The sequence below is a fragment of the Castor canadensis genome, chromosome 8 (genome assembly GCF_047511655.1).
Source record: "Castor canadensis chromosome 8, mCasCan1.hap1v2, whole genome shotgun sequence".
Taxonomy (NCBI): Eukaryota; Metazoa; Chordata; class Mammalia; order Rodentia; family Castoridae; genus Castor; species Castor canadensis.
In genome coordinates this window covers 142253572-142313821 of record NC_133393.1, presented here as the reverse complement: position 1 = coordinate 142313821, position 60250 = coordinate 142253572, and the positions used below count along the sequence as shown (strand labels likewise).

General features: G+C 44.3%; 1 protein-coding gene and 1 long non-coding RNA gene across 3 annotated transcripts; one reads left to right on the top strand and one right to left on the bottom strand.

The window, feature by feature from the left end:
- Window positions 1-920: 920 nt before the first annotated feature.
- LOC141425828 (uncharacterized) lies at window positions 921-9594 on the bottom strand. Of its 2 annotated transcripts, none has more exons than XR_012450974.1 (3): window positions 7623-9594; window positions 5406-5519; window positions 921-5116 (listed from the first exon to the last, which is right to left on the bottom strand). It is a non-coding gene; the product is annotated as an uncharacterized lncRNA (long non-coding RNA). The 2 variants fall into 2 exon arrangements; XR_012450975.1 differs by having other exon boundaries at window positions 921-1638.
- Window positions 9595-9661: 67 nt separating this feature from the next.
- On the top strand, window positions 9662-19044 carry Ckap4 (cytoskeleton associated protein 4). Its single transcript, XM_020183083.2, has 2 exons — window positions 9662-10248; window positions 16547-19044. The coding sequence occupies exons 1-2, from the start codon at window positions 9808-9810 to the stop codon at window positions 17873-17875; spliced, it is 1770 nt and encodes a 589-aa protein (XP_020038672.1). The 5' UTR covers window positions 9662-9807; the 3' UTR covers window positions 17876-19044.
- The last annotated feature ends 41206 nt before the right edge of the window (window positions 19045-60250 follow it).

Here is a 60250-nt window from a genome sequence, read left to right as displayed (position 1 = left end):
GGCCCCCAAGTTCAAACTCCAGTAACACTCTCCCCCAACTCCCACCCAAGAAAAGAAATACTCATGCCTGGACCTTACCGCTAATAGGTCTGATATTGGGCTGAAGTCCATCTCTTTCTTTTTAAAGCTCCCCAGGCACTACTGATCCAGGAGACTGTGAGACATAAAGCTAGTTAGACAGGGAGGTGAGAGGTGTTTTTTTTTTATAGGTTTAGGAGGCAGTCTGCCTTGTGAAGGAAGGGTGTGCTTAGAATCAAGAAAGACAATATTGGTGTGGCAAAAGAAGAGCCCTCTTGCCTGGCACATTGATAACACCCCAAAAGCCAGATTTGAATTCAGGCAGAACAAACTTAGTATTTACCTAATAGGCTTGTGATGAGTCAATGGGAAACTTAAGTGTGAACCACCTGGCTCAGCACCTGTCAGCTGTGTGAATTTTCCCCACTGAGCTTTTGGCCCAGGCCAGGATATCTCTCATGGCTGCCTTTGGGATAAGAAGATGCAAGATACTTCCAGAGAAAACATGCCAAATACATGTCCAGATGAGAAAGGGAAAGAGATTGGAGTTGTCCTTTAATCCCAAGGTCTCAGAAACCTAACAGACACTGCACGTGTTAAGAGACTCTGAGAGAAGCCCCACCTGCATGCAGGCCTCAGCTTTGCACCCCTATAGCGTCACAGCTTCCTAGCTTCATGACTTGGCAGAGGTGAAACCTGGCTCTAGTACAGTGCACCTCAGCTCAGCCACAAATATAATCCCAGCCCCTGGGCAGTGTAGCTTGTGAACCAAGGTCAACTGTTAAGAAAATAACATAGCCCCAGTCATTTTTATACAAGACAATTCCTCATGCAAGTCTTTACAGAGCCAAGATTTTCATCTCTTGAGAATGGAAAATACCAGTCCTTCTCAGAAGATCCACTTGCCTTAACTTCATACCACTGATATTCAATCAGTGATTTGACAAATATTTATTGGTATCTCTTCTGTTTGACAAGCACCTGGGAACTGTGCTCTACACAGTGATCATTTAAAACCAATTTTTCATGCTGTCCTGTATTATAAATTGACAGCAACTATTTATGTTGTAATGCTGATCAGCATTACTTGGAAGTCACCCATCTAAGAGGTAGTATTTATGGTTGAGAGAGTTGGAATCAGACACACGTGGTCTCTGACTCTTGCTAGGGTCTAGTTGTGTGACTTTAGGTAAACAGCTATGATACTCTGAACCCAAGCCTTGTTTTTCTCTAAATGAGATTGTTTTTCTTATTCTAAAGCCAGTGCTCAGCTTTTGGTTGGGTGGAGAGGAGGAAAGAGCTCATTCCTCCTGGAAGACAGGAACTGGTATGGTACAAGAGAGGGGAGAGAGAAAGATGCCAGCCTGCCTGGCACAGGGAGGGTGTGTTTAGGAACAAGGAGAGGTAACATTGGGATGGTGAAGAAGAGCCCTCCTTCTTGGTACATTGATTACACCCTAAAACCCAGGATGTAGGATGGGGTATTGGAAGTCCCTAATGATGACTATCTTGAGCTGTGGAAGATGAAAGTAAGCCTTCTATCAATGGAGTTCTTGTATTCTTCTGCTTCTCCTTCATTGGATGTCAGAGAAATGGATCAAGAATAGGGTGTTTTTCTCCCTTAAAAGAAAAACAAGGGGACCTGCTTTATTGAAACAAAAGGATATTAATTATGCTGATTCTCACTGTGAATAAAGAACAAGGTTATTCCATATCAGCAAACAGTGCCCTTTCTAAGAGACTTCACATCACCTGGTTGGCACAAGCTTAGATCGAGTTCATTAGTGACTCTCAATCTTTTCTACACACTGTACAAGTCTCGTGCGTTACTATGACGCTCATCAGTGTTTGGGAGTTTCTGGTGAGCTCAAGTTTCCTGGCTCCCTCTACTCTTTCCAAGGGGAATGTGACTTTAAAGCAGCAAGCTTCTAGCCCTGGCCATTGGTCCCAGGTGATATTCCAAAGTTGATGATGCCTAGGCACCTGCTCTGCTTTGCCCCTGCTAGATAAGGCCCTATAGCATAAAGGGGCTCAGGGAAGTGATCAGAAGTCACAATTCAAACTCCAATCCTCCCTATCTTTTTTAATGTTGAGGAATTCAACCAAGGGGATATCATACTGCATTTATACACAATTCTGATATCACATTAAGACCTAAGGACTTTCAAAGCAAAACGCATAAGGAAACAATGAGTCTTCCATGCCACTGAACTTCAAGGGATAGCCAGCGGTTAATGGTTAGGGACACTGACCTACCCAGGTCAGTGGGATCCAGTTCCCTAAGTTTCTGGTCTCTTACTATGTGCTAGGTCTTGTGCTGGTTACTAGGTGGTAGCAGTGGTGGTAGAAGAGATAGTGGTAATAGTTGATAATGAGAATGATAATGATTATAGCCACATATGCTATGGGGCTATATGACAGGCATCAGGCTCTTTAATCTTTTATTTGATCAGTAGGGGCTCTACAAATACTTGTTGAATGAATAGCTCACTCACATCAACTAAACCTACCTCCTTTCTTTGATGCAACACAGGTCTTTGCATTGGCTCTTTTCTCTGCCTGGAAGGCTCTTCTTCCAGTGTTTTCTTGGCTGGCACTCTCCCTTCTCTACTCAAATGTCACCTTTTCATATCTCTGTGACTACTAAAGTATAACCACTAGCACCATTCAGTTCCCCTTTTCCACTTCACTTGTCACCCTTAGCACTTAGTATCACCTAGCTGTATTTGAAATGATGTGCTGTTGTCTGGTCTCCCTTGCTAGCCTAAGGGATCCAGGGGATGTGGACTTTGGACTGCTTTGTTCACCCCTATAGCTCCCTTGCATAGGTCAGATTCTCAAATTTGTTTAGTGCATGAATTGAATGAGATACTTTCTGTCAGTTATGTGCCCCATCCAATGATAAGCAGCAGCAAGATAATACAGTGAACGAGGCAGGCTAGGTTTTGTCATCCAGAGGACTATGGCCTGGTAGAGATAATACATTAAATTACCTATATCATAATTGCCATTCTTCTGAAATAAAACATGCTGGGTGCTTTACAGATATTATTTCATTAAAACCACAGTACAACCCTAAGGCATGTGGATCCTAGTTTGTAGAGGTTTATCTTTGCTTTTTCTATGACTGACATACCCAGATAGGCTCTGAATGACAGAGGGGCTGGACTTAGTGGGCACATCTCAAGGATAACTATATATGTAACTTACAGTTATAATGGCCCTTTTGATATTCATTACTTCTCATGGATTCTGAATTAGTCATGCTACTTTAAAATTGAGGAAACTAAGGCCTAGAGAAATAAGATAAGTTACCAGAACCGCACATATAGTAAATTTTCCAGATAGGACCAAACCCAATCTGTATGCTTACCACTATTCCTCATTTTTAGGAACCCAAATGATGACAAGACTGGCTGGGTCAGGGAAGGGTAGTCAGGGACTAAATTTTCCTATGGAAGGAGGTTGTTTGAGACTTCTGGTTTGGTGGGGTGGGGAAAATTTAAACAAAGAACAAAGGCTTGCAGATGGCTGTAAGGCAGGAGATAGGCAGGCTCAGAAGACTCCTAGGTAGATGGGGAAGTAGGATTCTCACACTTCCAACCCCCCTCCTGGTATCATGGCTTGATTCTGACAGGAAGATATGGCAGGTTCTTTAGCAAGTTTAGGAGCAGGATGAAAACGGTGTCTGGGGAGTAGGGTTGTTAGACATACTTCACCTTATTTACTTAGGAATCCTTTTTTTTTGGTTACCTCAGTAACATATATTTATAATGCAATCTGAGTCTTTCATAAAACATCACATTTACATATAATACCCATTTTTACTAAGCTTTAAGGCTTTCCCAACATCCCCTTTACCTAAAGGGTGGGTACCCTGACAATTCAGGTGCTGAGAACCAGTTTAGCATTCTAAATCATGTATTATATCCATTCACCCATGAGTTATAGGCTGAATTATGTCCCTACCAAATTCATATTGTTGAAGTCCTCTAGTACCTTATCATGTTACTGCATTTGGTGACAGTCATTAAAGAGCTGATTAAGTTGAAGTGAGGTTAGTAGGATGGATCTTAATCCACCCTGACTGGTGTCCTTATAAGAAGAGGACACATAGAGAGACACAAGGGATGCATGTGCCCAAAGCAAAGATCACTCACACACACTAAGAAGGTGACCATCAGCAAGCCAAGGAAAGAGGTTCCAAAAGAAACCAAACCTGATGAGTCCTTGATTTTGGACTTCTGGACTCAAAAACTGTGAGAAAACAAATATCTGTTGTTAAAGTCACTAAGTCTATGTTATTTTTGTTTTGGAAGCTTGAGCGAACTAATACATCATCCATCCACCAATCCAACCACTCATTCATCTATCATTTATTGAGTGCCTCCTACAGGCAAACTTCCTTCTACCAAAGATAAAAAAAGGAGCAGGTCATAGTCCCTGCCCTGTAAGTTCTATTGTGAATGGTAGTAAGTAAACAGGCAATTACAGTGATGCTATGACTCATCTGGGAGCTGCAGGTATCCAGATCAGGAATGGAGATAGGAGAAGGGTCAAGAAGCTGAGTTCCTGAATGGATGCAAATCAGGGAAACTTCAGGGAAGCTCAGTGTGGCTAAACATAGAATAGGACAGGATTAGAGAGGGGAGCAGGAGCTAGATGATGGATTTTTAAAAGTGTGATACTCCTTTTCTGCCTACAGCCCACCTAAGGAATAAAATTTGTCCTCATGATTCCTTTTCTGCTTACAGCCCACCTAAGGAATAAAATTTGTCCATCTGCAGCATAGTAAGAGGAGTAGCTGCAGAGGTGAGCTGCCAATGGCAGGTTGAGATGTGGCCCTGCCCTTCCATTACCAGTTTGAGATTCCTGATGCTTACCAAGAATCTGGATTTTATCTGAATGGCCTTGGATTAATTACACTTTGGTCTTCTTATCTGTCTGTATATTCGTGTGTTAATTAAGTGTGAGCTTTTCAATTGCCTGGATTCTAGCCTGTCCCCTGCAATTCTCAAGCTGTGTCACGTTGAGTAAGTTGTCCACTCTCATCAGTAAACTGGATCTGCACAGCCATGGTACCAACATCAAAGATTCACTGTGGATGAGAGGAGGTCATGTATGTAAAGCCCCTGGAACATTGCCTCACATACAGTAAGTGATTATTAAATGTTAATGATTACAAGGGCATGTGTTACTGCTGTTCCTTTGCAGCTCAACAGTGTTAGTGATCATCCTCTCATTGTCATAGCCATTGTGGTCATCTCATCAACACCATCATCGCCATCCCATCACTACCACATCCTGCTATCACATCCATCCCATCATCTCACAATCACTACCCCCCATCATCATCACCACCATCCCCACCCCATCCCCATCATCACCATCATCATCTTGTCATTCCCATCAGCGTCATCACCAACTTCCCCGTCATGATGTCGAAGCTGAGAGATCCCTCTGCTGCTCTCCCTTATGGTCATCTTATGAAAAGGAAGGCCCTAGATAGAGGAATTTTAATAATGTGATATTCATAACATTTATTGAATACTTATAATGTGCCAGTCATTGTTCTAGGCATTGGAGATAGAAGACTAAGCTAAATAAAGTTCTCATTCATGGAACTTACTTTAATGAGAAGAGCTGGCTAGTAATAATTAAATTAGCAAATAAGTAGTATGTCAGAGAAAAACACTAGGGAGAAAATAAAGCAGATAAAGACAGACAGTTTTGGGGTATTTGGGGGTATTTTGGAGTTGGTATTTTATACAGGACAGTCGAGGTGGCATTTGAATTGAGAAAGTGAAGGAGACCACCATGGGGATACCCTGGGGTGAAGTTGACCAGGCACAGTAAACAAAATTACAAAGGCCCTGAAGTAGAAGCATCCTTGTCATGTGGAGCAATGAGGCTGGTGTGGCTGGAAGGCAGTGAGTAAAGGGATTAATTAGATCAGAAAGGCTGCATCGGGAAGAACATGGGGGTGGAGAGATCATTGTAAAAACTCTGGCTTTATAATGGACCCATGCTAGCTTTTGTGCTGACAAGAGATGACAAGACAGCAAGTATTTAAGCAGGGAGCCAGTGTGGAGGTTATTTTAGTAACCCAACTATGAGCTGCTGGTGATTGCATTAGTGGTGTAGCTTGTGGTGGGGGTCACAGGAAGTGATGCTGGATATAAGCTGAAGTCCACAAGATTTGCTAATATGTTGCTTTGGATACAGGAGAGCGGAAAGAGAAAGGGTCTATCCTAGCTCTCCAAAATCATATTATGAAGGAGGGCCTCTATCCCGGCCCAAACTGTACTCAGTTTGAACAGCGTTCAGGCTCTGAAGGCCTTATCAACCTGGAACAGAGAAGAGGCAATTGACATTCCTGGGGGCTTCTATTTAGGCATTCTGACTGAAATGTGGGAAACCAACAGAGCTCAACCTTATAATTTACAGTCCATGCAGTCAAAGGGTTTTCGGAGGTATGTCCTGGCACAGCTAGATGCCCAGAGGGGTATCTCTGCCTCCTCTTCTTCACCCACATTCCTGACTATCCTACACACTTTCAGGGAGGAAAGGAGGAAAAGGGATGGAGATGAAATCAGGAAGAAAAAGAGAGGGTAACTCCCTAAATTATGATGTGCTGATTCAGAAAATGGGGCAGGAGAGTAGAAGTCTCTAAGTTCCTTCCTGCTGTAGACGACACACTTCCACAACTGCTCATCAGCCTTCGCTGGGTGTAACCAAATGCCACAGTGGAGTGAGCCCTACTTCAGAGGAAAACACTGCCCGCTTTTAAAGTTAAACACATCATAGCCTGTGGTATGTAAGCCACATATGGTGTTGGGAGCTCCAAGAAATAATGATGAAAGGAAACCGTTGAAATCTGGACACAGAATCTCTGTGAAGCTATACTTGCCCCCAGTGATTCTGCAAATGGTGTTAGCTGCCCTTTCTTCACCAAGCCTTGCTACAAACCCAGTATCATACGGTGTCTTTCATCAAATCCTCACAACAACCCTGTGAAGTGGTTCTCCTGTCTTATAGATGAAGACACAGAGGTTCAGAGGGGTCACACTGCAGTCAGTCATGCAGTTGAATTTGAATCCAAGTCAGTCTATTCCAGAGCCTCTGTCTTTAACCATTATACTCACTGCCTCCCAGTGAATGAGAGGAAAACCCTGAAAATGGTAACCATCTCCTTTCCCCACTATTCAACAGAGGCTAAAAGCTGAGAAACCATTCCTTTTCATCTCTGGCCTGCAGTATATCAACTTTTACAAAAATCTAACTGTAACTGAATTATTTTTGCTAACAGAGGCTTATTTTCTCTTAGAAGTAGATTTATGCAATAATAAGAGAGCTCTTTAGAGATACACTTTACAGAAGGGGTGACCCTGAAGTCCAGAGTAGAGAGTGCACTTCTCAAGGTCACAGAGTTTGGTGACACAATCACATCTCAAAAAGTAGGCAGGGCTTCTGCTCCAGGCCAGAGTTTGGCTGGGCCCAGCAAGCCTCTCTACATTGTTGCTGTCTTTGCCCTTAACATGGATGACTGCCTGAAGAAGAGCGGTCTGTTTTTGTGCATCATTTTAAACATAACTCAAACTTACCTGAATCGTTTCGAAACAAGGTTCTTCTCAACCTTCAGTTGCGTTAAGTCTTTGGTTTTCCTCTGCTGTCTCTGCACCCTGTGGGTCAAAGTCCTGTGCCCTGTAGGAGGCTTCTACTATAACTTCTGTTTCTCCCTTGATGTGGAGACATTCCTCTCTGACTGGGGCAGATCATTATGTTATAGCAGGTTCTAGTCTAGAAACTGCTCATTTACTCTGGCCTCCCACACTGATAGTGTGTCTTGTGCCTGAATGGCTGGCTTCTATGGTCCTCTGCAATGTGGCCTCACTCCACACAGCTCATCTCTATATGCAATACACACCCTTTATTCCAAGACAGGTGTTCTGGGCTCACCCCACTTCCGCCCCAGAAATATCCTCCCTGTGTCCTCCTATGCAAATCAACTCTTCAAATCATTCTTCATTTTGTACCCTATGTACAGCCCAAGGTTTGCCTTCCAAGTTCTCTTTATATTTCTATTCTCACCTCTCAGATGTCAGCCATTGGCATGTTCCTGCATAGTTCTCCAAGTGCAATGCAGATTCCATTAGGGCCGGCACATACGTGTTCATTCATTCACTAGATTTTAAAAAGCATCTTATAAGCGAAGATACAAAGAGAAGCGTAAGCAATGGTTGCTTCCTATCCTCAAAGGAAGAGAGACTTATCGTTGACACACATCTGTCTGGTTTATAGTGGGACCTTAACAAGGCTTTGCTATACAAGTATATGATGTAAATATTATATATGTAATATATATGTGAACATATGTAATACATACACACACACACACACACATATATAAAATGACTCTTGTTGCAATTATTTGCTATGTCCTGTGAGAGGTAGTTTTAGTGGTGTTAAGAAGGGAAAGTATGAAAGTGGTGGTATTTGAGCTTGGCCTTAAGGACAGGAAGTATTTATTTTTCTTAAACAGATTGGGAAGGTGGTACAAGAAGAAGAAACACATGCCAAGCACACAGGAGGAAGCAGATTCAATGGGGAAGCAGGGGAGTCCTATGCCTGCCAGGGGAACCAATGATCTTGAGTGAGAGTGGGCATGTTGCTTAACTTCCCTGGGCCCCAGTTTCCTCCCATTTGGTGGTGATTAAGCCACACAGCTTTGGCTGAAGCAGAACTAGGTTCAAATCATGGCTGTGTGTGACCTTGAGCCAATCAGTGGGGTTCAGCCTCAGTTTCCTTCCTACAAAATGGGAAAAACAATTCCTTTCAGGTCTTTTGTGAGGTTTTAACAGCTCACCTCTACAAAAGCAGAGTTGACAAGCCTGAGCTGTGTCCCTCTCCGTGTGGCTACTGCGGGCTTCTGGGCACCCAGTCCGGCGCCTGTCAGGAGTAGGGACTGTGGAAAACCTGTGTGACCCCCTAAAGGAAAACTGAATCAAGAGGGTTTCTGAAAAAGAGCCGTCCCCAGCAGACCAGCTGGGCTAACTAAGGGACGCTCCCTAACTGCGTGGCCTTGGCCAGCCACTCTCACAGCAAACATGCCTGCGAAGCCCACTGGCTTTTACAGACAAGCCCTTGAGGCCTGTGCCTTCAAACTCACGGGACGAGACAAGGCCCAAGCCGCCGCGGACTTGCAGGACGGCCTGGGGTGGGGGTGGGGAGATCCCCCGGGCCGGAAAGAGAGGGGTTCTGCGCCCGCCCCTCACCCCCACCCCAGGGGCGCCCTCCACTTCCTCCCTCGCGCTGGGCCCAGTGCTCAGGGCCACCACCCCACCTCGGCCGTCCAGCCACCCACCCCGGGGACCCTCCGACGCTGCTGGGCCGCCAGCCCGGGCGGTGGGCGCCCCCGCCGCTCGGCCACCTGGGCCACCCTCCTCTCTCTCTCTCTCTCTCTCCTCTCTCTCTCGAGGGGTCGTAGCGGCGGGAGGAGGGGCCGCCGGCGGCCGGCGTGCGTGGCAGGCTCTCCCGGCTCGGCTCGCTCGGCCTCCCTTCCCGGGAGGCGGGGTCGGCGCCGCGGCGGCGGCAGGCCCCCTCCTCCTCCTTCCTCCTCCTCCTTCCTCCTGGGCCGGCCTCTTTCCTCGCCGCCCGCGCTCTCGGCCGCTCCGACGCCAGCTTGCGCCCGCGTGCCGCTCGCTCAGCCCCGGGGGAGCCCCAGCAAGTTTCCCGGGCCGCGCGCCCCCCACCCCCGCTCGCCTCGCCGTCGCCGCCGCCGCCGCCGCCATGCCCTCGGCCAAACAAAGGGGCTCCAAGGGCGGCCACGGCGCCGGGAGCCCCTCGGAGAAGGGCGCCCACCCGTCGGGCGGCGCGGATGACGTGGCGAAGAAGCCGCCACCGGCTCCGCAGCAGCAGCAACAGCAGCCGCCGCCGCCGCCGCCCGCGCCGCACCCGCCGCAGAACCAGGCGCACGGCAAGGGCGGCCACCGCGGCGGCGGCAGGTCTTCGGCCACCGCCGCCGGCGCCTCGTCCCCGGCGTCCTGCTCCCGCAGGCTCGGCCGGGTGCTCAACTTTCTCTTCTACCTCGCCCTGGTGGCGGCGGCCGCCTTCTCGGGCTGGTGTGTCCACCACGTCCTGGAGGAGGTCCAGCAGGTCCGGCGTAGCCACCAGGACTTCTCCCGGCAAAGGGAGGAGCTGGGCCAGGGCTTGCAGGGCGTCGAGCAGAAGGTGGGTACCCCCCTCTCACACCCGATCCCCCATCCCGCACTGGCGGGGGACCCCGAGCCCCCTCGTGCACTCCCGGCCTGCCTGCCCAGGCCCCGTGGCCCCAATCCCGCTGTCCGTCGTTCCCCGGAGGTCCCAAGACCCCCTTTGTTAATGGTCACGGAGGAATGGGCCCGAGGGATGGACCGCTGCGACGATGGCCAGGCCCGTGGGAAAGGGTGGGCCAAGGGCTTGTCACTGGACATTAGCGGTGACCTGTAAGGAAACCGGCAGGCTCTGGGGAGTCCATTCTTTTTGGATTAGGAACTGCTGAATGGGCAGAGTTGTCTGAAAAGGAGGTTGGAAGGGACGCCGGCGCATCCATCCCTGGATGCCTCGGGCAAGGCCGCACCTTGGCTCTGCCGGTGGAGAGAGACATCGGAGCCCGTTTTTATTAGACTTTGGGGAAGGAAAAACTAGTATTCTTAGTCATTTGGTAAGTTCAGATGAAATAGTTTCTATCTTTAGGCCCCTTGGCCTTTACTGGGCTAGAGTGCCCATGTGGGCCATTGCAGTAGCCTACTTTAGCTTTAGAGGAAAGGAAAGGCCAAAAATATTAGGTCATATTGGAGAATAGTACTAGTAGATTCGTTTATGTGGGGTGTAGAGGGCTTACTCACATATCATCTAATCCATAGAGCCACCCTGGGAGGAAGGGAGAGAGGGAGACTGATGGTTTTGACTCCATTTTCCAGACTAGAAAACTGAGGTTTAGAGAGATTAAGTGAATTGACAAAGAGCCCAGCTGATGAGTGAGTGGCAGATTGTATGGCAAAGTCTAGGCCACTGCCCAGTTAAGAGTCCCTAGGGGCCTGTCTCAGGGATGGCTGGATCCAACTCAAGGCAAAATTGCAAAACCCTTTCGTGGTTTTTCCAGACCAAGTGCAGCCCCTTGGATTGCATTCTCCCTCCATCTTCTACCATGTCATTGCTCAGAGAAAGTTGGTTGCAGGACTGAAACAAAAAATCCCGCCACTTCTGAGCCGGAACTGCTGTCTCCTTTTCCCAGCATGCTGCAGGTCCTGCCAAGTCCCTACTTTTGTTGAGCGTGCAGCACTAGAATTTCCTCTTAAGACTGGTAGAGCAACTGGAGTGAGTCAGCCTGCTATGCTGCAGGCCAAGGGAGGTGACTTTTCCAAGAGAATTAAGTAGGCAGTGCTGCTTTGCCTATCCTGAATGTCATATCATCCTTAAAAAATAGACATCCTGCTGGAGCCTAATCACCAGCCCCGTTCCTCTCTTCCGTCCACCCACTTGCTTATCAATCATAATATTTATTGAAGTCTGATAATCATACAGCTCTGCGTAGGCGCTGTGCCTCCATAGGGCACAGAGGAGCGAAAGGCACAGATCATACTCATGAATCAGCACGGAAGTAGTTGTCAGTCAAGGGTAACTCCTGCGCAGGTTGCCAAGGAGGAGGGTGTGGAGTTTCCCTGAGTCTGCCTGCCTGTATCCCCATACTCGGGCAGTACCAGTAGTTGATGGTGAGAAGTGTTGAGAGAAGGGATATGAACACACAGGTACGGGGGAAGTCTTGTACATACATGCTCCAGGAACAGGAGATGGCTACCCTCCCTGTGGCAGAGTAACATATAGGAAATTATGAGAGAGGAAGTTGGAAGTTGAGGTCTTGAATCCAAGTTGAAGAATTTGGGTGTTAGTCCCATGCTTCCTCCTTATCTCTTCTGTAATCCCTCCTTTTGGGCTCTCAATCCTGCTCTGTTTCAGCTGTGTACAGATTACCTTCCTCTTTGGGGCTCAATTTCCCATCCACACAGTGAAGGAGAGGTACCATCCAAATTTTTAAGAATGTGCCTGGCTCTAAAGCTATTGAAATAGTGAGCACCTTTTTTTGTAAGTAAGTGTGATCCAGCTATTACTCTGTGTCTCCTGTTTATTGTGCACTTACTATGTGCTAGGCATTGGGCTAAGTATTTGAAAATACATTATCTGTTGACTCTCACAACCACTCCAAGAAGTAAGTGCTATTATCAGTCTAGTTTCACAGATGAGGAGAGTGAGGGGTTCCAGAATGTGTGGTCACACAGTGAGCAGCAGGACTGGGACTAAAACTGCAGTGTAACCACTAGAACCTCTTAATCACTTTGCTCTTTATTTCATTGTCTTTCCCTACTGCATTGGAGGTGCTCAACAAATGTTTGTTCCATTGACTTGGGACCTCAGCCTGCTCAGAACAGGGTTAGGACTTGCCACAGTGTGTTTGTGTCTTCTAGGGAGCCACTGAGTAAGTTACTGTGCACTGAGGAGCCAGTCACAATTGGCCTCTGGCACCTTAAGTTTAAACTCCTGTGTAGCTCTGAGACTTGGTAGGGGCGGGAGGTGAGATGGGTTCTCAGCAGGGAAATGAACTTGCAGTCTTACTGTTCATAACTAGTGTTCGCTACGGGCCAGGTATTCCATTAGTGCTTCATAGCCATGATTCAGTTCTCCCAGTGTCATTTCACAGATGGGGCAGCTGAGCCAGGACTGGCTGTGTAACTCATTCAGAGTCACAGACTAAATGGTAGAGCTGGGGCTGGAGTAGGAATTGGGTGCCTCTTGTTTTCCAGATGCTCTCAGTATGGGAAAATGGCCCTTGTCATTTCAATACCATTAGCACAGGAAAGAGGCGCTATCCTTACCCAGAAGACTCAGGCTCAAGGGGGTCCAGGACTTCTGAAAATGTTGACAATTAAGCTTCAGCCCCTCAGAAGAGCCTGTGTTGCTGTGGCTGACCAAAGGTGGCGTAAGCAATTGCTGGAGTAGCTTAGGCTGGTAGGAACAGTTTAATGAGAGGAGGTACTTTTGTAGAGTGAATTCTCCATTGTATTTCTTTGTCTTCTGGTCTTGATTCTCCAGATAAGGAGTCAGGGCTCTTGGGTGCTGGCAGCTGCTCTGAGCACGTCACAGAGTAGTTTAAGTGTTCAAGTTCTGGAATCAGATATCCTGAGATTTTGATGCTTGACTCTGCCAGTTATATTTTGCATAGTTATTGGTACACAGTAAGCACCCCATTGAACATTAGCCATCGCTGCTGACACCCAATCCAGCCACCCCCCCCACCAGTGAGGCTCCTTGAGAGTAGGTTTCCTGTCCTAGCCATTATTTTATTTCTGGCATCTTACCAAGTATTTACCACTTACTGGGTATCCCACATCTGTTTGGAGAAAAGCTACATCCAGTACATACTGACTATTATGAGCCTCTGCACATAAAGATGACCTCATATCACCTTCAGTGGGGGACACTGTGTTTTTAATAGCATTGGGGGCTGGTTGGCTTGGTTTTATCTGTAACGTCTTACTGAATCCCCTTCATAACCATTTGTAAAGTCAGTCTGGGCTAGGGGTAACAGTCACGGATTAGGTGGAAATGGACCAGCCCAGTCTACATTGGGCTTTAGTCATTCTTTGCTTCATTGAGAAGATGCTGGATGCATGCCTGCCATGTTGCAGGTACAGTGCTTGCCTGCTCACATCTGTCTTGAGCACTCTGCTTAGAACAGACAGGTATTGTGATTCAGTTAACCCAGTTTTAGAAATGAGCTCTCCCCAGTATCTTCTCAAAGTGTCCTGTACACCTCAGGTTGTATTTGGTTGGGCAGGGAAACTGTCTACTGTTTTGGAGTCCCTGAGAACCTTATTCTGATATATCTTAAAATCACAGACTAGAAGAGATAGAAGGGGCTGGAAAGACCTGTTTGCTAACAGATGAGGAACCCAGGACTTGGAGAGCAAATATGGCTTCTTTGTGCTCACTGAGTGGATGGAACTAGAATCCAGGTGCTCTGTTCACATTCCTGTGTGTTTTCATATTCTCCTCCTGCCCTTTGCCTTTGACTGAGGCTGGTGCTAGGAATCCTTTTGAGGTATTTCAGAATAAAGATGAAACAGTAATGAAGACAGTAGACACTGTGTATTGAGCATCCACTGTGTGTTGGGCACAGTGAAGCAGTTTTCGTATATGAGCTCATTTAATTCTCACAGTGACATCTTATCAGTCAGGTACTATTTTTCTTCCCTTCATATAGCTGAGGAAACCAAGGCACAGACAGTCCATAGTCCATGTAACCTGCCCAAGATCACCCAGCTAGAAAGTGTCAAAGCTATTTTATTTTACTTTTTTAACTTCTTATCATGGTGATGTTCAAGTGTAATCAAAAGAAGAAGACAATATAATGAATCCTAGTTTGGATAATTATTATTATTTTGCCATTCTGTTTCATTCCACTTGTAGACCCCCTCCATTTTTCTGGTTGGAAGTTCAAGCAGTCTGACCCTGAACCACTCTGCTGCCCTACTGGTGCCCACTTGGTCTCTTTTGTTCTCCAATTGCTCTTGGTGTTGGAAAATGGTCCAGTTCATCAAATACCATAGCCCAGGCAAAGAGACTGGCTGTCCTTCCCAAGAAGATTCATCAGGGACTCGGGGTACGGTTCACTTCTAGGCCCTTAGAAGAGCCTGCATTACCCTGGCAGACTCAGCGGATACTGCTCTAGGAACAGTTTTAAAACAAATCCCTGACTGACATGTTAGTTTAGTTACTCTGAAGTATTTCAGGATTTATTTCTAGCTAATAAGTTTCTTTCCTTCCTTCTTCTCTTTCTTTCTTTTTTTCTTTTTTTTTTTTTTTTGGTGCCAGTGTATGTGTGGCAGTTCTGGAGTTTGAACTTTGGGCCTTGCACTCTCTAGGCAGATGCTACACCCATACTCCTTTTACTTTACTTATTTTTTTAACTAGGGTATTGTGCTTTTGCCCAGGCCTGCCTTGGACTATGATCCTCCTATGTCTACCTCCTGGATCACTGGGATTGGATACATGAACCATTATGCCTGGCTTGGTCTTTGAGATAGGATCTCACTTGCTTTTTGTTTTTAAGCTTGGACTGGCCTCTAACTGCCATCCTCCTATTTCTGCCTCCCACATAACTGGGATTATAGGTATGCATATTTATGGGCCCTTACAGTGTTCCTTAAGCGGGGCTTGATCTCATGTTCTTCACCCATTAGCCTCTTGAATAGATGGGATTACAGGTGTGAGATACTCTTTTTGTTTCCTTTAGTAAAACACAGAATATGTTACCTAACAACGTTAACAGAGGTTTTTGAATATCATTTAACACTCAGACATATTCATATTTCCCTGATTCTCCCTCAAACTATCTTCAGTTGATTTGATCAGGAACTGTTTAAGATCTACACATTATTTCTGATTGAAAAATCTCTTCAATTTCTCTTAATCTGACGTTTCTTGTCCTCCCCCTTTTAAAATGAATTTAGTTGTCGAATGTTGACTAGGGCCATTCCACTTACACAGTTTTCCACATTATGAATTTGGCTGCTCAGGGCCAAATGATGCTTGGCATGTCTCTGTCTTGAGCATTCTGGGAAATGGTGGTTAGACCTAGGAACCGGACAGCGTCAGGGCCACACAGCTGGACTTTGCTTCCTTCTCCCTCAAGGTGTTTTTTGCCACTAAGCGTTGTAGGTGGCATCGTATGTCACATCAATATAAAGCCAAGGTTTGTTATCTACATGGCCTCTCAGTATATAAAACCAGCCTTGGATAGTTCTCAGGTTAGTCCTTGTTCAGATAGAATTTATTTAAAATGAGTATGCACCAGCAAATAGGATCACAGTGTTTACAAAGCCAGAGAACACTATGGATTTGTTTGGGCCGTGGCATGCAGAGCGTAACAAGATCCAGGAAGGACATTGACTTGATCAGGGCCACACAGCGGGAACTGATGAGCAGAGACCCAGACCCTGTCTCTAGAATCCCAGCCTAGTGGCTCCGTGTGCCTCAGCTTTTTTCCTGTGTAAACTTGCCAGTTGCAGGGGCTAGAAATCCAGCCCAAAGTGGTGTAAAGAGACAGAGAAAGAGAGATTGATTAGCTTATGCTAAAAAGTTCAAGAGCAGATTCCTTTAGGGATAGCTGTATCCAGGAGTTCAGATTTTATCTTGGGACTTTATCTTGCCATCTCTCAGCTCTGCTTCTCTCTGTGCTGGTTTGGTTTCTAGATGGCAGGTGGAAAATGGTGATAGGTCAGGCCTGGCTAATAAACTACCCCTGATGCTTTGGAGGGGCCCTAGGGTTGGTCCTACTATGTCATTGACGACATGTAGAAGGAGGGTCCCCCAAAGGGAAATTATGCCAGTCTAGAAGAGAAGGGACCTGGAGGGTGCAAACAGAAAATAGTTGTGTCATATAAAAGTCTCCAGCTCTTCTCTGAAGCTGACATCTGGGTTTTGGTTACAGGTGCACTCTCTGCAAGCCACATTTGGGACCTTTGAGTCCATCTTGAGAAGCTCCCAGCATAAGCAGGACCTCACAGAGAAAGTTGTGAAGCAAGGAGAGAGTGAGATCAACCGGATCAGTGAGGTTCTGCAAAAGCTGCAGAATGAGATTCTCAAAGACCTCTCAGATGGGATCCACGTGGTAAAGGACGCCCGGGAACGGGACTTCACATCCCTGGAGAACACTGTGGAGGAGCGGCTGACAGAGCTCACCAAGTCCATCAATGACAACATCGCCATCTTCACTGAAGTCCAGAAGAGGAGCCAGAAGGAAATTAATGATGTAAAGGCCAAGGTCGCCTCCCTGGAAGAATCCATGGAGTACAAGCAGGACTTGAAAGCCCTAAAGGCAGAGGTAGAGGAGATCCAGACCTCTACAAAGTCCAGGGAGAAGGACATTGAGACTCTCAAAAGCTCCCTGCAGACCATGGAGTCTGACGTCTACACAGAGGTCCGGGAGCTAGTGAGCCTCAAGCAGGAGCAGCAGGCATTCAAGGAAGCTGCGGACACGGAGCGCCTTGCCCTGCAGGCGCTCACCGAGAAGCTACTCCAGTCTGAAGAGTCCACCTCCCGTCTTCCTGAGGAGATCAGGAGGCTGGAGGAAGAGCTACGCCAGCTGAAGGCTGAGGCCCACAGGCCAGAGGAAGATGGCGGCTTCAAAAACTCGGATGCCTTAGATGTGCTCCAGAAAAAGAGTCAGGGACTGGACTCCAGGCTGCAGAATGTAGAGGATGGAGTCCATTCTGTGCAGGTGACTTCTGCGCGCAACACGGAGAGCCTGGAATCACTCCTGTCAAAGAGCCAGGAGTACGAACAGCGCCTGGCCATGCTTCAGAGTCGTCTGGAAGGCCTGGGGTCCTCATCCGAGGCAGACAAGGATGGCCTGGCTTACACGGTAAGGAGCTTGGGGGAGGCCCAGCTGGCACTCTACAGTGATGTGGAGGACCTGAAGAGAAGTGTGGGCGAGCTCCCCAGCACTGTGGAGTCGCTGCAAAAGGTGCAAGAGCAGGTGCACACACTGCTCAGTCAGGACCAAGGCCAGGCCTCCCGTCTGCCTCCTCAGGACATCCTGGACAGACTTTCTGCTCTAGACAACCTGAAATCCTCAGTGAGCCAAGTGGAATCGGACTTGAAAATGCTCAGGACTGCAGTGGACAGTTTGGTTGCTTATTCGGTCAAAATAGAAACCAACGAGAACAACCTGGAATCAGCTAAGGGCTTACTAGATGACCTGAGAAACGATCTTGACAGGTTGTTTGTGAAAGTTGAAAAGATTCATGAAAAGATCTAGATGAGTTGTGTGCTGGGTGCCGATTTGTAGTCCAATTTTTCATGACCAAAAAATGTATTGTTTCCTCCCATGTGCCCTGCCCCAGTTTCTTGTCTCCCCTTGAAGAATGATAGACACTATTTGAACACCAGGCATTGTGTTCTGGGCCCAGTTAACTTATTTGCAGTTGTTACCACATACATTGGTTTCTTAAGCCCACTGCTTCTGTTTTTGTTTGGTTGGTTTCCTGAAGGGCAAGCCCCTGTGTGTAAGAGGTGGCTTTTAGAAGGGATGTGTCTCTTGTCAGAAAAATGACAGTGGCTTCAACTGAGGGTTAACAGAAGCAGATTAATTCTAACCTCAAAAAAAAAAAAAAAAACCCTTGTCTGGCCGACAGATTTCAAGTTAAAAAAAAAAGGGGGAGGTGCTTTTTTTCTAATTGTCTAAAGAAAATTCATTTTACTTATTTTTTTATATTCTTGGCTGAAGTTTTTATGAGCTTTCTCACTTGTTGTCTTCCACTTAAAACTGGTTAAAACTCATAGATGTCAGCTCTGAATGGGGAGGGGTAGGCCCCTCATTTTCATTTTAAAAGAATCAGCTACTGGAGGGTCACTTCCAGAGGTGAGGTGTCTTTTTCCATTCCTGAATCTTCTAGTGATTTCAAAGGTAACTATGCAAAGAATCCAGAGGGTTCTGAATGTGAAAGCACAGTGCCCAGAGGCTGGTGCCCTTCAAGCCCTCTGTCCCTGGTGACTTGCCTGACCTGTACCAGCTCTTAGGAGGATCACCAAGTAATGCATAGGTTTAGGATTCCAAAAAGGAGAGTCTTTGGGTTCTTCCAAGAAATGTATTGTGAGAGCTGTCCTCAAAACAATGGGGTGTCTCCCTGGGGAATGTAGGCCAAATCTCTTATTTTAACATGATGTTCATAGAGAGGTCTGCTATGGGCTGACCCTATCTGTCATTGAGGATGTGTGCACTGCATTTCTGTAATTGTTTGCTGTATCCCTTTCTCTTTGAGCTGTATTGTTCTTTAATGGCTATCTTGCCCTTACAAAAGGAAAAAAAGAGAAAAAAAAAGCCGTAAAGCAAAAGAAAAAAATGTTCGTTTAGTTTACTGTGAAATGAACTGTATGGCTTATTTACAGTATTTTTAATTCTTAATAAACACTTGAGCTTTGTTACAACTTTTCCAGAGTGTCTTCTTCTGTGGATTTAGTAATTATGATGTCTTTTATTTATTTTTTTTTGGTGGCACTGGGGTTTGACCTCAGGGCCTCAGCTTGCTAGGCAGGCGCTCTACCAGTTAAGTCACTCTGCCAGTCCTGTTTTACTTTGGATATTACTGAGATAGAGTCTCCTGAACTATTTGCCTGGGCTGGCTTCGAAGCGTGATCCTCCAGTTCTCTGCCTCCTAAGTAGTGAGAATTAATAGGTGTGAGCCACTGGTGCCTGGCTAGTTACGATGTATTTTATCAACAGGCAGTACTCAGGATTAGAGAAGACTTTTATTTTAAATTCTAAAACTAAGATGGTCTCACTCCTGGACCTGGGAATGTTCCTTTGCTGTACTGTTAGTGGTCTGCTTAGAGGTTATTGTTTGTCTACAACTCTTGTTAGCTTTAGCAGAGGAATTCAGCCTATTAGAAGCTTCTGGGGAGAGTGAAAAAATGCCTGGGCCCTGCCCGCAGGGGTCCTGCTTGAACCAGTATAGGTAGAGGCTAGCACCCACATTTGAATGGCTCTCTAGCTGATTCTAACTTGCCACCAGAGAACCACTGAGCCCATTTTAGCAACCTTAATCTTGAGACCCAGTGCATATTTGGGTCTGTTTTCTCTATTTCCCTCCACCACCCACCACCTCATAATAACAGAAGGTGTTACTCAGTAGAGTACCTGTGTGCAGGTATTGCGGTGAACACTATGTAGACCTCTGTTTACCCTTCCTTATATTCCCTGAGATAGGCAGTATCATTCCCCTTTCCACAGAAGGGAAGTAGGATCAGAAGCATCATGCAAGGTTATAGAAGAGGTTTGACCCCAGCCCCTGCTCTTCATGTGAGTTTCCTCTGCCATCCAGAGGCAGTGGAGGTCCACACTGGCCTTTTTCAGAGTTTGAGGCTTCAAGGAAGTCTTATTTGCCCTACCCCCAGGAGGAGAAGGGGACAGGGGAGCACAGGCTTTGTGCTCTACTATAGGCTGGAGGGCCCTTCATTTCAGGACTTTTCCATTAGTTATCATGGATTTGCAAGGCAGTAGTATCAAGGCTTTACAACTCTGAGCACTGTCTTTCCTAGTGTATAAATCAGAACAGGTTCTTTAAATTGTTTCAATTTTAACTTCAAAGTTTTTGTTTTAAAATTTAATTTTTGAATCATTTTAGAGTACAGGAGTTGATATGTAAGCATCAGTAGCTACTTCTGCCCTCTTGGTAAAGGGTGCTAAACAGTACAATGGAGAAAATTAAGTTCTGTTCCCTTCTCAGAACTGTTGGTTGCATTGGCTATACTCTTGCTCTTTCTCCTGCCGTCATTTCTACAGCCCTATCCTCAGACTGTGGCATGCAGTTAAACAGATCCTCATTTAATACGGTAGAAAACATACAAGTGTCAGATAAATAATCAAATAGTTCAGATGCTAAAAGCGAATGTGTACCATATTCTTGATGGTAGAGCATTTAGAGATAGGTCTAACCCCAAGTAACAATTACAGTTGAGTCTTGTTGATTTGTTGGCTCATTTATTCATTCATCAACAAACATTTATTGGACTCATAGCCAGACATTTTGCTAAATAACAGTAAATTAAAGATGCACAGGACATGATCCTGACCTCAGAGGTCTTACAGCCCAGTCGTGACAGTCATGCAAATTGGTGTATTAAGGAATTAAGGGTGCTGCTAGGAATAATATGGGCCAGGTTAGAAGACCTGTGCCTTCCTAGAGAGTGGATTTTATTCTGACAATGGCAAGGCATGCAGCAGGGAGTTACCATGCTCAGAGCTAAAGGGCTTTTAGATTGCCCCTCCCTCCACCTCCCAAGAAGGATTAGGGGAGAGCAAGATGGGGACAGAGACACCAGAAGACTTGGTCCAGGCTGGACCTGATGAGACCTGAGTGAAGGCCTGAAGGTGAGTGTTGCAGATGAATTTCAGAGCTTGTCATTTAGGTGTTGCTAAATGCATGTGGGGTGAGAGAGGGAGAGGACCCTAAGAAAATGGCCTCCCCAAATGAGAGAGGATATAAGGAAGGCAACTTGTATTTTGGGATTGTATTCATCCCAGACCTGGGATGCCCAGGTCTAGAGCTCAGCAGAGGGGGAAATGGAGGAAACTGCCCAGAGAATAAAGAGTGGCTATAAAAGAAAGGGAGGAAGGAAAGTAATGGGGGTAATGGGTAAGGGTAAGGAAATCTAGAGTGGAGAAAATTACCAGGGAGAAGCCAGTCTGTGGTCATGAACAGTGTTTTGTCATTGTTTTTGGTGGGGCTGGAGTTTGAACTCAGAGCTTCAGGCTTGCAAAAGCAGGTGCTCTACTACTTGAGCCACACCTCCAGTCCACCAACCCATTTTGCTCTGGTTGTTTTAGAGATGGGGTGTCAGATCTATTTGCCTGGACTGGCCTTGAACCACAATCCTCCGGACCTCAGTCTCCCAAGTAGGTAAGATTACAGGTGTAAGCCACTGGCACCTGGCTGCAAGCAGTGTGGGTTTAAGAGTTAGCCATGCTTTACTAGGTGACTTTTTTTATAATAAAATTTCCCTAATCAAAGTACTAATTTAATCTCTGATTCCTGGCCAGGCCCTAACTCATACAGGAGGCAGTTGTGACAAGGAAAATATGCTGTCCCTCCCTAGTGGTTTCCAGTCATGTCTATACCATTACTTCTGAGCTGGTTGAAGGCCAGGCTGGAAATGGAATGACTTGGGGTAAACCCTTGAGATTTGTCATATCTTCCTGACACCTTGGCTGCAGTGAAGGGCAGCTGCCATTGACTGACGCCTCAGTCTTCAGCTGTCTACATCAGACCCACTACTGCCAGAGTGTGATGTCAGGCATGTCCATCTTTTAATTTCTCTATCTCTTTTTTCTTATCTGCAAAATGATGGAATTGCCCAGAACAGTGGCTCTCAAATTTTAGTATGCACAGCATCACCTGGAAACCAATTTAAAACACAGATTGCTGGACCCCCACCTCCAGAGTTTCCAGCTCAGTAGGCCTGGGTGGGGTAGGAGAAATGAAGAATTTCCATTTCTAACAAGCTTCTGTTCATTCTGATACTGCTGGTCTGGGGACCACAGTTTGAGAACCACTAGACTAGATGATTTTTAAGACTAAAATCAGAGGGAAGATCAAATTTCTATGGTGCCAGGTGGATTTATTTCCACCTAGAGGGAAGAGGTGCAGGAACAGACAGCTATACGCTAAAAATAAATATAAAAATTTTATTTATTTACTTTTATTGTTGTTGTGCTGGGGTACATTGTGACATTTACAGAAGATCTTACAATATATTATAGTTGAATTCACCCTCTCCATCATTCTTCTAAAAATTGTATTTAAAGAGTCCCATTTCACTTTTTTCATTACAAGGATCACTGTGAATGAATACATTAAATGACTTTTTACTTCAACATAGCTGTAGGAATTCTGCAAAGTCATTTTCTAGACTTTTTCTTGTATATACATTCATGTAATTTGCCACTTGCACAGTATTAATTCTCAAATCTCCATGTCTAGCTTAGACCATACCTCTGAGCTACTGTTTTTCCACTAATACCTTGATGCTTCCCTCCCCAGCCATCTCACTTGGTTCCAGACCAAACTCATTCTCCTCCTGCCCACCAGTAAATGGAACCACTGGTCCCCTCATTGCTTAAGCCAGAACCCCAGGATTCACCCTGTCTCACTGCCCCTCTCTCCAATTAATTCCCTATCTCCTAGAGTTGAAGCCTGGCATACCCTTCATCATTTCTCCCAGCCTTCTCTCCTCTCCAGGGCCAGATGGTGCCTGCGTTCCAGCTATATGCTCTCACTTTGCTCTCTTCAGGACAAGGTCAACTGAGCTCAGAACTGTGGCTCATGTGCTCACTCATCAATCTATAATATTCAGAAAGCACCACTGTTTACTGGACACTGAAGAGACAACCACTACCAAGACAGGATCCTGTCTTTCTGGCACTCAGGTCCAGTATGGAAGAGACCATAAGTAAATAAGGAAGCAGGTGCCCAGAGCCTGTGACTTCTACCTGTAATTTTAGCTACTCAGGAGGATCGTTGTTTGAAGCCACCTGGGCAAAATAGTTCGTGAGACCCTATCTTGAAAAAAATTCCATCATAGAAGTGGGCTGGTGGAGTGGCTTAAGGTGTAGGCCCTGAGTTCAAACTCCAGCACTGCAAAAAAAAAAACCCTTAAAGAAGTAGATAGAAATGTAGAAATTGCAATGTGTGCTGGAAGGACAGGCATAGCCTGCTAGCCCTGCCTCTCATTCAGGGATTCCTCCACAGGTGACCAGTGTGACCTTTCTTAGGTGGGATTCTGCCTTCATCACTTCCCCACTAAGTCCTTCTGTGCCCCACCTTTGGCTTTCCCTGTGGCTGAGAAGCATTATTCTGGTTCCCTGCCTCCCCAATCTGAACCACAGTCTGAATTTGAAAGCTCCTCCTAAATGCTTCTTATCTGAAAGTGCTCCTCCCTCCGGGTCACCACTGTGAAGAAAACAGGCTAAGCAGCTTTAAGTCTGCCCCTACCCTTGACTTACTCCATTTTATAAAGTGACAGTTTTGACCTAGGCTACTCCGTTTTGAATATAAGTGCCAAAATAGAATAATTCTATGTCTTGTTTATACAAGTAAACTATCATCTTCCAGAATACCACAAAGCATAAACTTTTAATTTATTTGTGCCAATAATTACATCTGTAAATATATCACATCATATCAGAAACACCAAACACACGAACTTATCACTCACACCAGATGTAAATCCCTCACCTGAGACTGTAAAAAAGAAGGAGCACCCCAAGACTGAGATGTGGCAGGCACACTGATCTCATGACCTGGTCACCTGTCATAAACTTCATTCAGGAAAATTACCAAAATGAAGGACCTCTGCCTCTAACCCCAGCCTCCAGCTTGAGTGCAGTTTCTCTTGCTCATGATGACAAAGGGCCCATATTAACCTGACACCTGAAATGGCCTGCGACCCAGTCTTGTATTTGACAACTCTGCACCTGCAGTTGGTAAAAATTCTTATTTGGTCCCCTACAGAGACTTCCTTGCATTGTTATCAGTTGGGGAGCACCTGTATATTGTAGTAAACATATGTACAGAGAAATGGTCAGGAGTCTGAATATCCAAAGTTAGGTACTTCGATTTTTTAGACTGACTGGGGCCTACATAGGTGTTCATTATATTATTCTTCATCTTTTTTTTCTCTTCTCAATGTTTTATTATGAAAATTCAGACAAACAGCAAGTAGCAAGTTGAAAAAAAATTGCCCACTCCTATCTACTGCTTAGATATTATAATTAACACTTTGCTGTTCACCTACTACACATGTAACTATTGCCCCATTTTCTATGTCAGGAATATTTTGTAATTAAGATTTTTTTAAAGGAGAAACACAGAGGAAAAAAAGACCACAATACTTAAAATAGTATAGATTAGAAAACTAGAAAATGACAAACTGCATATATTCCACGAAGTGTTATATTTAAACTTGAATCACTTTATATAATCCTGACAGGCTACATAGCCATGTGACAAGCCTTCTAAGGTGAAGGCTGAAAGGGGTTCTGATCCAACTCCCTTATTTTTCCAGATGAGGAGACTGAATCCTGGATAGTAGAAGCTGTTCACCCAAGCTCACAGACCTGCAGGTACGGAGACAAGAGCCTGGCTCCTTCCCTTCTCCTTGATTGTTTGTTTTGGCTCCACTCTTGGGTAAACAAAGATTTGAAATGCCCACAGGTATAAGCTAAAGATCAGAGCAACTGAGCTGCTGCAGGGAGCCAAATGTGTCCTTGATAGGAAAGGGAGTGGCACCTGGGCTGTGCTGTGCAAACCCAGCATGTTTGTGTAAGACACCCATGAGCAAGACCTGTTGGGTAATGGGCTTGTGGGGAAACCACCACCTATCTGTGTTTAAATACCTGTTAATGTTCTGTTGAAATGGTGTTACCCGTGGGGTGTGGTAGCTTTCTGGTTGGTTGTGTGGTCTCACAGAAACACAGAAATCTAGGTCCTTTTTCCCATTTGACTATCCTTGAAGGTTCCCAAGTGGAACTGTAAGGACAGCAAAGAGTGTGGAAGGGACCTGGGATCTGGAAGTTGGTCCTGATTCTGGTCTGCCAGGCTTTTACTAATACTTTGGATAACTCACTTCTTTCTGGGCCACGATTGGACTTCCTCTCTGTAATGTGAGCAGAGGAACAGTGATCTCCATGCTCTCCTCCAAATCTCCTTGACTCTGTCATCTGCTGTAACTCTTTTGTATCTTCTTACTGGTAGCAGGAGGCTTGTCAGTAAAGACAGAGCATGGACAAATCCCCAGAGGCAGGGTAGCTTCTGTCTTAACAAAGGCCACATTCTCACTGGGGACTGGGTACTCAATAAATATTTTCTCATTTATTGGCGTGAAATGGGGGATAGTTGGCTGGATGACATCTTGTACAACCTCATCTGAAGTCTGTTTGCTTTCAGAAGATGCTTGATGCACCAGTTTAAAAAAAAAAAAAATCTAGTGCAGCTGAAGCCCTTGAACGTTCAGATATAGCCCAAAATCAGATTTGTGACTGCAGGAACCGAGTGCACTTGAAGTGAGACTGTATTGCCATCTAGTGTCTGAGTTAGGGACCACAGGAATGATAGATCATTTTCAGCTCTTGTTGTAGAGAGGATATAACCAGTTCTACCATTAAAAAAATAACAGGAAAGCCCACTATTAAAAAGACCTGTGAGCATGGTGTAGTAATTCTAGCTCTGAGGCAGGAAGATCTTGAGTTTAAGGCCAGCTTGGGCTACATAGTGGGACCCTGTCTCAAAAAAAATATGCTGGAGTCATAATTCCAGTGTTAGAGTGCCTATCTAGCAAGCACAAGGCCCTGAGTTCAAACCCCAGTCCCACAAAATAAAAACAAAACGAAAACATCTATGAGTATACTTTTCTATGACATACCCATTCTTGTAAAATGTGTACTAGACGATGACCATTTTTGAATTTTAGGTAATGAGAAATGGTTTTGTTAATATAAATCTTTTCTTAGATGTTTAGTCCTAGGGGCCTTTGTCTTTTCCATGTCTAGAAAGCACAGAAAGGTGGGCAAAGACTCTTAAGTCAGGTTAAGTCAAGTGTTGGATGCTTAGCCATTAACTTAAGTAATAGGCATCCATAATTGTGATCTATGTTTGATGGCATGTCTTAGATTGAACACATTTATTACTTCATGAAATCCTGCTGTGATCATCCTAGGGCGTGGAAAGGGCTGTCTCTGATTTACTGATCAGTACCACAGCTGAGAAAGGCTCATTGATTTCCCTGGGATCACTTGGCATGTGCTAGATACAGGATTCAGACTGGGATCCGTCTCCAAGGCCTGTTCTCTGTCCACTAAATCTCACTCCTTTTCTCATTGTGATAAAATCGGCATCCCAATGCATCCCAGGAAATATATATATAATAATGGAGGTTAAGAAGTTAGGTTCTAAAAAACTAGCTAGCATTTGTTGCCCTTAATGCAGAGAAACTAAAGCAGATACCTTAAAGCAAATGAGGCCAATAGGAAAAGGGGACCAGGAACTAGAGAAAAGGTTAGATCAAAAAGAATTAACCTAGAAGGTAACACCCACGCACAGGAAATCAATGTGAGTCAATGCCCTGTATAGCTATCCTTATCTCAACCAGCAAAACCCCTTGTTCCTTCCTATTATTGCTTATACTCTCTCTACAACAAAATTAGAGATAAGGGCAAAATAGTTTCTGCGGGGTATTGAGGGGGGAAGCGGGAGGGGGTGGAGTGGGTGGTAAGGGAGGGGGTGGGGGCAGGGGGGAGAAATGAACCAAGCCTTGTATGCCTTGTATGCACATATGAATAATAAAAGAAAAATGAAAAAAAAAAAAAAGAAGTTAGGTTCTGGAGCCAGACTGTCTGAGTTCAAATCCTAGCCACATCACTTTCTATCCATCTGTCATGAGGAAAGCTACTCAGTGATCTGTGCCTCAATTTCCCCACCTATAAATGGGGTGATGCTTATGATTGTACCTACCTCATGGGGTTGTTGTGAGGCTTAAAATAATTACTACCTCTAAGGTCCTTAGACCAATGCTTAGACCAGGCATAGTAAAGTGCTCAATAAATATTACTTAGAAATTGACTATGGGGTAGGGAATTTGAAGCCCAGGCTTGTGAAGGGACCTGCACATCCAAGGCCAACAAAATGTGCGCTTAGAATTTTGAGTCTGCACACCTGTAGCCTCCAGCTTCTCACAGTTCCCACCACTCCCTTTTGTCTGCTTTTTCATCTGTTTAGGTCTCTTGTTTGGCTCCTAAAGGCACTGGGGTTTGGGTTTGTAAGTGTCTGAGCTAAATACATGGAAATGCCACCACCCTGAGAAATGGAAACTTTGAGCTCCTTGTGGATTTCCTTTAAGGCCTGTGATGTCACAGCTTTGTACATCAAAGATCTTTGGGTTTTCTTGGAGTACAATATGGTTTCTCCTGCCAAGAACAGAGGGTCTTGCAGTCAAGAGCTAAGGCCCAGGGCAGCTCCCCTCCTCAGCCCAACCCTGGCTCCACTTTCTTCCTTCCATGATGTCTCTCTTCCTCCCATCCTTCATAGGGAGGAACTGGGGCTCTTGGAAGTAAGAAGGGGTGCAGGAGAGAGTGAAATCCTGAGAGACATAGCCTAGAGACAACTGCTGAAGCCCCTCTGTAGAGAGGTCTGTGCTGTGAATGTGTCACTGTGATAAGACAGTCCTGAAAATCAGATGCCTCCTAGAGGGAATTTCCCTACACCACCAGGAGAGGGCAGTGTAGTACAGAGAACAGGGTGGGACCAGGTGCCTGGAGTAGAAGGTTCAAGACCACACTGCTTGGAAGTAGCTGTGACCAGCAAAACATGGAGCTTGGCCCAGTTTTTCCTGATAGGCCCTTCTAGCTTTGACATTCTATAATCTCGACAGGAAAGAATTGAAATGAATCAGTTAAGAATTCCAAATGGGCTTATATAAGAAAGAAACCAGAAGCAAGGGCTGGGGCTTTGGTGGGTGTGGTTGGGAAGCTTCTTTCATGAAGGCTCAAGTCTCTTTAAGTGAATCCAGAAGTGGGAAAAAAATAACCTTAAAACCTCTCTCTTAGGATCTGGTGCTCAGTTGGGCAGCTTGTCAAACCACTCAAAGTCATTTGGAATCCAGCATTACGGTCTGCTTCGGCCCTTCTTGGGGCAAGAAGTGATTAAAGTTCCAAACACCAAGCACTAGTGGTTCCCCCATCTCTACATTTTGTAATAGCAGAGCCTATTTTCTTTCGTGATGGAAATTCTTCCTTCTGGCTTGATACAGAGCCTGTGGTAGCTTCGGGGTGTCCCTTGGCAGACATGAAAAATGAAGTCATTGGGCGAAGGCCTTCCTGGCTTAGCCCAGGAAGCCACTGTTATGTGTTAGTAACCCCAGGGAGTCCTAGTCTGGCTGTTGACTTGGGGCAGGTCTTTTCCCATTGGGGTCATTTGAGTAGGTGCCCTGGAAGTCAGGGGCAATGGCCTACAAGAGCATTAAAGGTTAAGCTTGTCATTAAGAGACAAGGAGGTATTTCTGGTGGTTTCAGATCCCTGAATCTCCACTGGGCTCTCAATTCTATCACACTTCTCCAAACACCACAAAGCCAGCTCCAGAAGGTTAACTCGAGACATGTGAGACTTGTTCAGGATGTGATTCCTATTTTCTTTTTTTGCAATACTAGGGTTTAAACTCAGGGCCTACATATGGAGTCACTCCACCAGCTCTTTTTAAAAGGGTTTTTTTGAGATAGGGTCTCGTGAACTATTTGCCCAGCCTGGCTTTGAACCGAAATTCTCCTGATCTCTGCCTCCTGAGTAGCTAGGATTATAGGTGTGAGTCACTGGTGCCCAGCTTTTAAAGAGGCTTGGTAAGACCAGGAAGCAGAGATAGAATTTTTCTAGGTGGTTTTTTCTGGAGGAGGGAGGCAGGTACTGGGGCTTGAACTCAGGGCCTTGTGCTTGCTAGGCAGGTGCTGTCACTAAACCACCCTACCGGTTTGTCTATTTTCTATCTTCTTCATGCATCCATTGGCAGGAATGGCAGGAATGATGTGTGGCCCACTTGCCTCACATCTTATTACCCCCGAGGTTATTCTTGGAGCTGGTGGGGACGGAATAGGCTAGTGACTAGGAACACAGGCTCTGGAGCTAGACTAGGACCTGGGTCCTAGTGTGTGACCTGGGAAATGTTACTTCAAATTTAATTGTTGCCTCACTTCCTCACCTGTAAAATGGGGAAGACTGTAATGGCACCTACCTTATCAAGAATTTTTAAGGATTAAATCTGTAAAGTGCTTAAGAACACTGTTAGGCACTTGATGGATGCCTGAGACTATTACAGAGACTAATATGTGCAGAGAGAAAAAATAAATACACAAAAAAATCATGCTCTTCTGTTTCTGTCCAAGGTGAGAAACAGGGACTGGATTAATGGACTGTCTGAAATGGCTCATTAGTAAGCACAAAATAAGTGCTTTTGAAAGGTTTTCTGTTATTATTGTTTTAATGGCTTAACTTACTCCTTGCAACAGATGTTATTAGTCATATTTACAGCAAAGGAAACTGAGGCTCAGGAGGCTTATGTGACTGGACAAGGTCACTTAGCTATTAGAAGCAGAATGAAGATCTGACCATTCAGAGGCTGTGTTCTGAAGCAGTGATAGGATGGCTGAGCAAGTAGTAAAGGGTCCCATAATACTGTTAAATGAGTGACCCCAACCATCTGGGAGAAGACACCCTCCTTCCTCCTCCTCCCCCAATTCCCTTCTTCCTCCCTCCTTCTCTCCGTCTCTCTAGCCTCTTCTCTCCTGGCTCTGTCCAGCCCAGTGTTAAACATTTCCTCTCTTTCCTGTTCAGGAAAAACAAAGAAAAGAAAACGTCGTGTGTTCATCTCACCTCTTGCTTCCACCCCACAGGCAAGCTCCTAGGAGTCACCCATGTATCATTCTTTCTTCATTCTCTAAACCCCTCTATTCTCTACTCTCTGCCATCAAAATCCTTCCTGCCAAGTCACCAGTGATTTTCAAGATCCAAACACTTCCTGTCCTCATGTCCCTTCATTTCTCACTCCAGGTGCCCATGACGTGTTCCTTCTGCTCCTGATTTTCTTCTTACTTCCTTGGCTACTCCCTTTTGGGATCTATACAGTCCTCCTCTACCAGACCCCAGGGCTTGGCCTGGGCTGTCCCTCCTCTTTGCTCTCTACACTTTCTTGGTTGTTCTGGGTAGATTGCAACCAAGACCTACACATGGTACCAGCTTATTAAATTCATTGTGCTCAAAATGAGCTCATTATTTCTTCCTCTGAAACCTTCTGCAATAAAGCATATAAGTGAAGAACTTTTCTACCTTCCAGTTTCTCATGTCAGAAGCAGTTCTCAAACCTCCCTCTCATTAGCCACACGCAGTCACCAAATCCTATTAACAAGTATTTCTTGGTCACCATGACCATGACCTCTCTAAACTGTCATCCTCTCTTGCCTAGATCTTGTAACTGCCTCTCAACCACTGTCCTTGTTTCCCTCCGTCTATTGTGCACAGAGGCCAAAGTGATGTTTTAACAAAGCAAATGTAATTATATCACTTCTTTGCTTAAAATACTAGTGTACTGTGAGACTTATAACATGCAGAAATAAAATGTTTGACAATAGTACATAGGACAAAAGGCAGGAAAGGCGAAATGTAAGGATTCTGTTGTGAGATTCTTATATATGAAGTAGCATTATGCACTTGAAAGTAGGCTGCAAGTTAAAAATATATTTCATAAATCCTAGAGCATCCACTAATATCATAAAGCCAAGAGCTGTATTAGAGCTAATAAGCTGAGAGGAGGTAAAATGGAAAGAGTAGGAAGGAAGAATTCCAAAAGCACAGGAGAAACCTGGGGGACAAGATATGATCATTGTATTATTGAGGTGTTAATCTGATGGGTGTATCCATATACCAAAATCTACTAAACTGGACACTTTGAACAGTGACCCTTATTGTATGCCAAATTATATTTCAATCACACTGTTATAAAGGATATCTCTTGATGGTAGGATTATGGGTCTTTTAAATTTTCATCATCCTTTTCTGTATATTTTCCAGAATGAAAAGAGAAAGTGAAAGCCAATAAATCTGTTTTTACAAAGACTCTGTACCCAGCCCTTCCTTCTATTATTCTTTCCATCTTCTTGTGGACAACCAAGATGCTTGCATTTTTAATTTCTTTTTCCTTTTTCCCTTCTCTAATCCACTCAGCCCAAGATCACCAGCTTCATTACTCTAAAACGTTCCTTTCTTGCATCCCTCCCTGGCTTCCCATCACCTACAGCTTAGCTGAGGCTCCGAATCCTTTCCCAGGTGTCCAACACTCTGCTGGTTGAACAGCTTTCTAGATGTGGTCTGGTGAGCTGCTCCAGTCTGCACAGTTTGGTGGTCAGAAATGCCCCAGGACCTTGGGTTTTGGCCTTCCATGCCACCATTCCTCTTGAGCCCTACCCACTGCAGGCCCTGTAGAGAAAAAGCAGTGGCTAGAGAGCAGCTCTTACCTGCCTGGATAGGACCAGCCACGAAGGATGAGTTCAGAGGAAGACTAGCTTCCTCCTCTTCCAGTGTCTCAAACCTTCAGACAAGAGATGACCTTGAACTGCAGTGAATACACAGAACACTGACATTTCCAGATATGTCAGGGTTTGGGGTGTGTGTGTGTATCTTTTTCCCAGCCATAAGTTTTAAAAAGTAATATGCATTCATGGCTTCTCTCTTCTCTTGGTTCCTCCCTTTGTTCCTTCAGTCTTCCTTCCTTCAACTTCCTTTCCTATTCCTCTTTGTCCTTCTCCCCTCTTCCATCCATCCAACCACCCACCCACTCTTCTTCATTATCACTACTTCTTGGGCTGCACTTTAACAGCACCTGCTCCTAAAAGCCCTCTCCCCCATCCTGGCTGCCTCAAGGGCTTCTTTGGGAGGCTATTTCCAATGGGTGCATCCCATTAAGACCTAATCCTGGCTCTCATTTCCATCCTGCACACCTGGCAGGGTCACACCTGTCAGGGTCCCTGTCCCCACCCATCTTCAGCTTTGGTGTTGGATGGGAGGGCTGCAGGTGTGCCCCTGGTGACCCATCCGGCTGCCAAAAATCAATGTCTCTGGTGCCAGGCGGGAGCTCTCCACATGGCACAATGGTTCTGGAACTTTTCCTTTGAAAAAATCTGGAGTCTAGCAGTTTGAAATCATGGAGAGGGATCCCCCTGCACACAAAAAAACCTTCTTTCATGCTTTCTCCACGGGACTTTCTCAAAAGCAAAGGCAAATTGGACTGTTTGGGGGGGAAAAAAGAAAAACACAAGAACCCAACAGTAACACAGGGTAATTACAAAGGAAGGAGTGAAGCACTGTCAGCAATGTCTGGAAGGATACTATTGTTTTTCCTTAGTGCTCTTAATGTTGGAGGCGCAATAACCACGACTATGCTAAATTCCTGCGGGTGATCCCGTTTTTTGCCAGGATGGGTCTGGTTGGGACAAAATCTTTTGGTTCTGACTAAGGGTGGAAAGCATAATAAGTGTTTGTTGGGAAGATCATAAATTCCTTGACCTTCTCCAGGCTCTGGGTCTCCCAGAGGCTTCAATTCTCAGCTTCTGTGACCTTTGGCTCTAGTCTAATGAAGGTAGGGGGACCCTTGAGTTCTGGGCAATAAAGCCCTGTGTTTATCCTTATCACTGAGGTTAGAGCTCAGACTACCTGCTGACCTGCCAAGTGAGGAGTCACTCACCTTAAATGATTAGCAATGACTGTGAGTTGGGGGCACAAAAGCAAGTGAGTTGAGAGCGACTTTTAAACAGAGTAGACTCACATAAGTTCCCTACCACACACTTAATGCTTTAAAATAACACAAAAATCATTCTCTTACAGTCTGAAATTGGTCTCACTGGGCTAAAGTCAAAGTGTTGGTAGGGCTGTGTTCCTTCCGGAGGTTCCTCCTCTGCCTTTTCCAGCTTCTACAGGCCGCCCACATTCCTCGGCTTGTGGCCCCTTCAAGGCTGGCAGTGTAGCTAGCACTACACACTGTCCCTCAGACACTCTGCTTCCGTCTTTGCATCTCCTTTCCTGACTCTTTGAAGGACCCTGGTGAGTACCCTGGATCCTATGGCAACACAGAATCTCAAGATCTTTAATCACATTTGCCAACTCCCTTTTGCCATGTAATATCTTCCTAGGCTTTGGGAATTTGGATGTGAACTTCTTGTAGAGGGGGCATTATTCAGTCTACTGCCAGCCTCTTTGAAGGGTAATGCCTTTGTTTGTATGGCGAGATCCTGAAGACAGAGGAAACTTGCTTTAAACTGCAAGGGTATTTGAATTCTGGTTTAGGATCCTGTCTTTGCATTGTGCAAAGATTTGAGGTGAGCTTTTGGGGGTGGCTCAGAATCCTTGCATAGCCTTTTTAAAGAGAGAACAGTGAGATGACCCGAGTCCAAGACAGTGTTGGAAGGGTTGATTAAAAAATTATAGAAATCACATATTAAATTTCACTATATGCAAACATGATGGTAAGTGATTAAAGGCATTACTTCATAAAAACAATTCCTAAAAAAGTATGCAGTAGGAACAATGACTAGTATTTTATAACTGTGGAGATTTAGGCTCAGGGAGATTAGATAACTTGTCAAGAAAGTAGTGAAGCCAGTCTGCAAAATCAAGTCCATCTGATTTCAAAGGCCATGCTCTTAGTGGTGATGGTACAACGAGTAACCTCAAAATGCTCTTTTCTGGTGGGAGAAAATTCTGCTGTTTCTCCTAATTTACCTGTAAGGTTGAGGTAATAACTCTCAGAGGGCAGAATGGAAATGTATGGAGAAATTCTAGGCACAGAGAGGTTGAGTAACTTATCTAATGCCAGGCAGAGTCAAAACCAAGAATAGGAGCCTGAAGCAAATCAATCATTGGGACCCCTGAGTCAAGGGTCCTGACCAGAAGGTGGGGCATGAAAGGTGCTAGGAGGAGTGGTCCCTCTGTCCCTCCAAAGGCTAAAGAAGGATGCAGTAGAGTGTCACATGAACCAAGATGGCAGGGTAAAATCCAGCCCCCTTCCGATGGCCACAAGCCCTTCACAATGACCTGGTCTTTCTATTATAGAAACACTCCAAATTCTACCTCAGGGCCTTTTATTTTCCTTCCTTCCTTCCTTCCTTCCTTCCTTCCTTCCTTCCTTCCTTCCTTCCTTCCTTCCTTCCTTCCTTCCTTCCTTCCTTCCTTTCTTCCTTCTCCCTCTCTCCTCTCTCTCTCTCTCTCTCTCTCTCTCTCTCTCTCTCTCTCTCAGCAAAGGTTTATTAGAACACTGCTAAAGGAAGCAGAGAGTAGCCCAGCAACAAGGGGATGTTACTGCTGCTGTATTGACATGGGATTGGGGACAGGCTTTTATGTAGTCACTTGGTATTTTGCTGAATGGCTGTTTCTTTCTGGTGGGCCTTGTTGATTGGTTGTTCCAACCTCAGAACGTGGTTAGAATCTGAACATTTGTGTATCTAAGGAATATTTCATGCCCTTGGTCTTTATTTCCTCATTGCAGTATTTCATACTCTTAGTCCTGGCTTCCTCATTCCACCTGGCTCTTAGTATTTTGATCCCACCATGCCTCCTTAAGATGGGCTTTCCTTCACATTGTCCTTGATAGAACAACAAAAACAATCCTGGTTTAAGTGGGGACAGAGTCTCATTTTCCGGGACTTCTTCGAGCTAGGTAGGGTCATAGAGATGTCCCTATTTACTTGTTCTGGTAGAGGGTTATGGCCAGTCCACGGGGACACAGTAGGGTCACTAGATGGTATTAATCAGAACCCACGCTCTAACATCATCTGTAGTTTTATGCAGGCCTTTGCATTTCTTATTCCCCTTGCATAGGGTGTACTGCTCTGATTCTTGCATGGCTAACAAGCTGTTATCATTCAGGCCAGTCTTCCCAAATGTCATCTCAGGAAGTCCTGCCTGAAAACCCAACTGAAATTGCTCCAATATTTCCCAACTATAATCCAGCTTGTACTATTTTTATTTTGTTTATTTCACTGGAATGAAAACTACATTTTCAAGGTTTTTCCATTTAGTACTTCTTTTTTACTTTTGAGACAGGGTCTCACTTTATAGCCCAGACTGGTCTCAAACTCCTAATCTTCCTGCCTCACTTAGCCTCACAAGTGTTGGGATTACAGGTGTGCACCACCACACCTGGCTCCATTTAGTCCTTTGCTGCTGTTTGACAATGTCTGGTATGTAACAGGCACTTAATATATACAGATTAAATAAATGAGTATTGGGACAAGATGAGATGTTCAAACTGTTTCATAACTAGAAACAGTTTGGCATCCAGGCAAACTGTTTGATCCAGTTTGGACAGATACTCACTAGAAGTCATTGGTACAGATTTATCGGACATCCTGCTAAATCATAACCCTGCCTGGGACAGTAATTACAGCAGCTAAAAATCTCATACTTTCTCCTTAGCAACATATGGAGCACATTCTGGAACAGGCATTGCCAAAGTTAAGGGCTCTGTTAGTGTAAGTGTAACTTGCAGAAGGAAGAGGACCTCACACCTCCTGAGCATTTAATCTTGTGCCAGATCTTGGGCTGGGCCCTTTATAGCTATTATTTAACTTAACTGTTTGTTTTATTTCAAAATAAAACCAAATTGCATACTCCAACATTGTTTTTCCTCTGGGCCTCTTCTTTCCTCTCCAGGTGCCCACTTTAGCGGCACACCTGACTGGTATAAAGGCACTCCTGAGACCTCAGTGGTTGATTAAAACCAGGTTGGGAAAAGTGGGCTGCCATACGAATCACCTGGGATAAGACCTCCAGCAAAACCAGAAGGGGCTGTGCCAAGAGAGCCAAATGGGCCTCCTTTTCTCTCTACACCGAACACCTCATATTTTCCTGTCGCATGTAACACCTAGAAGGCTCTGCACCAAAAGCTGCCAGGTTGGCTCAGGGGTTAAAAATAATGGCTTGGAAGGTAGTTACTCTTTCAACTCATTATTATTGTTTTATTGAAGTACTGCTTCAGAATGCTGTCTACTTTCCTTGGATTTTGGTTTGTTTCAAGTCCAGGCCTCTGAATCTGGCTTGGAAAATAACTTAAGAAATTCACAGATTATATGCTCAGCCTCTTCTTCACTCATTCACTGGGCTCCCCAGAGTATTGGGGAGTCAGCTCAAAACCTTTGCAGGGTTTGGGTTCTGTTATCCTTTTTAAAGATGGTTGTTGGATTGGTGGAGTGGCTCAAGTGGTAAGAGCACTTGCCTGGCAAGTGTGAAGCCCTGAGTTCAAACCTCCAGTGCCACCAAAAAAAATATGGTTGTTGGTGGTGATGGCTTCAGAAAAAAAAAGAGTCTTCAAGAAGTTATAACTTATTTTTATATTCCTGGTTCCATCATCCCAGGGCTTTAGAGCCGAAAATGAATGTATTGTATTAATTCATTCAGTCAATCAACAAATTATTATTAGGCATTTTGGCATGGATCAGGCACTGGGTTAGGAGCTGGGATACTGCAGTGAAAAAATAGAGATGTCTTTTTTATTCCATTATTCATTCAACTATTATCTACTGCACAGGGCTGGACCCTGTATTAAGTGCAGAGAAATCAGAGAACAACAAAGCATGAGCTCTGCCTTGTAACCTACTAGTTAAGAACATGACCTTGGGAGTCAGACAGAGGTAGTAGCTGGGTGACCTTGGACAAGTTAGCCCAATCTGTGTTTCAGTTTCAGTGTCTGTAAGATGGCAATAATAGCAGGTTTTATAACATAAAGGACTGTGGTTATGAAATGACTTGAATACTTGAATGTCAGGTCTTTGGAATAGTATCTAGTGAGGTTCAGTAAAGGTTAGCTATGATTATTACTAACCTAGTCAGGGAGATAAATAGGCCAAATCTCACAATGTTATAAAATTTAGAATGTACAAAGGATTATGGAAACAGAGAAAACAATAAATTCTAATGGAACAAGCTTCATAGAAATTGGGTGTCAGAGATGGGAGTGAGGGACAGGCAACTGGCAAAAGGGAACAAGATGAACAAAGACATGTATGTTTGGGGACCCAAGAAATTTTGAGGAGGAGGAGTGAAGGAGGTGAGCCTGGGCTAACTCAGCGGGAAGAACACGGACTCTGAATCCAGATAGGCCTGAGCTCTAACTCTGTTCTGCCACCTCCCACCTCAATGCTTTGATTCAAGTCAGTGAACCTCTTTGGGTCCCTGCAAAAGGATACTAATTATACCTCTGCTATACAACCCCATATTTTCCAAGACCCTCCAACTTGAGTCACTGAACTGTCACAAAAGAATCTGTCTCCTTTCTTTTGTGGAACTAAAAACCAGTCCAGAGTTATCCCTGTTTCTGAATGGCCCCAGAAGAACCAAGCATAGTCAAGTTGTTAGCTGTACTATGCTCTTCCCTCTGGTTCTGTTACCTGAGCTGCTGCAACAGCTCACCTTGGAATTTCAGGTCTGCCCTAGTCTATCTTGTGCTGCTATAACAGATCACATAATCTGTACAGAAAATTGATTTCTTTTCTATAGTTCTGGAGGCTAGGAAGCCCAGTATCAAGGTATAAAGCATGTGGGGAGGTTCTTCTTGCTATGTCATGGCAGAAGGTAAGAGGGTGAGAAAGAGCCAGGCGTTGGTGGTTCATGTACCTACTTGGGGGACAGAGAGCTGGAGGATCACAGTTTGAAGTCAGCCTGAGAAAATAGCAAAATGGACTGGAGGTGTGGCTCAAGTAATAGAGCGCCTACTTTGCAAGCATGAAACCCTGTGTTCAAACTCCAGTCCCACCCCTTCCCCCTAAAAAAAAAAGGGTGAGAGAGGACCAGAGAGAGAGAAAGGATAGAACTTGTAGCTTCTTTTATAACCAGCATTAACCCCCCCCTCCCCATGAGGGCAGAGCCCTTTCAGCCTTACCACCCGTCAAAGGCCCCACCTCCCAGCACAGTGCTACTAGGAATTAAGTTTCCAACAAATACTTTTTTAGGGGATGGGGGGCACATTCAAACCTTAGCAAGGCCTCAGTTATTTAATTCAAACAGCATTTTTGGCTACTTTCAGAGCAGCCCCCTAGTTCCTGAGTCTTCGACATGAGTTGGAAATACTTTGAGAACAGAATTCCATGCAAATATCCATCCTGCCCTTGTCACATGGGCTGTTGTCCTGGACTTTGGCTTTAGAGCTTTCACTCTTCCTTCCAGTGACCATGTGTGTGTGTACATGGCTCTGTGCATGTGTACATTACGTGCACCAGGAGCCCCTCCCTCATGCAGTGTGAAAGAGCCTATAAATCCCTTCTCATTCTCAAAGTCATAGAGGAAGCCAACGCTACCATAGTTTGCAGTCTTGCTCTAAATGGAAAAAAGATCATATTTTGGTTATAGTTTAGTGCAAATAAAGATGTAATTTTTTTCCTCTCCAAATTTTTGGAGTTTCTGAACTTTATCCATCAGTGCTTTGGGATATGTGGGCTCCAGATGTCCCAGATATGACTTATGTTGCATAATAAATTCCCTAAAGCTAAAGAGCTTAAAGCAACAGCATTTTATTATTTGTTATAGCTTACAGATCTGGGTATGTACAGAAAATCAGGGCTCTGTTAGATCACACAGCTGCTGTACATGGTGTTGACTAGAATTTTTTGGTGAATTTCATCTGATACCTGGTGTCCGATCTGGAGCCCCAAGAGACCAAAAAAGTAGTCAACAAGTCCTCTCAAGAGGCCAGACCCAGAGATGGTTTTGTGTCACTTCTGCCAAAACCTATTGTCAAAAACAGTCTCAGGCCAGCTCAGATTCAGGGGAGGTGAAACAAATCCCACCTCTCAGTGGTGGAGTGTCAAATACTGTATGTCAGATTTCCTAATGGAAAGTGTTTGAGGGGCTTAAAAAGATACATATTTATTTGGTGACTTTTTTATGCCAGGCTCTGTGCTAAGTGCATTATGAGCACATTTCATTTAAGTATCTTAGTACAAGTCTATGACATTGGCATTGTTGTTTTCCCATTTTCCAGATGGGGAAACTGAAGCTCAGAAACATTAAATGATCTGTCCACTATCTCATAGTAATGATTAATAGAGATGAGATTTGAACCTAGACAGTAGAATTACAGAGCCTGTACTTTGAGCTATCATTATATATTATTAGTAATCTACTTCTGTGAAACAAATTACCCCCAAAATTACCAGCTTAAAACCACAGAGGAATTCGTGAGCAGCATAGGTAGGTGGTAAGAGTCTCTTCTTCTGGCTCACATTTGTCACAAGGCTGAAGTCTAAGTACCAGCTGAGACTGCTGTCATCTCAAGGCTTAATTGGAGCTGGAGGTCCAGTTATCAGATGGCTTTTGCACATGGCTGACAATTGGTGCTGGCTGTTGGCAGGAGGCCTTCATTCCTCACCATCTGAAACTCTCCAGAAGGCTGCTTGAGTGTCCTCACAGCATGGCAGCTGCTTTCACTGAGCAAATGTTCAAAGAGAGAGCCAGGCAGAAGCTGTGGTGTTTGTTGTTGTTTCAATGACCTAGCCTCAAAAGTCATGTACCATCATTTCCATGATATTCTTCTGATAATGCAGGTCATCCCTGTTTGGTGTGGAAGGGAACTATATTGAGGTATGAATACTAGAATGTGAGGGCCACAGGGGACTATTTTAAAGGCTGGCTATTTTGATATACCCTTTAGCACAATAAAATCATGTCTTTGAAATGCTATTGATGGAAATGATAGACTTTGAATTGGATCCAGAAGGCTGAATAGTATATTAATGGTTAGAAAAGACAGGAAGTATGAGGCAACCATTTATCTTTGCTTCCTCATCTCTAATCATTATGAACACCATTAACTGACATTATCATCACCATCACCATCCTAGAGATGTCTTAGACTACCTTTTACAGGAGTTTACAGTCTATGCTTTTGAAGAGAGGAACAAAATATATTGACTTCATACACTTATAATGCTAGCTATATACTATATAATACAAAGCCATGGCTGTTTTGGTGGAATGGGAAGGTGAATCACGAACCATAGCAACAGCTGTTCATTTTCTGGATGGGAAAGCCAGTTTCTGTTGAGGCCTGAGAAAGGAGGTACTTGGTAATTTACCTGAGGGATATGAGTGAAAGATCCTGTAAAGTGGACTGACCCCAAATGCCCTTATTGCATGTTCCTTTGGCATTCTGAATTTGTAATTTCTTGTGTAACAGGATGTTAAATTTGACTTCTGGTATTTTGGCAAAGCACACAAGGGTTCAGACCATCTGTATAGTACATGCTAGGAAATTGTGAAATCAGTTTTTATTTTAAAAATTCTTAGCTCATCATCCATGAGGAAGACATATATGGGAAGGCCAGAGGACTGATTGAGAAAGATTAGAGAGTGAGTACTTCTGTTGAGAAAATTGTCAGCGTCATGTGTGTGTTTTCCTTTCCCTCCTAATGGGGGAGAGGAGAGGCATTCTTCTGCCCCATTCCTCCCAGCCAGATGATCAGGGCCTCTGAGAATCATTCAGAAATGTCCCCAGCATTGAAGGGACTTAGGGACTAGTGCACAGCTCCTACCTGAAGGGTCTAAAAGAGAGAGGCTAAGATTCTCTGGCAGCCTTGAGCTTTTGTCAATGGCACTTTAAGGGAAGATAGGGTCATCCTAGAGATGAGCTGTTGGAAACTGTTAGTATTTGCTTAAGTCTTTTAATGTGGGTGGGGGAAAGGGGTGTCTGAAATTATTTGTACTGAGGTTTTATAGGACAAGTGTCTTAGTCTGTCATGTGCTTCTATAACAACATACCTGAGACTGGGTGTCCTAGTCTGTTTCATTCTTCTATAAGAGAATACCATAGATAGATAACTTATAATAAACAGAAGCTAATTGTCTCACAGTTTCAGGGGCTTGAAGTCCAAGATCAAGGTCCTGGCAGGTTTGGTGGTTCTGATTCCAAGATGGTGCCTAGAAAGTTGCATCCTCCTGAGGGAAGGAATGCTTCATTTGTACATGGTAGAAGGTGGAAGGGCAAAGAGGCAAAAGGGAGCTGAACTCACCCTTTTATTATGATATTATTTCCATTGATGAAGGCAGAGCCCTTATGGCCCTATCACCTTTCAAAGTTTCTACCTCCTAACACCTAATTTTGGAGGGGACACATTCAAAACATAGCACCAAGGTTGAGGCCTAGTTGAGAAAAGGCATAGGAAGAGCCTGACCAAGTTTTGTCATGGAGCTACTCTTAACCAGGGCCCAGGTGACCCCAACACAGAGTTTCTGAACAGGATGTACTGCTGGAAACAGTGGATTGAGAGGTCATGTGCAGGAGGCATAACCAACATCAGGAAATCACAGGAGGCCAATTCCATTAATAACAAAAGGAAGTGGAGAGGAAGACATATGGTGTCACCAATATGCTGAGGATTCTTTTGCTGCATTTGGATGGAAATCACAAATAGGCAAAGTGCAGTTCCCTCAGTGTCAGCAGCCCTGAGCTTAGGTGATGGGACTCTGTTCTTGGTGTTATAGCTCCTGAGCAGCCAAAGCTAGTAACTCTTGTTATCTTTCTGGAATTCCTCCAGTGGCTTGGGCTTTCTGTTTTTCCACAGTCGTGGCTCTTTGTAGCCCTCCACCTTCTGTAGTCTTAGCTCTTTGCTGTGTTCTTCTCAGCACTTCCTCAGTCTTTCATTGTCTCAGCTCTCTGCAGTTCTTTGCAGTATCAGCTTTCTACCATCTCTGCTCCTGGCAGCTCTTGGAACTCTTCAGCTACCTTCTAGCTTCTGCTACATGTGCCTAGGGTTGGAAGACCTGAGAGTTGTCGGCTCTTCATATTACCAGCTCAGCCCACCCTTAGACCACAAGTAGGCAATAAAACCCTCAGATGAGGCTCTCTCAAGGTCTAGGCTGCAGTACTGGGGTGGAAGAACAGTATATAGAAGAAAGTCTCTTGGGCTACCTGGAGGAGAATGAGAGGACTGTTGCTAATATAGCCAGTAGTAGCACATGGGCTAGCTGTCATGGGTGGGAACGGTGTTCCTCCTCAACCAGATTGAGGACAGCTGCAAGGAGATCCAGAGAGCCTGTGGGCCAGGGCATCTGGAGTAGCTGAGGGCAGGGGTATCTGAAGCCAAAGCAAAGACTCCTAAGGCAAAGTCCCCCTTGGAGCAGTGGTCATGACTGTTGTAGCGTTTTCCGTATCTTCAGGGCATAGTGACTAGTTTGAAGTCTCCTCCAGGCATTGGTGGCTGGATTGGAGTCTCTTTTAGCAGCTCCAAGGTTTTTAAAACAGCCACAGATGGACACAGAGGACAGCTCCAGGAACCACTGCTGGAGTAGCTGGATTGACAGCTCCCTTGGTTCCACAAAAATAGTGGGGCTGAAGTTGAAGTTGCTGCTGCCCTAATGGAACCCTCAGGAATGCAGCAATATTGTTCATAGCCATGCTGGACTGGAGAACCATGGATCTGGCCTTCTGCCCCACCTGGGACAGTTGCTCTGCTGTGATCCTGGGCAGCTGCCACTTTGGTCTAGCAGGGGGAAGGGTCTGCCAGCTGTCAATCAAGCAGCCAACCAGCTCACAACTGACAGCTTCAGTCAAGGGGGGTGAAGGGAAGGAGGGAGGGAGAGAGAGAGAGGAGAGAGAGAGAAAGAAAGGGAGAAAGGGAGAGGGAGGGAGGGAAGAATGGAGAGAGAGAAAGAGAGAGATCTCTGCTTTGACATTACAATGAACATATGAATGGGATTTATATGAATTATCAGAAAAGTGAGGCTATTCTGTCCTGTAAGGCCTAAGAGAGATCAGAATAGTTATAGTATTCATCTAAGATAGTTAAGATTTCCAGGGAATAGGAAGACAGAGCAGGTTTGAAAAAGTAGCAATGAGAAAAGAAAATTGCTTTAATTGATTCCAGTTCATGCAGTAGTAAGCAGGTTACATTTTAAAAAATGACCTCCCTTTCTGCTGGACTGTGAGTCCTGTGAGGGAAAGAAATCACATTTATCTTGTGCGCCATGAAATTCCTAGTGTCGAGCGCAGTGTATAGCTCATAGTAAGTGCTCAGTAAATCTTTGTTTAATTGCACTGAATTGAATTGGAAGGTTTGTGTAAATGCTGAGTAAATGCAATGCCAAATCTAGTGATTAAAAGACATTAAACCACAGCTCTGCCCCATTGTGGATTCCAGTGAAGGAGCTATGATACTGTAGCAACAGCACCATACTCTGAGCCCTGGGCTCCAGTTCTGCCTCTGTTGCCAGTAGGCTGGTTAGCTTAGGCATTCACTAGAAATTTCTGGACGTGAGCGTTGTGGTCTGGAAAATGAAGAGGTCAGTTGGATTGGCAAGTGGATTCTAAACAAGGCTCCTACATGAGGATGATTTGGGAAGCTTTGTAAGTAGAGATCGCTGGGCCTGAGTTATCTAGATTAGGCCCCTGGATCTATAGATTTTAGGATTTCCTAGACAAAGCTGATGTACAAGTCAGGTTAGAACTACTTGTTAAAGTGCTAGCTAAGGTCTTCTTAAGCGTGAAGGGTCCAAATCACTTTCCTTATCTTAAAAACGGGAATAATCAGAGTATTTGCCCACAGGGTTAGTGTCAGGCTTAGATGAGATGATACATGCAAAGGCTGAGGGCAGCTTCTGGCATGTGCTTACTTACTCAGTAAATAATGTCCCTGTAAGTCATAAAAATAGATATTTGCCATAGAGTAAAGTCTACTTTCAAATTGGTTTTAAACCCACAAATAGACATCAAATCTTTGTTTTTATTTTATTTGCTTACACATTTTTAGCCTGTTCCCCCCCCCACACAATGTGTTTGTAATTATTTTCTCTTGAATATGTTTTCTTACCCCATCCCACCCACAGCCCACACTTTCAGTGTGTTTTCTCCTTAAACTAGAATCATGGCTGTTGCTCACTGATTTTCCACTTCTCAAGGCAAAGTTCCACAAGTAAACCCCTTCCAATTTTCCTTAAATATGTTTTAGAAAGCCTCTGGTGTGCAAGGCTTTCTTGGAGGACAAGAACTAGGGGCGGTGGGTCTTTGCATTTCTGTGGTCAAGGCCTTACGGACAGATGAATGGCTGTTGTCCTGGGGATTCTTGACCTTGATCATGCTCAGTTTTCCGGCTGGTTTTCATTGCATCTTAACTTGGCTAAAGCCAGACATTTTGTGCTGGGCCAGCAGTTGTGAAATCTTCGGCAGATCCAAGTGGTATTGTCTGTCTATTTTTAGGTATGTGTCCTTGGGGCCACTGAGAATGGGAGTCCTGTGGTATTTTGCTGCCTCTTTCGGGTCTTGTTGTCAGGCAGTTGACCTCATTTTTACTCACCATCAGTAATTGACTGCAGAGCCAGCTCTGGGCTTTTCTAGAATCATTCCATAGCTGCACACATATTGCCTGCCTTCTTGGATGGTAGAGGAAATTGATCCCGGCCAGGCACTGCTCCAGTACATTTCTCTAAAGCTGTAAGGAACAGGCCAAAGACCAGTGGATCCTAACTCCTTGCAGGTCCTGATTTTGATGAGCTGTTAAGGAGAAAATTAGAATTGGAGTGGAATTGGAGATGCTTATTCAAAGATCTATCAAACCCAACACAAGGCAAGCAGTAGAAATGTGTGTCTCATTCTTCCTCTGTTCTCACCCACCCCTTGCCTTAACCCTATTGTTAAGACTTTGCCACTTGAACTGATAGATGTATGAATTGTCCGCATTTGCTAGCAGGATATAAATTATTATAGCTCTCACACATGTGTTGAGTGAATTTTGAATAAGCTACATGAAAACTGGATATTATTCACCATTTATTTCCATCACATTTTTTTAAATTTTATTTGTGAATTATCATACATTAAGAATATGAGGAGATTTCACTGGGATAATTGCATACATGTGAACAATGTACTTTGAACACGTTTATACCCCTCCGTTATATTACCATTCTTCCGCTCTCTTCTCCCCCGTTTTTCATTTCCAGTTTTTCATGGGACTTGGTGATGGTAGGTGCTCTATAATGGGTATGAATGAGTGAATTTTATCATCTGTGGTTTTGGAGTCTGGCAAATGTGGTTTCAAATGCTGGCTGGACAACCACTTAGCCAAAATAATCAGTTTCCTTTTTAAGCCTTATTTTCCTTATCTGCCTGATGGATATAATAATATTGATTGCACAGTGATATTTTGAGGATTGGTGGGCAACTGTACTAGTTAATGAAGAATTCAGCGAAGGGATACTGTCAGAGAGTCAATGGTGACTCTGGGAAGACAGGAAAACAGTGGTCAATGGAGCCATAGGGGAGAGGGAAGGAAGATAGGCAGAGGTAAGGTAAGGTAAGGGCAATTGAGGGGAATAGCATTTTTCCTCTTTCCTCAACTACAGTCCTCCCTTATCCATAGAGGAATTATTTTAAGACCCCCATATACCTGAAACCATGGATAGTATCAAACTCCTTATATACTGTGTTTTTTTCCTATACATATATGCCTGTGACAAAGTTTAATTTATATACTAGACACAATAGGAGATTAGCAACCTACCATAATTAATAATAAAATAGAATGATCATAATAATATACTGTAATAGAAGTTATATGAATGTAATCTAGCTCTAGAATTTTCTATTTAATATTTTCAGACCGTGGTTGACCATATGTCAGAAACTGCAGATAAAGGGGACTTCTGCAGTAGCTATTACTGGGGACCAGCCTATAGTTCCCTTCTGGATCAGAGACACAAAGGTCCAGCAAGAAGCAGAGGAGGTCCTTGCTTAGCTCCAATGTTCAGCCTGGGACAAGTAAGGCCACCTTGACTCCACCGAGGGAACCTTTGCTGGAAGTGGCTCTGGGGCAGGATGCAGGTCACTATGTCATGTGGGATGTTGGAAAGCTAGCTGAGCACAGATCCAGATGCCTGGCCCAGGTCTGGAAGATCAGTCCTGGTTGCATGACCTCTCCAAAATCCTGTGTCTGTAATCAGGTTGCACACTTAGTGTTTGGAATACATTATGTAACAGCTTTGGTCTACTGAAAGGAGATTAGAGAGTTATTTGAGAAACTTTAAAAAAAATTCCTAATTACCCAGGAAAATTCATGTGATAATTACCTGTGTATCAAACCTACCAGTATCTGATTCCTTTTAGATAGTCAATAGTCACTCCTTTTGTTCTCCTCTACTGGCTTAAAAGTCAGAAAATAACAAATCAGAACAAAAGGAGTCCCAATCTCCCCATTCCACATTGAAGTTACCAAGCCACAAACCATTGCAGTATTGTGATTTTTGTACTTGTTTCCAAGGCTCTGTTCGATCACCCAGAACCAACTAGCTCTTCTCACTAGATGCCTTAGGACAAAAAGCTTAAACGCTGATTCTGGAGAAGGTTCTCTTCTGCCCTGCCTGTCATCCAGCTCTCTGCTGGAAACATACTGCTCGAGTGAGTTGAAGAAGACAAGCAGAGGACTGCCATGAGTAGCCTTTCCTTGCTTGCCAGAGTAGAACTACAGGAGAGCAGCCCAGGGTGCAGGGAAGAACACTGGGCTCAGAGCCATGAGATATAAGTCCTCATCCTTTCTCTGCCACTGTGACCCATGTAGTTGTGAGCAAGTTACTTAACCAACCTGGGCTTTGGTTTCCCCATCTGTCAAATGAGGTGCTTGAACCAAATTCCCCCTAAGGTGTTTGCAGCGGATCATATTGTTCCCAATTAGTCACTACTCTTCTTATAAGAGGATTATATATCCCTGCTTAGTGTGACATGACTTTCAGTGCTATTCATTGATGTTAGCTTGGCCATAGCTTGCTTTGGTCAATGGAATGTGGCCAGGCATGACAGAGTCACAACTCAGCAAACTTCAAGAGCCATTGTGTGGTTCAGCTACTGTTCTGTTACTTTCTCCCATGAGACTGAGATAGGAGCTGATCCCCAGTCTGGATCCCCTAATGAGCAGATATTTTGAGTGGCGCCACAGAGCCAGACACAATCTGTAGCCAACACTCAATGTGAAGGAGAAATAAATCTTTGTGGGCCTTGCAAAGTGGCTCCTTCCTGTAATCCCAGGTACATGTGAGGCAGAGGTTGGGAAGACTGTGATCCAAGGCCAGCCCAGACAAAAAGTGAGATCCCATCCTAACGAATAAGCTGGGTGTGGTGTGGCATGCCTATTACCCAAGGCCAGCCTGGCCAAAAAATGTGAGACCCTATCTGAAAAATATCTAAAGCAAAAACAGCTGGGGCAAGCTGCAAGTGGTAGATCAGTTGCCTGGCAAGCATGAAGCCTTGAGTTCAAATACCAATATCACCAAAAAAACAAAACAAAGCAAAAACAAAGAAACAAGAACAAAACTTTGCTGCCTGTCTTTGTTGTAAGCATTCACTACTTGGGCTTGTTTGTTACTGCGGTCTTACCTAAGGAAAATGGACTAATGCATTTTCCAACTTTGCAGTCCTGGGGCTTCCTGCGTCCAGTGCAGAATCATCATGTTCATTCCTCTCCCAGTAGATGGTGTGCTTTTCCTAAAACCAGATAAGAAGGAATCCAACCCAGGATCTAAGTAGCCCGGTAGCCAAAGGGGTGGAACCCTCCATATCGTCCCACGTTTGGCTTCATTCTCAGACTTTATATGGTGACAAGAAGCTACCACATAAATCCAATCCAGCCTAGACAGAGAGAGACAGAGACAGAGAGAGAGAGAGAGATTCTTTCACCAATAAAACTTGTATAAATAGCAAGTTTTCTCTGATTTGACCAACTTGGGTGAGTCATCCTTGAAACAATCCTTATAGTCAGTAGAGTGGATTATTCTGATAAGCTTAGTTCTAAGCCAATCATTGTAGTTCAGGGAATTCTGTGCTGCGATTGACCAGGTTGGGGTCACATGGCTCTCTCCCTTACCCCTAAGTTTTATGGAGGGGTAGTTCTCTGAAAAAAATCTCAGGAGATAGATGTCGAGCAAAGAAAAGGAGCAAACGAGCATTGCACTTATGACATTTGAATACAAACTTTAAAAAATCCATCTGTAATTTTCAGGTCCCAACTCTTTGATTTGACTCTTGTGTATTTTGCTGACTCATTTCCTTCCCCACCTTCAGTAAATCCTTCCCTCTGGCCACCTTCATTGTCCCAGAGGTCAAGAGACACCTGGGCTGGAGGTTCCTTGAAGAACACTGAAGACATGCCAAAACAGAACTAGGGAAATTGTGGTATATTTGAAGCGTTTTGGTTAAATAAACCCTCTAGCACATGCATTATGAGTTTAGTGTTTATAGACTCTCTTTTGATGACTAGGTCCCAGAACCTGTGTCTGGCATTTGCCGTGAGAGCGAGACTCAAGCTGAATGGGCTTCCAGCCACACTCTCCTCAATTCCTTCTAGCTTTGGGGCTTCTGCAGCCTCACCAAAAAGTTAGCGTCTGCAAAATGAGTGCTTTTCTAAATGCTACTCCCTCACTGAAACACCTCTTTCTTTTCCTGGCTTAATTCACACCCTTTAAATTCAAGTAACCAGTCCCTCAAAGATTGGGTCTGCATCTCCTAGGCTAGGCACCAGTAATCTTTGTTATGCCTTGTACCCCAATGAATTAGTGATAGAGCAATATATATGCTTCTTTGTTCATGCACTGAATAACAATCCATAGCAGTGGGTCTAATAAGTACCATGGTTTTGATATTATGACCCACATAAAAGTTATGTCAAGGTTTCTGCTATGAATGAAAATCGATATGAGAGTATCTGTGATTACAACTTGTTGCAAACCCACAGGAGAGGCTAATACCACTGTGGTTTGTTGCCTGTATTAATAACAGAAGAGTATGCTTCATTTAAGCTAAAGGTTAGTGAAAAATCAAGATAAATAGGTTTTCATTCAATTTAGAACCCCCTAAATTTGATCTACAAGCTGCAGGTTAGTAACTCTGTTCTAGTCTTAGATGTCTCTGATCTAAAAAGACCTGGGAGCATTCTGTATTTTTATGTATTGTGACTCAGCTTATTCTCTCAAAGCTGGACTGCCAGTGAGCATCCTAAGTTGGCACATAATCTACCTTTCCTAGTTTGTTCAGGATGCTTGGGGGTGATGAGAGAAGATGGAAAGGGGGTTAATGCCTCTGCTGGTAACCCTCAGCTCTGTTCTCTAGCTTAATCAGCATCAGCCCAAACTTCACAGAATAAAATGTCCCACCCTACTCAGAAAGTAATCTAATGTTTCTAAACGACTTCTTTCTGAGTTGGATCCTTGGAGGGTCCATATATGAGGATGTTCTAGAAGCTTCTTTCTTCCATGGCAGTTTCTGCTTGCCTGGTTCATAGAATCTTCCCTTACAAACCCAATGCCTGTCTTTTCTTCCTGATCGGAGGACTGGATGAGGCAGATGGTGGGGTGGTGTGTTAGTTACTTTTGCATTGCTGACATAAATAATTTAAAGAAAGAATAATTTGTTTTGGCACATGGTTTCGGAGGCATCAGTCCATAATGTCAGGACTGCGTTAGAAGAACAGAGCAGTTCACCTCATGGCAGACAGAAACCCGAGGAAAGGGAAATAGAGGAAGGGGCCAGGACAAGGTATAACCCCAAGGACACACCCCCAGTGACATGCTTCTTCCAAGTAGGCCCCAGCTCCTGCCTTTCACCCCTCCCCATAATGTCATCATGTTTTGAGTCTATCAAGAGATTAATCCATTCATTAGGTCAGAGCCTCAATACCCAGTAATCACTTCTCAACAGCCCGTCAGCTGGCATTTATACACCTCAGTACATAAGCCTATGGGGGACATTTCATCTTCAAACCATGACAGGTGGGGAGAATAAAATGCCAGTTGGTTTGCTTACTGCTTAGCTGGGTTTTTCCCTTAGGTGGAGCAACAGTAATCACTGATCTGTATAACTAGTTCTCCTTTGGTTGACTGGAAATTCCCTGAGGATATACACAGAGTACAATTTAGATATTCAGTATCTTTGGAAAAAAACTCATCTATGAAAAATCAGTGGCTAATGAAGGTTAAAATCTCAAGAATGAAAACCCAAAATACTAGATTCTTCCTCAGGCCCAAGTCTTCCATTCAAGTAGTTTTACTTATCAAATCAGTCTTTCTTCTTACCTTATCCTGCTCTCCATGCAATACTAAGCAGTTTTGTTTTGTAACTTGGTACCAAGCAATTTCATACTGCAGATCCCCAAAAGAACACCTGCCATATATATTTTTGGTTGGTGAAAAAAATAACAGACTCGAGCAAGAGAATGAAAATAAACTTTTTTAACAACCTCAGAGTGAAAAGAATACTGGTTTTCATATATTTTATTTTTACCACCAAAAGGTGAAAAATTACAAATCAAAAGGCTGTGCAGCTTATTCCTATTTTTAGTACTGGACTCTTTTACTCTGACTCTGGGGGCCTCTGGCCCAATTTGGTTCAGATTTAATTTGGTGAGTTTTTGATATGCCACATTTGTTCCAGGCAATCTATTGGTTGCTTCTTGGAGCCACCTGGCTTATCAGGTGATAATGGCCTTAGTAATCAACTGGTTTATGGAGGTTGGGAGCTGCTGATTTTGGGGTAGACCAGATGTCCTAGCAGGTGGCTGGTTTGTTTCTTAAGAGCTCTAAAACTTTGGCAATGAGAGGCCTACTTTTAAAATGTTAGGAAACTTTACACTAAATAAATCTGGATTTCTAGTCTTTTTACATATCAACAGGTTTGGTCATGTTGGCTTCATTCTGCATATTCCAGTGCCTGGCTAGTGTTGAGTGAAAGCCACTGTAGCGTTAAGATGGTACAGAATTCTGCACTGGCCATGGTCCACCCTCTGCCTTCTGTACTTAAAGCCCTCAGCCTTCCCACTGCTTCTGAGATAAAAGTGAGCATCCTTTTCATGGCCTACAAGGCCTGTGCAGTCTGATTCTGATCTCATCTTCTACCAGTCACAGGATTGTCAAACACATACTGTGCTAGCCATGGCCAGACTCTTTCAATTGTCAGAACAATACTGGGAGGCAGGTAGTGTTACTGTCATCATTTCCCAGGGAAAAAAGTGAGGGACAGAGAAGTCATATTGTCTAAAGGCACACAGCTAGGAAGAGCTGGGGCTGGAATTCAAACATAGGCATCCAGTCTTTCAGAGACTCTAACCATTACCACCCATGCCCTCTCTGTGCTTTCCTGCTGTGTGGTTCCCTCTTGCACTGGATTTGCAGGGCCTGCTCTCCCTGCCATGCATGCTTTCCTGCCTTTCCCCCAAGTTCCTTTCTCTCTATTTCCCCTCATCCTCAGTTCTGGCTTCAATGCCACTCCCTCAGGGAAGACTCTTAGCATTGAGCTTCCAGATCACAGAGTTCTGGTTCCTTCTCTCTCAAACAGTGTTCTCCAATAGAAGCTTCTGTAATGATGGGAATGCATTTGTGCTGTCCAGCATGGTGGCCACTAGCCATATTGGTTAGAGGCATTTTGCTCATGTGACTAAAAACTGAATTACTCATTTTGTTTAATTTTAATCAAATGAAGTTAGATTTTAAATGTCCCCAGTGGCAAGTGGCTACCATATTGGACAGCACAGCTTTGGAGCATTTACCTTGTTTTGGGATCGCTCCCTTGGGTGCTCCTGTTGATTTGCTCTGTGTCTCTCTAAACCATAGTCCATGAACTCCATGAGGGTGGACACAGTGTCTGTTGTTCCTCACTGTATTCCTCTGTGCTTCATCTGTGCCTGGCACATCCCAGGTGACAGAATGGGCCACCTTCATAGTTTTTGTCGCCATCAGAGGAGCGTGTGGTAAGGAGGGACTATCTGAAACTCTAGGGCAGTGGGTGACAGGCAACAGTGTAGACATGGTGGTTAGAGCTGCATGTAAACCCAGGCTCCAAAACTTACTGCCAGCCTCAGTTTCCTTACCAGAAAGAGGGACATTTTCTACCTCAGTGAATTGCTTTAAAGAATAAATGAATGATTGGTGCTAATCACAGTTAAGACTTAGAGTGGGTTTACCATGCCGTCCAACAATTTCCCATGTAGTATTTCATCTGCCTCCCTTAGCAGAGCCATAGAGGGGTCAGGGGACATGTGGGTGGCACAGGGATAGAGCTGTGTTGGTGCTCAGCAGCTTTCTTTCCCACACATATTCTGAGTCCTCACATAGATGCAATGCAGCTCATGGCAGCAATCTTAGCACACACTTAGCTGCCCACTCTGTCTTTGCCCCATCTGCAGCTCTTTTTTGAGTCCAGGTTCTAGAATGAACTCAAGGGTATGAGTCACTTCAGAGAAGCTCTGGGCAGGCCAAGCCTTTGTGGGGTACTTAGGGCTAAGTCCAGCAGAGAGGACTCCCTCTTACAACAGCCCAGAGGCCCTGAGGCCTGTGGCCAGACATTGGACCAGGTATCCATGAATGGGCTTATTTGACCTTGATGTTGCCTTTGCATGCATCGGTTCAGTTGGCCACCATGAGGCAGTCCAGCTATAAGAAGCCAGCCTTTCTCCCCTCAGACACACTCCTTGCAAACTCCTCTTTGGGGGGGACTCTGACTCTGAGGCTAGAAGGGAGGAGTAGAGAGGAGAGTATGCAGAGGGTGGAAGAGAAGAAGCATTGTGGGTAAGGGGTCATCTCTGTCTAGGAACCAGGCCTTTTTGAGGTTTGTAATCTCTTAAATAGCACTTTGCAATAAGGTGATGCTAACAATGATGATAACTAACATTATCAGGTATTTGAAATGTGCGGGTACTGTTTTCATCACTTTACCCTTCAAAATAGCCTCTCTGCTTTAGTCCTACTTGACAGATGAGGGAACTGAGGAGCAGAGAGGTTAAGTAACTTGCTCAGAATCACATAGGAAGTGGGGAAGCCAGTATTTCAATCCAACAGTTGGCCTTCATAACCTAAGTCTCTATGGAACAAGTCCAGATCATTTCATTGTGTTTGTGCCTGTTGGGAACCCCAAAGATCAGTCCTCTGGTAGACTTTTTCTATCCTCTAGCTAGCATGTTGGGGTTCTAGGAGAAGGAGCCTTGAAGATTCACTCAAGAAAACCCCTGCCTGGAGTTAGAACTGGGTCAAAACTCAGCCTGACTCCTACTCCTGCCATGAACTGAGGGGGAATCAGGCCTTGAGTAAGCTACACTAACCAGATTTCCCCATTACGTGGCTGCCAGTAGAGCCTCCCACCAAGTATGGACAACAGTCTGCCTAGGAGACCCTCCAAGAAAGAAGGGTCCAGAGGGAGGAGAGTAGGGACAAGCCTAGTAGAGTCACTGTGCCTATTTGCTGATTAAAGGAACACTGCATCAGTTGGATCCTGTAGCTCTGAAATGTTTGATTTGGTGGAACTTAGTAACAGTTCCCTTTTGGGTAGAGGCGGAGAGAGCAGATAAAATTGAGGGAGCATGGTATGGGGAAGGGCAGTGGACTTGGGCACAGAGTTGGTTGGACTTGGGCACAGATTCTGTTGCCACGCTGCCTGTGGGAGGCTGAACTGTGGCTCCCCAGAGACCACTGCCTCCCACGGCTAGGAATGACTCTCATGTATATGTGAGCAGACACAAGCTTATTGAAGCACCTAACACAGAGGATTGTCTCAACCAGTGATAGCTATGAATACTCTGAAAATAATTAGCAACATCTCCCAAAGTACATGAAGGTAATGTGGATTCTTTCAGAGCTAATAGGCACGACTTGACAAAAGTTCCTTCGAAAAATCTTAACGAATCGAAAGGATACAGATTTCCTTCTGTAGGACTTCTTGGTACCTTTTGGTTCTGGGTTCCTGTCTAACTCCATTCTCTGATCTTTCTTAAGGGAAAACTTCACTTTCCTGTTTATTTTTTAATAACTGTTCCCTCTGCCCCCAACCCGACTTTGTGTTTTCTAAATCTTTGAATAGTGGGTAAGGGTAGTACTTTGAGTGTTAACTGATACGGTAGCTAAGCTAAAGGAATATGTGTGTCCCACAAGTGCTACGGGGGATAAACCAGCATTTATAGAGGAGTGCTTATGTGGGGTTCTTTATACACATGATCTTCTTATTTAGTTAATGCACAAGTCACATGTGAGTTTGTTATCACCATTTTCTAGACTGGGAAACTGAGGCTCAGAGAGATCACATGTTCAAAACAGCCCAGGTAGTTAATGGCCCAGATGAATTTAAATCCAGACTTCAGGTTAACTCTAAAACCCATGCAATTTGAGGGGTGGGCAGAGCATAGCATTTAGGAATGTTGGCAAATGAAAAGTCACCAAACTGAGAAATGAGGAGCTGTTTGGGCAAAGAAACACAGAGGAGGTCCACCATGATTTACCTGGACCACATGCTTCCCTCTGGCTAGCGTACTGGGGCTGGAGAGATGATTGAATAAGTGAGACGCAGGGTCAGGTTTGCTAAGGTTGACAAGCCAATAGAATGACAACCTGCTCTGAGATTAGGGGATGGAAAAATGGAGGTAACTGAAAGAACTTGGCTATTTCTCCCTCCTTTGACTGAGTCTGGAACTTTCATGTGTTCGTTTTGGATCAATTGTGGTATTTTTTCCTGCCCTGTTCCTCCTTTTTTTTTTTTTTCTAATTTCTGAAAAATGACTTTGAAGCCAGGTTCCTAGAAATGACTTTCATTTTACACAGGACTATTTTAATGATTTCATATTACTTACTGCCATTTAGAACAATTCTTTGCCTAATGGAAGTACAATCCAGTGGGGACAAAATGTTGTTTTCTATCTAGGACTATGGATCCTACTTTTTAGGAAGAATGAAATGGAATTTATGAGAATTAAGTGAATAGAGGAAAGAAAATGGGAAGTGGGCTGGAAGTCAAAGCATTTGGTCTGAAGCATTGATCTGAACAGAGTAAAATTAGAGGTGCTATTTAGCTGTGTGAACTTGGGTGAGTTTCTTAACCCCTCTGCGAGTCAGATCATTTGACAAATGAGGGTATTAAACCAGGTAAGCTATAAGAAGTCTCCTGACTGTAATAGTCCATAACTACGAGACTATTGTATGTGCATAAGACAGAAACACATTAAAAATGTAGGACCGTTGATGGGATCAGGCTCAGAGTATTGGGTCTGGGAGGGACACCTGGGTGGAAGTTTCTCTCATGACATCCACCTCAGATTAGTGATGCTTCCTGAACTCTGAGTGCTATGCTGTACCTTGCAAAGACCACATAGTACAGTGGTGGTAAGAGGGCGTCCATCTCAGCCTGGCTAAAAGTGTACCTGGGAATTGATAGTCAGGACCCCTGTGCCAGTTGGCACTCAGGTGTGTCTTCCATCTCTGAGGTGGCTCCAAGTCTGTTACGTGTGTGTGTGTGTGTGTGTGTGTGTGTGTGCTATCGTGCATGATAGTGGAGATTAAATCCAGGACCTTACCTGACCCACACTCCCTGTTCTTTTGTTTTTGAGATAGGATCTGGCTAACTTTGAGCTGCCCTCAATCTTATGCTCTTCCTGCTTGTACTTCCTAAGTAGCTGGGATTACAGACAGTACTGCCACACCCAGCTAAATCTGTTGTGTTTTAATCTGTAAAACTGAGATAATAAAAGTTACCATGTTGTAGTTAGAGTTAAGGAAGATAACATGTACCCTGTACATAGCAAATGCTCAATCAGAAAATAGAGACAGGTGCTCAGTAAACACGTTTATTGCCTGTGTTAGGCAGCTGCTCACTCCTGCCCAGTTTGAGGCCCTGTCTATACCACATTCTCCACTAAGACATTCACCTCCTGCATATGTCCCTGTTGCTCACCTGCTTTCCCCTTTCAGACTTTTTCCCAAGGTAGATGCCCCTTCCCTGTCACCTGACCACAGAACTGGCCATTTGGTCCAGCCAGTTTCCCCAGCATATTCTAGTCCCATGCTCTCATTATAATTGAAATTCTCAGGCTTTCTGTAAAACAAAGTATTTATTGTTTGTTATAAAAGTGACTCAGGTGGTGGCGCTTACCTATAATTCCAACTATTTGAGAGGTTGAAGGGGGAGGTGGTGAGTTTGAGCCCAGCCTAGGCAACATAGTAAAACACTGTCTCAAAAAAAAAAAGTGATCCAACTAAAAATCTGGAAAATAGAGGAAGAAGGAATAAAAATTAAATCTTCATTCGTCTAAAATAACATCCAAATATAGTGACCGAAAGTCCTTATATCATATTTTCTTACATTCTTTTTGTCTGTTTGAAATGTGTGTGAATATAGCTGGGATGGTTAATCACATATAATTGTGTGCCGTGTGTTTCCCTATAACTCTGTAATAAACCCTTACATTCACTTGGTAAAGGGAATCTAATACTCCATCAGGATGGATGGCCCATCGTTTCTCTAACTTCTTCCTTTTTTTCATCTGAAAGATATTTGTTGAAGGTCCCAGACAGAGCCAGTCCTATTACGTAGGTTGTGTCTCTTTTTCTAATAGTATATATAGTCTGAGGCAAACAATTTTGTTACATAATAAAGCTTTTTCCAAATTTGAGATTATCTTCTTAGGCTAGGTTCCCAGAAGTTGGAGGCAGTTAGTGGAAAGATCTCTGAGTCAGACAAGCTGGGTTCATGTCCTGTCCCTGCCTTTCACTAGCTAGATGACCCTGGACAAGTTACGTACTGTGTCAGAAGTCAGAGCTTTGGCTTCTCATCTCTGGAACATGTATTAAAAAGCATTACTCCAAAGGTGCTTATAAGGCCTCATAGGTCAGCACTGGAGGGATGCCTGGTAGGTGATTACCACTGACCAACAGCACAACAGAAGATCTCAACCTCCAGAGTGTGGACACTGTGGAAATTCTGCAGGTGTTTTATTAGTAATGAGTTAGAGTGTCTCTTGATTACTCTTTCTAGCTGTTGTCTCATTTCAGCTCACTCTGGGCCTGAAAACCTCTTGAGTAGCCTCCCTTCTGTCCTCACTTGGCCGGGAGTACTTCTGTGTGAGGCTACGTGGAAAGAGGCAGACTACAGTATAGAATCTAAAGGGAACCAACTTAACTGCCCAGCCTCTGCTGTGTCTCCAACTGAACTTCATGTGCCCACCATGGTCAATGAGGTAGACTTCTCCCACCAATGGCAGCAGCCCAGCCTGAGGGCAGGAGCTCTCACTTAGAGAGTGTGCTCTGAAATCTGTCCTGCCCTTGAAGGCCCACTGTCTTCCCTGTCCCATCAATTCATGCCCTGTAGGGCTCTTCCTTAGTATTGTCAGACTTTCTACTTCTTAAAGATAAACCCAAGCATCTGGTTTTAAAAACATAAAATAACCTTTCAAGTTTTAAATGTTAGTGTTACTAGGCTGAGTGGTCTAAGAAGACACTAGCCCAGAAGATCCCAAGTTCTTGTGTCACCTGAACAGAGAATTGGACAGAGACACAAATTGCAAAGCAGCAGCAAAACTTTATTGAAAGAAAAGGAAAGAAGGAGTAAGAAGAGCCACGGAAAGAGAAAAAGCAGTGGGCTCCTGCCAGGTGGCACAGAAGCACTGATCTCTTTGTTTAAAGACCAATTTATAAGTTGGAAGGTGGGAAAAATCTGGGGAGTCCTTACGTAGGGGTTAGGGTGGCTAGCAGGTTTAATTAACACAGCCTTATCATATAACATGGGATATTCTGTACAAGTGCTTATGTTAATTTTCAGGTCTTTAATTGCGTGTATGAGATGTGACCAATATTCATAAGATCTTAAGTAGAGGACTTTGCCTGAGAGGTCAAATGGGGGGCGACCCCTTTTACCAGACACACCTGGCTCAGAAGCACCCGTTTGGACACTATCTTGTAAAGATATTTATGACCATGAGGGTATTTACAACATAGAGGGGATTTATTGTAATAAGACTGCTCTAGAAATGACTCAGGGTGGTGCTGGGAGAGCAGTGAAAAAAAAGTCTAGCATGGGGTTATCTGTTTGCTTAAGAGAAGGGAGTCCCATAGTGGGTTATTTTCCCTGTTGCTGGGCTGCCTCATTAGCAACTCTTTACCTTCTTTCAAGATTTCATCTAGTTATTGTCTCTTCTGGAGAGTCCTCCCTTCCCATCAGCCTGCTTGGTGTCTCTCTCATCATCACACTGCATTACTTCACATACTCTCCATGGTTGCTTATTTGTGTCTCCCACTTGTCCATGAGTTACAGTAATCCCCCTTATCCATGGGGGATCCCTCCCAAGACCCCCAGTGGATACCTGAAACCATGAATTTTACCAAACTTTGTGCACAAGCACTGTAATGCTAGGATGGTTGATTTGATTAACCAAGATGGCTACTAGGGTAACTAACGGGTAAGTAGTATATACATTGTGGACACGCTGTACAAAAGGATGATTCACATACCTTGGGCAAGACAGAGAGGGTGAGAGATTTGATCACATTATTCAGAAGGGTGTACAATTTGAAACTTATCAATTATTCATATCTGGAATGTTCCACATAATATTTTCAGACTGCAGTTGACCATGGGTAATTGAGACTGTGGAAAGCAAAACTGCAGATAAGAGGGGCACAATAGTTTGGATTTTGAAAGTCCACCCCCCCCCCGCCCCCCGCCCCGTCCCAAAGGCCAATGTGTTAAAGGCTTTGTCCTCAGCCCATGGCACTGTTGGGAGTTAATGGAATCCTTAGGAGGTGGGGTCTAGCAGAAGTAAGTTAGTTAGGTCATTGGGGGCATGCCCTTGAAGGGACCCCTGCCCCTTCTCTTTCTCTTTGCTTCCAAGCTGCTATGAGATGAACAGCCCCCCTCCCCCACATACCCCTGCTATGATGTACTGTGCAACCAGTTTCTCCAAAGCAATGGGGCCAAGTGATCATGTCCTGAAACTGAGGCAGAATAGCAACAGGATTTTGTGACTTTGTCATAAGGCTTTTCCCACTGCATTTCATGCTAAACTCCTCTCAACCCAATGCTATCCTTTGCAGTTGTAACTTTCTTTTCAATTATAAAATCTTAGCAGTTGTAGATCTTTTCAATTGTAAATCCTCTGCAGTTGTAAGATAGAAAGCCCTAAGGAAATGCCACCCTTGATTACCTCTCAGGTGAAAGCCCTTTGCTTAAAACATGAATGTTGATCACATCTCATACATGTACTTAAAATACCTGAGAGATACATAAAGTGGGTGTGCAGAGTGCCCCATGTTGTATGACAAGACCTTGTCAATCAAACCTGTCAGTCACCCTAGCCCGTCCTGCAAAGACCCACTCAGATTTTTCTTACCCTCTGCCATTTCAGTTTATAAAGACTCTTTGAACAAAGACCTGAGTGTGTGCTCTTCTATTTCACCTGACTGAGACCCATCACTGTTTTTTCTTGAGGAGACTTCCCCTCACTTTTAATAAACTTTGCTACATTTTCATGTCTTGCCTGGATTCTTCTCACATGGGAGGCCAGTACCTGGACTTTTCTGGCCAGAGTCTCCAGAGATCACCCATCCTGTAACAAAACCTCTGAAACTATGAACTAAAATAAATGATTCCTAGGGATTGGGGATAAAGGAGAATGATGAAGGGGCGAATTCAACTATGATATAAGAACTGTTGTAAATGTTACAATGTACCCCCAGTACAATAATTAAAAAACCAAGATAAATCATTCTTCCTTTTCAGTGGATTGTCTCAACTATTATTGTCACAATGAAGGAAAGCTCCTAATACATGAGGTTTTGTGTAGCAAGGCAGGTACCTGGCCTGACCCATTCAATTTCCTTGGGCCTAGCACTGGGCCTAATTCCTAAAGGTGCCCAACTAACATCTGTGTGAGGGACTAACAGAAGTGCTAAAACAGGAAGCTATGTTGTTACGATGGGGAACTTACAAACTCCAGAACCAGGGTAGTAAAAACAACAATGACAAAAATCCCTGAAGCTATCTGCATTTGAGACAATAGATGCCAGACTGCTTGTTATGTGGACAAGCTTGTTTTTGATTATATAGGTGAAGCAAACAAAACATGCCCTGGGGTTCTTCTTGGCCATCACGCATATTCCTAATTAAGTGGAAATGGATTATACTTATGCTCTGAAAAAATATCTGGGCCTGTGTATAAAAGACATGAAAAACACACAGGATATAAAAATTACATAAATTGTTATGGTGCTCAGGATACCAGCAAAGTTCTTTCCATGAAAGAATGTATGACTGTTATCACAATTAACAATTCATTTAG

Excerpts from the sequence above, each read along its gene's own strand:
- Ckap4 (XM_020183083.2), top strand. The coding sequence starts at position 9,808 with ATGCCCTCGGCCAAACAAAGGGGCTCCAAGGGCGGCCACGGCGCCGGG. Across the intron at positions 10,249-16,546 it reads TGCAGGGCGTCGAGCAGAAG|GTGCACTCTCTGCAAGCCAC; the intron begins GTGGGTACCCCC and ends TTTTGGTTACAG.